The sequence below is a fragment of the Pinus tabuliformis genome, chromosome X (assembly GCF_031772625.1).
Source record: "Pinus tabuliformis cultivar Carrire ecotype Pingquan chromosome X, CPIR1, whole genome shotgun sequence".
Taxonomy (NCBI): domain Eukaryota; kingdom Viridiplantae; phylum Streptophyta; class Pinopsida; order Pinales; family Pinaceae; genus Pinus; species Pinus tabuliformis.
This window is the reverse complement of record NC_142308.1, coordinates 1,613,053,548-1,613,125,636: the sequence shown is the minus strand read 5'-3', so window position 1 is coordinate 1,613,125,636 and position 72,089 is coordinate 1,613,053,548. Positions and strand designations below refer to the sequence as shown.

Genomic DNA, 72,089 nt, shown 5'->3' with positions numbered 1-72,089 from the left:
ACCTAAAAATGAAATGCATAAAGAGTTTTGATCTCTGACGGAGGGCTGACCAGACCGACTTTAACACATGGAAAAATGATATACTCCCCTAAACTTACCTACAAATCCAGGGGCTATGCCTCAAGATTATGAAAGTAAAATCACCTATTTTGACTGTACTGGCACTTACACAGCTCAACAACATAGCAAGAAAATGACCGACTATTTTGAAAACTTTGAGATTGATGATGATGATGTTAGAATGAAAGTATTCGTTCAAAGTTTAACTGGAGATGTTAGAACCTGGTTTAGAGCCCTCCCTCCAAACAGTATCAATGACCCACAATCTCTTTATCAGACCTTCTTGAACAGATGGGAAAAGAAGAAAGATCCTCTGCACATTTTATCAGAGTATGAAAACCTAAGAAGGGGCACACAAGAAACTGTCCAAGATTACTGTACCAGATTCAATAATATTTACAATGTTATTCCTCAAAATCTCAGACCTCCTCCAAATTTGGCCTTAATCAAATTCCCTGATGCATTTGACTCTGATATGGCTTACCAACTTAGGGAAAGAGCTCCCTGAAACTTAGAAGAAATGCAGAGTATAGCTATCAGTGTTGAGGCCAATCTGATATCTAAACGATCTAAAGCCAGAGCTGAAAGGAGAACACCTTTCAAAGAAGAACCTTCTACCTTTGAACAGAAAATAGATGCAATTATTAAAGGAATGGACAGACTTGGAGATAGAGTGGAAATAATCGAGAGAAAATCTCCTTGGGATGGTCAACCAAGCAACACTGGGAGAAATTCAAATTTCAGGAAAAATCAAAATCCTGATACTGGAAAGATAGGGCTTGACCAAAATATTAGGTCCCCATTTCAAGAAAATTACGCTGAAGCGTCAACTTCTGATGAACCAACAGAAGACACTCAAATTAATCTGATGGGACTCAACAATGAACAACAAGTTTTCTTGACCCAAGAAGATCAAGAAGCTCACATTGTGAAACAATTCCAAACTCAGTTAGGTGAATCATTTGACTTTAGGGAGGGATATGATACAGCCATTTATGAGGTCCACAAACAATACAATCTGAGGAGCAGGAGGATAGATGTCCCTGAAATCAGCAAATAAAAAGATACCAAGCAGCCTAACAAAGGTAAGATCAGTAACCCCCCTGTACATATTCTTTCTAAAACAAATCCTAACCCAAATAATCCAATTGTTGAAGATATATCAGACAATCAGCCACCTAACAGACAACCTTCCACTGATGTTCCTTCTAAAGAAAAACAAGAAGAGCCTCTAGAACATGATTTGGTAAACATTTCAGCACATAATCCCACACCTGAAGACGAGAAAACGCAGAAAGTCCAGCTGTCCCAAATACCAGAACTCAGACCGAGAAACCTTTCAATCTTGAGACAGAAGTAGGCAAACTAAAGATAGCTGTTCCATTATCAGAATTAGCTAAACATGATGTCTACAGAAGTCAAATCAGATGATCACTCAAAATTTCTGTGAATGAAGATTTAATAAATGTTTTTGATGATCAGCCAGAATTGATATTCGGCCCTGAAGTAAATAGAAAAATAGCGGAGGGGCAAGTTCCTCCTTTTTATGTGGCTTTAAAAATACATGACAAGATACTCCATAACGCCAAGTTCGATTCTGGTGCTTCCCATAACTTAATGCCTAAATCTGTAATGGAGAAACTTGACCTTGACATCACCAGGCCATATAAAGATCTTTTCACTTTTGATCCAAGTCAGGTCAAATGTTTGGGTTTAATCAAAGATTTATGTGTGTCACTAGTCCAATATCTGGCCAAAACCATCTTGATGGACATAGTAGTAGCAGATATTCCTCCAAAATATGGTATGTTATTATCTAGATCTTGGGGTGCAAATCTTCAAGGATCTCTACAGTTAGACATGTCTTATGCTACTATTTCAATGTTTGGTCAACCCAAGAGACTGTACAGAGAAACTTTAATGAAGTATGTAGTAAGTAGTCAAGAGAAACCTCAAAATTTCCCTATCTACTCAGTACATTCAGACATGGATTCTTTTATCCTTTACAATGCTGAAATTGATCCCTCACACGAAAGGAAAGTTCTAACAGCTGAAACAGAAAAAATTGCAAATGAAAGGTCTAGGGTCCGAATCCAAGAAATTGTAGTGAATCATGAAACATCAGATAAGCTAGAAGGAACTAAAAAACCAAATCTCCCTATTGAATAGATCCCTGAAACTCCAGATGCTAATTATAAACATGAAATCCTTTGGTACTTAGAATTTGATGGTTCTGTGAACAAGTTAGGGGTTGGAGCAAGAGTCTGGGTGCACAATCTTCAAAACAGTCATGCTGAAGGCCATGCCTACAGGTTAAACTTTAGGTGCACCAATAAGATGGCTGAATATGAAGCTCTGCTGCTAGGTCTTAAACTGCTCAACAAATTGGGAGCAACTAGAGTCTCAGTGCTAGGGGATTCCGATTTAATCATTCAACAAATAAAAGGGAAGTTCTTGACAAATGATCCCAGATTAAAAGAATACAGAAGAATAGCCATAGAGATCCTCAACACATTTTTGGAAACTCAGCTTGCCAAAATCCCGAGAAAACATAACTTGCAAGCTCATAGCCTAGCAATGTTTGCCAGCACCTGTAAACTACCGTTTGAACCAAATCATCAATTCACAGCAGAAATTAGACACAGGCCAGCCATACCTGATAATGTAAAGAACTGGCAAGTGTTTGACAGTGATAAACAGATCAACATTTTTTTGACCCTAGAAGAGGAATTTTCCAACACTAACGCAGATGAAGACACAGTCAGTGAAATTAATCCAGCCAATCGGATACAAATAGACATTTCAGCAGAAAATACAAGTCAAATGCTTCATCCAACAAAATTCACCAAAGAGGAAATACAAGAGCTCAAAGAAATAGATGTTGATGAGATTATTGAAGGAGAGTCCGAAATTATCAATCTGAAAGACAATCATTTACCCAAGGGATTAACTCCTTTGGAATATCTCTTTGATTTCAATGATATTCCAAAGAAACCTCAGATGGAACCTCCAAAAGAAGACATTTAAGACTACAACATAGGAACTGAATAGAACCCAAAAATGATAAAATTGTCCAAATCTTTGCCCCCTGATAAAAAATTGAAGTATGTTGAACTGATCAAAGAATTCCAAGATGTTTTTGCCTGGAGCTATGAAGACCTGAAATCTTATGACACCTCTGTTATTCAACATACAATACCCCTCAAGGAAAATAAAAAACCATTCAAACAAAAACTCAGAAGAATCAACCTTGTACTGCTTCCTTTAATTAAAAAAGAAATCAGACGAATGCATGATGCAGGGATAATTGCGCCAATCATATTTTCAGAGTGGGTATCTAATTTAGTGCCCACAAGGAAGAAAACAGGAGAATCAGGTTATGTGTTGACTTAAGAAATTTAAACAAGGTCTCTTTGAAGGACAACTACCCTTTACCTAAGATGGATCATATTTTACAAAGGGTAGTAGGTGCTTTTCGGATTTCACTGTTGGATGGATTTTCGGGTTTTAATCAGATTCTAGTTCATCTTGATGACCAAGGAAAAACTGCATTTACAACACCATGGGGTACATTTAAATATGTCAAAATGCCATTCGGACTTAAGAATGCAGGGGCAACCTTTGAACGAGCAATGGACATAGTTTTTGCCAAAGAAATTCACTATTTTTTGGTTGTTTATCTTGATGACCTCATTGTGTTTTTGAAAACAGACCAGCAACATTTAGATCATTTAAGACAAGTGTTTCTAAAATGCAGAGAATATGGTATTTCACTAAATCCTAAAAAATCTTTGTTTGGTCTAGAAGAAGGCAAACTCTTAGGCCATATCATCTCCAAAGATGGCATCAGAATTGACCCTGCTAGAATTGAAGCCATTCTGCAAATACCCCACCCCAGAAATATCAAATAACTTCAAGCTTTCTTAGGGAATATTAACTTTTTGAGAAGATTTATACCTAATTTGGCTGAATTAATCAGATTGTTGAACAACATGTTAAGAAAGGATTCAAAGGTTAAATGGACAGTAGAAGCCAAACAAGCATTTGAAGAAATTAAAATGGCTTTGACCAGAACACCAGTCCTCACAAGTCCAAAATTTGATAGAGACTTCACAATTTTCTCATTTGCATCAGAACACATTATAATGGTTGTTTTACTTCAAAAAGATGATCAAGGATGTGAAAAACCCATAGCCTTTTTCAGTAAAGCACTTAGAGATGCACCTCTGAATTACAAAATCATGGAAAAACAAGCCTACGCACTTGTGAAAGCCATTCAAGACTTCAGAATCTACATATTGTATTCACATGTAATAGCTTACATACCAAATGTTGTTGTAAAAGACATCTTGACTCAGGATGGAATTGAAGGCAAACGAGCTAAATGGATAGCTAAAATATTGGAGTATGACATTGAGATAAAACCTACCAAGCTGATAAAAGGACAGGGATTAGCTAAACTCATGACTGAAACAAACTTTCAAGCCCTTGACATTAATGAACTGGATAATGAACAAGAGATGGCGACTCCACAAATCAGCCAGGGCTTCTTAGAATCACCTTGGTATGCTGACATTAAACCTGTAGGCTCCTACAGGGTTATCCAGAACAAAGAAAAGGTTTTTAAAGATGAGAGCTTCAAAATTCTGTATTTTAGATAATGCTCTTTTTTGGAAAAATCAAAAACCTGTAGGCTCCTACAGGGTTATCCAGAACAAAGAAAAGGTTTTTAAAGATGAGAGCTTCAAAATTCTATATTTTAGATAATGCTCTTTTTTGGAAAAATCATGAATGTATTTTATTGAATTGTTTAATAAAAGAAGAAGCTGACAAAGTTCTCAAAGAATTTCATGCAGGGGACTGCGGTGGACACCTGTACTGGAAATCAACTGCAGATAAAATCCTAAGGGTTGGATTTTACTGGCCAACCTTGTTCACTGATGTAAAGAAGTTTGTTACTGCTTGCCACAAATGCCAAATTTTTGAAGGCAAAATAAAACTGTTACCCTTGCCCTTAAGACCAATTTCCACTCAAAGACCCTTTCAGCAATGGGGTTTAGACTTCATTGGAGAAATCCATCCTTCCTCATCTGGCCAACATAAATGGATCCTTACTACCACAGACTATTTCACCAAATGGATAGAAGACATCCCTGCTAGACAAGCCAATGATACAGTGATTATAGGATTCTTAGAGACCAATATCTTGTCTAGATTTGGCTGTCCTGAAAAGATCATAACAGACAATGATGCTGCCGTCAAATCCAAAAAACTGATAAATTTTTGCAGCAAATATCACATCACTTTAGGCCATTCCACAACCTATTACCCTCAAGGTAATGGTCGCCATTTTTTAAGTGCATGTAGTATTGCCAACATTTCCTTCTCATAAATAGCTTGCTTGAGATGTAGCAGTAAAAATACCCAATCACCTACATCAAAACATTTTTCACTACAATGTTGATCTACCTGTTGTTTCGTTTGATTTTGCACTGAAGTGGCGTTATCCTTTAAAAGTTGGAGAACTTGTTGTTGATGCTCGATGTGATCTTTCACTGCTTGAACCTTTTTCTTCTTGATATGTCCTTCTAGAGTTTGAGGAGTGGTAATTTCTTCCAATCCTTTAAAAGATATGGTCGGATTCATTTCTTGATGCTTGATGTGATCTTTCACTTCTTGAACATTTTTCTTCTTGATATGTCCTTCTATCTTGATAGTTTGAGGAGTGGTAATTTCGACCAATGAATTACAAGATATGTTTGGATTCATTTCTTCTTTCTCGATGTGATCTTTCACTTCTTGCACCTTTTTCTTCTTGATATGTCCTTCTATCTTGAGAGTTTGAGGAGTGGTAATTCTTGCCAATGCTTTACAAGATATGGTCTGATTGATTTCTTCTTTCTCTGGGGTGGGGTCATGGTGTATATCTTCTTCTTTTGATGTTTCTTGATCCTTTTCTTCGTCCTCTTCATATTCTATGTAAAATAATTTCTTCTCAGCACACTTATGACCTTTAGTGCATTTGCTATCACAATTGTAACAAAGCCCTTTTTCTCTTTTTTCTTCCAATTGTTGTGGTGTAACCCTTGTAGGTTGTGGAAGGCTAGGAGAAACAACACTTCCATCTTTATAGTTGTGAGGGGTATGCTTCCTGGTTTCCATAATTTTGCTTTCCACTATGTCACAAAGCCCGTTTACTCTTTCCAATTGTTGTGGTGTTGCTCTAAAGAAGGTGTTGCTCTTTGTATCCTCATAATGTACTATCATTTCCACGTAACAAGTTGTTTATGAGAACAAAGCCCTTCATACCATAAAAATTGATCTGGTTCTAAATATGAAGATGCAATACATACCTTTTGTAACAGTGGTACACCATGTAGATCAAAATATTGCTCCATCTGGAGTATCCAATTTACCGGATCCTTGCCATAAAAGTTCCTCATCTTGCTTTTTCTTGATTTTAGGAGCTCGATCTTGAAACGACTGTAACTCTATACTTTGAGATCTTTAAGTTCTGAAATTGCAACCTGCAGTAGCCCTCAGTGTCCTCTTTCTAATGCCACCAGTCTGATCCAAATTGGATTCTCCAAGAAAGAGTTATGCACAATCTCCCAAGATGACCTAATTATAGACCTTTCCAGAAGAGCGAACTTGTATGAAGTGCCACGTGCCACTGTTTTGACCTTTGGCTCTAAAAATATATATAAAAGAAACAACAGTCTGTCCTCTTTCTTTACCTTCTTACGAAATTTCAATCTGATGCTCAGAGAGAAAGTTATGACAATTTTCCCTAGGTCACCTGTTTGGAATGTAATTCAGGAGTCTGCAAAAAGACCAAGTTCCTCAGATCATATCTCCGCAAATATAGTGCGAAAAGCTCTGAAATTCAGATCCGAGATTCAGCGCGATTTCTTCTCAAATGGGCTTTTTTTTTAGCTTCTGAAACGTCACAGAAAAAAGTTATAGCGAAAATTCCATGATGACCTGTTTGGAGCAGCGAAACCCTAGAATCCAAAGCTCTGATACCAAATGTTATGAAACCAGCTCAAGAAAAGATAGAAAAGATAGATCAACGCCTTAGAATTCAGCCTCTTCGAGGGGGCAACCTCCTTTACATTACATAAATGAACAATTCTTGGATGATACAAATGAAAAGACCTCCTTTCTATATATAGGAGTCTAAGGGGTCATAACATAATCAGAGCCGACATAACAATAATAGTGTAAGGGCACAATAATAATAATAGTGGGCTTCTATGGGGCACAATAGTAACAATATGGGCACTACATGGGTACATTAATATAATAAGTGGGTTGTACTAATAACAATAAGGGGTTACACTAGTAGTCTAGGGGCCTAACACATTCAGGCATTGCAAGGGAACAATACTTACTTTCTGAAGAGCCTGGATGGCACAAAAACAGAAGAAGGACCAGTGAATGGTCGAATTCTGAAACACTACTTTGATCTAGTTTTTTGATATATTTTGACTCTAACATGTACATAAGAAAATTCAGGATCAACAGCTTGAAAGAAGTGATCAGCTTGTTCATTTCAGCAAATGAAGAGGGAAGTGCAGAAAATTTTGAAAGCAGTGAAGGAACTTTACCATTTTTGTTTTGCCTCATTTTAGTTTATCAGAAATTGCATAAGAAAATTTGGAAGCAGGAAACATAAGATCAAGTAATCCAAGTGAAAGCTATCCAGAGCAGATGTATAGTTGTTTGAATCAGTTCTAGAATAGTGTATATATTTTACAGCATCCTTTTGTACAGTTTTCTAGATTCAGCAAAGGAAGATTTTATAGCACAGTAAAAGGTATTCATAAGGCCATTTGACCTGCTGTTCTTGACTTTCCACCAGGGAAAGCCATCCCCAAGTGGAGCCAGTGTTATACTCCTACAGCAATAGGTGTCATATTTCATGATTGACTGGTTGAGCTCTGTAATATGTTCATACCTTTCCTTGTTGTAAAGGTTTCCATATTATCAAAAAATTAAAAAATGTAAAGAGGGTATACCCTAAAAGAAAAATCAAAGGGTGAAAAAAATTAAATGGTCAAAAGAAAAAAATAAAAAGAAATGAACCCCAAATAAAAAAGACCAGGAAAGTGTGCAAGTCCAAATGCCACTACTATTTTCATTTTCTGTAATAAGCATTATGTACAGCTTGTTTAACTTTATACCACAATTGATGAATGGCCAAATAGCTTAATCTTGGCCAGTTCATGTTTCAATTTCATGTTTTAGAGATAAAGAATAAGAATCTGTCCAAAACTGTTTAAACTTGGCAGATAAGTAGATAGGTAGAGAAGCAAAGGAGTTCAATTGTTTAATCTGAGCCCTTGGAAGTAATAAGTGCAGACTTAGGTAGGCTTACAATGAAAAGAAAAGAAGTTGAAAAGGGTTTTCCAGTCTAAGTGCACCCAGTGAAAGAAGAAAAAATGTTAGGCAAAGTAGGCTGGGTAGGCAGACTGGTGTTGCAGAAGCATTCTTGTGATAGGTTTTGTCTCTGTAATGTGTTAACTTACACTTCTATCACAAGTGCCATGGTAGACATTACTCTTGAAGCAGCGCAAGCGAGGCATGACTAACTCCCCTTCATATCCTTTCCCCAAAAAACACTTACTAATTTCCCCCAAAAGATATTAAGCAATCTGTTCTTAATATCTCACATAAATCACTTCTTCCATTTCATAAGAGTTGCCTAAGGAAAACCCTGTTTTGCTTACGAGAATGACAAAACTCTCCATATAAACTCATTTTCCCTAGGCCTAAGTCTATCACTTAGCGCTTTTCATTTACATTTCTTTCATATTAACAAAATAACTTTATTATTTAAATCCCATATAATTCTTTCCCAAATCCCGTAATATGTATATATGTAAAAAACCCCAAAATGTTAATATTCTCGCCCCTTAATCGAAATACGACTATAGTATTATTTTTAATAGGGATTGATGAATTTATTCGAAATTCATTAAGAACCCTTCACACCGCGCTCAAGGATTAATTAACCGTTGGTTAACTAATAACTTAACCAAGCCCTTGAACCAATAACATTGCGCCCGATGCCATTATAAAACACTATTTAAATGCATCCCCCACGCGTTAACCGTCCGCCATCTCCGTAAAGCGCCATCCGTCCGATCTGGACCTCCACATCCAACGGTCCATAATCATATCGCGACCCCCTCCACTGCCGACTTTTACCTCCCGGGAAACCGGCGGTATTGCTCCCGTACCGTGGACACGCGTCGCTCTCCCGCATTGTTCGCTGCCCCTCCACCCAAAACCGCCCAAGCCCAAAAGCGGTGTGGGCAAAACAACTTACCACCCTCCTGCTGACGTCACTGCCACATCATCTATCTCGTACTCCGCACTGACGTCATCCGTCCTTGAAACCAAAATTTCCCGCCAAAAATTATTTTTGTTCAATAAAGGGTAAAAAGGTGATTTTTGTTATGTTTTTGTTGCAAAACAGCGCTCCGTGCGTAAAAGGGACCGAGGTCGCATTCACAGTTTTTTAACCGCCTTCGATCAGAAAAGCTATAGCACGAGCTCGCGGCTTCAATCAAACCTGCCAATTACAGTTTTCTTCCTCTTTTTAACACAGTTCGAACCAGCACCGAGGGACTTCCAAGCTCGCAGAACAAAGAAATAAAGGGATATACAGAGATATTTGCTACCCTACCCAGTGGAGACTTGCAAAAACATGAATTTCCAGAGGAAAGGTGATCAGAAGACACGTTGGAGTTCTATTTTGCCAGACAGCGGTGAGCAGGGTCGGTTCAGCAGTTAAGAGGATGAAAATAAGTCAAAGAGTATCAGAGGAGCATTAAAAGAATATCAGTGTAGAATTAAAGGCAAATCAAATCAGAATTAAAGAGTATCAGAGCCGACAAAATGAAGCAGATCATAATTTAAAAGCACAGTTAAGACAAACAATCGGCGCAGAGCTACTGCAGGACAGCTGCAAGCCGAACCCTAAAAAGCCTACCTCCAGCACAACATAAGTTAGTTGTTTCTACTTTGCTTGTAAATTACTTTAGGTTAAACTTAGATATTATCTTAGAGCTTTTATGAGATACGTGTTGTACATATTTTTGTTGTATAAATACCCCCTCCATTAGATTTTTAAAGAGGTTGGGTATGCATAGATTTCTTAGACTTTGCTGTAATATTGAACTTTGGAATAAAGCGCTGTTGGAAACAAACTATTGTCTGGCCTACTAGATGAAGAATTGAAGCAAAGGACCTGTCACAGAATTCTTGAATCAAACTCCGGATCAATAAGTCCCTTATATCTTATGTTTGACAGTTTTATGAGTTTTTATATCATCTCTGTTTCATAATCTGACTAATAAAGAAAAAGATTAATTCAGAATTCGCTTGACTACACTCTGTTTTTAGTCTTTATTATTCTCTTTGTTTTCTTCAGAATTAGCATAAACAGTGAATTCTTAATTGCTCCTGTTTCGTGATTCTCTCATATTGATTATTTGATAAAGAATTCTTAACTTCTCTTTGTCGATAAGCATCCATTTTCCCTCTTTCAATATGTTGAAGGATTCTTAACTTCCCTTCACCCATTTGAGTCCATTCCATCTGATTCCAGCGTTTTAATTGTTCCCTGTTTGACTACCTTGCTCTGTGATACCATCCTCTGTTAAGAAACCAAATCCAGGAAGCCATTCTTCTTTGACTCCATCATGCCCAATGGACTGAACTCTTCAGTTTTGCCTCACTGTTCTATTGAATCTCACCACCCAAACTCAAAAAAAAACCCTTGAACTTCATAACTAGCCTAAATACATTTCAAAACAAAGCTAAATCATAAAGAGAGAGCCCTCTTTGGATGCATATTGGCTAGAATCTGTATCTAAAAGATTGGTCTGTGGTTACCTCAGCCGTATTCCCTTTCTTACAACTTTTGGGAACAACCTGAGTGTTAACAGATCCCATGAAATGAAGAATTTATCAGACTCTAGAAGGACTCAATTCTGTGTCAAGATCTATTAGATCAATGTGAGGAATTAACACTATTAAGGGAATACATGTGGGTAAATGGAATAACAACTCTAGCTCAAATCTCTCAGTGGAACGAGGAAGGATTACGGGTTGGCTAGAATATGAGAGACCTTCCTCAACATATCAAGGCTCTTAGAGAAATTTTGGAAAAGAAATCGTCAGGAAGCGCTTCAGTCAATCATCACCTTCATGATAAGATAGGGTGGAAACCTTCTACATACTTAGTCAAAGAAGGATAGTCATAGTTACTCTTTCAATCTAGAATCCCCCCCAAGTCTGCCATTTGGAAAAAAATTGTGGGATACTAATGTTCTTCCTAAAGTTAATTTTTTGTTGGCTATTGTCTCAAAAAAAGGTCCTTACTCCATAAAACTTAAGGAAGAGAGGAATACAAGGCCCATCAAGATGCTCTTTGTGTAAAGCCCAGGAAGAATCTATCCTTCACCTCTTTCTTGAATGTTCCTTCTCCAAATATGTTTGGTCTCTTGCCCTTGGCCCTCTTTTCTTAAATGTTAGGTGGCCTGATGGGATTCAAGATTTATTTTCTACATGGCATAAATGCTATATGGGCTCTCTTTGATCCAAACCCTCTTTCAAATCTTTCTAGATTGTTATTCCTAAATATATCTGTTAGAAAATTTGGCTATCCAGAAACTCAGTGATTTTAAAATACTCCCCCTAATCATCTAAGTTTGTTGCTTTAAAGGCCCTCTCCTTTTTCATTGAGGTCAACCCTCTTATTAGAGAAGCCTTTTTGGATCCTCTCGAAGACAAATAGGTTTTCTCCGTCTCCTCTGAGTTCTTTCCTGATAGGTCTCCTTCCTTCAATCCTATGTGCCCTAGCTGGAAATTGCAGTGTCACAACCGGAATTGGAAGATGCAACAAAAAATGTGGATCCTTCATTTTGATGGGGCTATAAAAAGAAACCCAGGGCAGGAGGGGGAGGGATTTTAATCAATCCCAAGGGAAGAATTAAAGTCAGTTTTGCATGGGGTCTAGGAGAAATATCAAACAACCAAGCTAAAATGTACATGCTCCTTCAAGGTTTACTCATCACCAAAGACAAAGGTGTGGAGGATATAGTTATCTTAGGTGAATCCTTACTCTTGATCCAATATATTAATAATGGAAAGAGCCTAAAAGAAAACACTCTAGATAGGATTCTTCAAAGAATTAGAAGCATTTTGGCAACATTTCATTCTAGGAGCTCTTTCCACATTCTCATAAACAACAATATTGAGGAGGACATGAAGGCAAACCAGGCTTCCTCTCTTGTTGAATTTGAGCTCGAAATAAATGAGCAAGAAACCAAGCGCCTAATCCCCTAATGGCCCAAAGGATACTTAACATGTGGAATGATTTAAGGCATTGGATTTGTTGGATTATGAAAATAGTAATAAGAAAACTCATTTACCCCCTAACCCCACCCTCTCCCTTTTTCGTTCATTCTTTGCCCCTAGTAATGATGACCCATCACTCCTCCAAGTTTATATGTGGTTTGTTGATGGCATGAATTCCCTAAGAAACGTGTCAACATACTTCATCCATCATCATGCAAGGGCCTTTCACCTTGCCTGGCATGCACGAAATATCAAAGCTCACCTGCTTGAGCATTGGAATTACACGGAAAAATGATGGATCTCTCATGTTGATGTGTAGAGAAATTTAATGTATGGGAGATGGAATTCGTGTAGACCGGAAGAGATTAGAGAGTTAAATTGACAATATGAAACCTCTCAGATTCATTATAGTCTATGTTCCTTTCCCTAAAGGAGATCTATTCCCAGTTGGCTATGATTTTGGCTTTAATTCGGCTCTTAGTCTCAAATGTGGCGTTAATACAGGGCCCCCTTTGGAACCTCTGTGAAGAGCTCCATTTCAGGCTCCATCTTTGCATTGAGTTGGTAATAGGGTGGGTAAAACATTCAATCTCATGGATTATTTGGTGCTCGGGTCTCGCAAGCTCAGAGGTAAATTCAAGAATTTTGGAACAATTTCGCCCAAAGCTTGTCAATTCGGAAAACTCGGAAGGTACCTTTAAATTTCCAATATTAAGCATTGAAAGTTTGTGTTGGGTTGGAAATTCCTCAAAGATAGGCCTTCTTCTAAGTTTTAGAACATAGAATGGGAAAGTAATTAAGTGGCGTGTGGATAATGGGGTGAGTTCTGCAACTATTTTTGGAAATTGGATCAATTTTATGGTGCATGCTGGTCCAAATAAAAGGGTCAATTGTTTGTTTCCCTGTGACATCTCTTGGGAAGGTACTGGAAGCTTTCTTAGGTCATTTTTCTCTGCCTCCTTTCCAGGTCTAGATCTAATTCAAAGAAGCATAATGAATTTAGATTCAGACTCTGACTCATCGACGACATATATTCCATGCTCCCATTGTTTTTCCACCCACGAAGCTCTTCACAGGGCTGACTATGATTTGTAGGTAAAGTTTTGTCAAATGTATCATGCTCATATTGATATTTATGACAAACTCATGTCCCTCAAATTCTAGTTCTTTCGTCTGCATGATGAAGTAGATGCTCTCAAAAACATTATGATAGATATTAAATTGAGTAAAGAAGCTCCATTGGAACTAGACAAGTACATGAATGATATTGGCAAGCACAAAATTAACCTTAACAAGCTCCAGCAAGGTTTGTTTCGAGAAATTTTGTGTTTTGGCTTCTGTAAATTATATAATTGTAAAGCTTTGTCTATAGAATGATTCGCTATATGTATGATGTAATAATGTTGTTATGGTAGTAGTATGTCTCTCCGCAGTTGTTTGGATCTCTATATGTAATCAGGTAGTCATGATCAGAGTCTAATCTCGGTCTGTCCTTGTGGGTATGTATAAGCAGAAGATCAATGTCGTTTAAGGCAAACAATTAGATTTGAATTCAGAATATATAACCCTGAGTATTTTCGCTGCAACTGGGCGTAGATTTAATCCAATTCTACTCATTTTTATTTAAAAAAAAATACCCAAGTCAAGACTACCAAAATATTTTTGCTCAAATTCACAAGCAAAGGCAACGTGGAAGAATTAAGGAAAAATGGAAAACACCAATAATTTTTCTTTTTATTGTTAATACGAAACCCAAAACTTCAAGAAAGTAGCAAACTAATGATCTCCAAGAAACAATGAATGAACAATATTCAATTTAATTAAACCAAGAGCCTCAAGCACAAGAAACTAAAAAGGTTTAAATCAAGCAATAGTAAACAAAACCAACAAGTTCCAAACAAAGAGATACAAAAATTTCACAAAGATGAGATTTAAGAGCCTTAAATGAATGTGATTCTAGAACCTCAGATAAAATCAAGATCTTTAAAATAATGAAAGAATCTAATGTAAAATAATCAACCTTTAGGTCAAACAAAAGCATAAGGAAAAAGATGGGCCACAAATCAATTATAGGCTGATATACAGGCCATTGTGCAAATGAGAAACAATCCAGGACCTCTAAAAGGTGGTCAAGAACCCAACCCAACACCTACAACTTTCAAAAACTAAGAAACTCTAGATTGAAAGAAAAGCACTTTTTCATACACAAGTCAAAGCATAAAATCAAAAGACTTCAACAACAAAATTTCCAACCTTCTAGGAACATTGGAGGCCAGAAAAGATGAAACCCAACCTTTTCTAGCACTCATCCAAGTGAAAATTTCCACTTTCCGGACATATACATGATTGTCTAGAACACAATCTGCGTATGTATGCACTCTTAACAAAGACAAACTACATATACACGAATTTCTTACAAGAAAATAATGTCTATACACAAGTATTCTAGATAAAAACTACATAAAGACTGTAGAGTAAAAAATAAGAATTAAGCCCAGATCCAAAGGATCAGGCTGGAAGATATAGTCCAATAAGATAACAAAAGACTAGAAATACTAATAAAAGACTGCCCAAACACCTAGATCAATTCGAACAACCCTTAAAGGAAATACTAATAAGTCTTTACCCAATAGAGTCGCCAATTCTATTTGAGGGAAATATTGCCTAAGGCTAGGGTTGAAAGCCCCAATAGAGTGGACAAAAAATTCAAGCAAGAAGACTGAATTAGACATGCATAGTACTTAAATTAATAAAGGTTGGCAAAGGAGTAGGTCCTACATTTGATGATGATATATCTACAAGATAGACAAGAAAACACCAACGTATCACAAAATTCAAAGTACATATGCATATAATTCAATTAGATCATAACAATATTCATTACAAATTCACATTCATAAAGATAGACAATGCAAATTGGAACAAAACATGAGTTTCTTTATTAGAACGATAACAACAAGAGATGGTAAAGCTACAACTTGATCCTAGTTGTTGGCATTGATGGAACCTTCCTTCAAATCCTTCCTACTCGAGCCAACAATGACCTCCTCTCCAACAAAAGCAGTATGATGTGAAATAAAGGGAACTTGGCATCTATGCATGGAAAGAAGGGTTTCCTAGAGACAAGGAAGTGAAAAGAGCACGAGATAACGTAGACCTAATCTCAGGATAATTTGGCAGAGTAAGGATGTCAATCATTCAAATGCTCTTTAGGCCAACCCATATGGTGTATTTGTACCACCAAAAACTAGTTAATTTGGTTAGGCCACATGATCTTATAAGTGGGTTTCATGTCTAACCCATAAATCTCGCTTGAAAAATATATTTTTATATATTTTTTCAAATTTAAAAAGGTTGTGAGGGGAAGCATTCCCAAGCCAATCAATAACATATGATCTACAAGAGTGGAAAAAGATGTTATAACAATAACCAACATTATTTTTGTCTTACTAATTCTATGGAAAACTCCTTGTTACACAGTAATTTGTCACTGCCTTCATACCAGTCTTCCTACTGTGTCATGAGTCCAAATCATTCATGCTCATGCTCTCTGATGTTGCCAAATGACCCACTTTGCCAAAGTTTTTCCATCATCGCGACTGTTGTAAAAATAAACACGCTGATGAGCGCTCCAAAACAGACCAAACGCGCTGCCATCGCGGAAGTACACGTGATTCCTGCGATGGTCGAATTTCATGAGACAACGCGACTGTTGCTTATATTTGATCGCGCTAACATGACTTTCTCTGTTATGCAGTGGCGATGTCAGCGCTCCAGTACAGTTGTGCACTCGCGATGATCCAGTCTGGGCGAGTTTGTTCTAACAGTCGGCCTTCCAGATGTCTCCAGACCTGGTTGTTGGCCTTGTATATATCGCCCTCCCTTCTCTGGCATGTCTGTTTCATCATTTGAACCACCTTCCTTGGAGATAAGCTCATCTTCCCACCATTCATGGAGACTCCTTCTCCTATTTAAGCCTCCACCATTGCCATGAGCTGCTAGTTTGGAATTCATAGTGTTTGGAGTGTTGCTGATAGTGTGTGAGCTTGATAGGTAGCTGGTGTGACAAGTGTGGGATTGTTAGAGAGCTTAAGGAAGGTTGTGAAGTGTTTTGATCTTGTGTAAACTTGTGAGTGAGAGAGTTTTGTCTTGGGAGATCTACCTTCAAGGGTGAATGCTTGAGGAACTTGCTGGCTGGACCCTCTTGAGAAGGATTTGACGTCAGAACTATGGTTGTATTCTTCTTTGTTTATCAATAATAGACGACTATCATTGTGGTTCCACTCTTATTGTCTTTATGATGGTGTTTGAGTTATATCCTTTCTGACTGATATATCGTTGCATCTATTGGATTTTATGCTTGTGTTTGTATCATTCTTTGCATGTGCAGGTGTCCATGCACGAGGATCGTGGGGACTGTGATCAGCCGGAGCAAAGTAATGGGAGCGTCGACTCTTCTACAAGTACTAGCGTTGGAATCCAGGTAGGCCTTCATCATCGGTCTTTAATTTGCAATTAGGAACTTGCGTGTTAGCGTTGTTTGATTGTTGCTAGACCCTATTTGGACTAGTAGGGATCGCCTCTGTCCGCAGAGGGGATTTACCTCCACAACACTCCTATACATTTTTCCTTTATCTCTGCATGAAGTAATTCTATCAGATCCTTTAGTCCTCTACATACCTAATAGGGTGGAATGGGGACTTCATGAAAATTTTAAAATTGTCCCACTTAGTCACTAGAGGATCTCCCTCCAGCCTCAGGGTTTCCATGTGTCTTTCTCACCAACTCAAGGCATGGCCTTCTAGTCTCAAATGAGCAAATGAAACTTTCTTCCTCCTCTATGTTGTAAACACTAAAATAAGTCTCTAAATACTACAACCATTGAACTAGTTTCAAAGCATTAGTCTCACCTTGATATACCTTAATGTCGATCTTCACTTCCATCTTGAACAATGGCTATGAATTGTTCATGGCACTCGAATTAGGTCATACTTTTTTATGTTTTTTCTTAGACTCCTTCGCTGGTTCTTCCTGATCCCCTAATTTTCCCTTTGATTGAAACTTTGAGTTGGAGCCTCCATCTTCTCTTATTCCAAGCTTGTTTTTCAAATCCACCATAAGGAGGTTCATATTACAGTTGATATATGTGACATGCTCTTCCAGACTTGAGAATCTCTCTTATGTTGGACCTTGAGGGATATTAAAAATAGATTCTTCAACCATAACTAGGGTTTGATGAATTTTTGGTTAAATCGATCTAGATCCCTTATAACGTCCCACAAAATACCCAAAGACACCTGCTTTGATAATAACATGATCTATAAATTGTTATGTTGATTCCACTTGATAGTTTGTCACAACAAATCTAATAAAATAATCTGAAATATATCCTATGAGGGGAAAATTCCTTTAGATTCCATATTTGTTATTATTGAATTTTTATTTATGCATGCAACATATAAAATGCACAAAATAGACAATAGGTAAAAATAATGAATTGCAAACCACAATAACCTGAAGATATGACCTGGGAAAACCTTTTGGGAGAAAACCTAACTAGAAGGTGAGCTTTCTTTCTCTCTTTTGTCTAGAATGGAAATGATGCATGTATAAAGGAGGAGGCACTCTCTATGGAGTTGCTTGAGACTGTGGCCGCTAGGATATATAGGTACAAAACCCCCTTTGTTATGCTCTCTCTATCCAAACTCAGGCACTCTTTTCTGCTATGGAGCAAAATGCAAACAAATATAAGGTACCTCTTTTTCTGCTAGTGACATGGTCATGACATAGCCCGATAGCCAACTGGTGGTTAAATTTGACCCCTTCAAATCTTAATATGAGTTACAACTTGACCCTTCTAGAGCTTTCTTCATAAGTCCCACATGGCTATCCCATTTCCCATGAGTAATGGGGCTGACATGGCATCTTCTTGAGTTGTGGTGATTAATCATGATAACTCAATTTCCAAGAGGCATAACTTCTGTATTCAAGCTCCAATTAATGCAATTATTGCATTGTTGGAAAGGTATTCAAGTGTAGAATAGTTCCAAGGGGTGCCAAACGTAAGAAACAAAATTGTATCCCCAAAAAATGTCATTTAAAGCTTCAAACTGGCCCTGGAATGTTTCTAATCCTAATTTTTCAAACCAAGTCCCGCCACTAAATTGTTGTTGTAAGTTGTTTTCTCCAAAATTTCCACTCTGAAAGCATCCATATGGATGAAAAACAATATAATGATCAAATTATATCATACAAGATTGTAGATAATGAATAAAGAGAATCCAATGTGAAAGCAGTAAGAGAAAGAGCATAAAGAAATAGAGTAGAAAGAGAAAGAGAAAGAATAATAGGAGTAGGAGAAGAAGAAGTGGAAAAGTAACCTATGGGTTTCCCATTCTCAACATACTTACAATCCTTGGAAATGAGGTCAAAATGAAAAATATTGCACCATCAATTTTGTCAAATTTTCATGGCATGATAATTGAGGTCCTAATGCTTTTCTCCTTGAATTCAACATTTTTATGTCATACTTATGGCTACACATATGATACATCAAAACTCTATTTATTTCACTACTTTGAAAGGAGTTGCTTCAAAATGGTTCAAGGGGTTAGCTAAACACATTATTTCATATTTGGGATGATATGTGAAAAAAAATTCTTAAAAAATATCTACCATACTATAGGTTGAGAGATTCAAAAGAAGATATTATTAGAATTGCACAACAAGAGGATAAAAGTTTAGAAGATCATTTATAAAGATTTTCATATAATTTGCAAAAATCTAAACAATGAGCATTGAATCAAGACATTATAAATACAATTTTTCTAAAAGGTAGTTTTAGAAGAATTCATAGATGTGCTTAACCTTGTGGGATCATAAGATATTTCTTATCTACCATTTGAGAAAATTTATGAGTTAGCCAGGAAATACTCAAGAGGTAAAGCTAAAGTTGGCAGAAAACAAAGAGATGTTCTCTTAAAAGTCACTAAATTAACTACAATAAATGTAACCATAGCAAAATTAGGAGATTTACTGGAAATTTTCAAAATTGACCTCCTAAGTGCACTTAGTTATGAGATAAATACATTAAAAACTAAGAAAAGGCGGGTGGAACAAGATGAAGTTTTATCAATTTTTTGTCCTAAATGTAGGCAAAAACATCCATTAAGAGATTGTCCTTCAAAAAATATTCAAACTTTGTGGTATTTGTAAAGGTAAAAAATCAACAAAAAATTGTCCAACATTACATTAACTAAAAGAAATATACAAAGGGGAAAGTGAACCAATAGAATCTCTTTGTTATGTTGCCCCTGAGAGACCTTGGTAGCCACAATCAACATGTATGCCTCAAGATGCTACTTAACAATTTCCTGCACCCTATAATCAAAATTCTTCCCAAACCACATGGAATGCTCCTATGCCTTGGTAGGCATGGTTTCCTAAGTAAGATCAAAACCAACCCTATTAATAAGGTTAGAGAAGACCTACTTATGAAGACCAACTTCCTTATAATTTTTAACAACACTATCAACAACAACTATTTTTTTTCACAACAAAACTAAGAATAACAATATACACAACAGTAACAATTTCCTTTATCATAATAGCCTCAACTTATATAACAACCACATCCTTTACTTCCTCCACAACCACAAATATCCCAACCATGGCCATCATAGTTGCCCTCTAAACAACCACCTCTAAAACCTACTCAATTACCAACCAAGCTAGTGGAAAATCCCAACAATAAAGTGGATAAACCTACTTATAATTTAGAAAAATTAAAATAATAAGGAATAGTTTTTAATCAATCAATTTCTTATAGTTAGTGCAGTGTAATAATATAAGTAATTTAAATTATTTTATGTATTAATGGTGAGAACTGTCCAGGTTAATATTTATTTTCTATAATAATTTAAATAAATTTTAAAAAATATATAATTTAATATGAATTTTAAATTATATAGGTAAAAAATGTATTTTTTCATTTGCATGTTTTTTAATATTTTAAATCTTAATAATCTATATATTTTTTGGTTTAAATGTGTGTGATAAGATATTGGTATTAGTTTAGCGTTTATAATGGTAGTTTATAGAATGTAAATATAAGTCTCTTTTAAATATTTTTAACTAATTAATAACATTATCTAATGCTTTTTTTGGAAGGTTTTTGGTATATATTTTGGTTTAATTTGCCTAGAATTTGGTAGGGTTTTGTTGAAATCATAAACTTGAGTTGTGAACTCTCTATAATTTGAGTGCCCCATGGTTTTTTAGGGTATTGACTTCATATGGGTTTTTAGGGTGTTGAATCCATATATGCAACCAAAAATCCATTTTAAACAACAAAAATCAAGATTCAACCAAATAAAAAAAATCACCAGATTCTGAAACATATAATGGTTAGACAATGCCTAATTTAGCAATTTCAGTGTCCCATGGGTTCTTTATGGCGTTGAATCCATATATGCAACCAAAGATCCATTTTAAACAACAAAAATCAAGATTCAACCAAATAAAAAAAATCACGAGATTCTAACATATAATGGTTAGACAATGGCTAATTTAGCAATTTGAATGCCCCATGGGTTTTTAGGGTGTTGAATCCATATATGCAACCAAAAATCCATTTTAAACAACAAAAATCAAGATTCAACCAAATAAAAAAAATCAGGAGATTCTAGCCAAAAACTCTGAAACATATAATGGTTAGACAATGTCTAATTTAGCAATTTGAGTGCCCCATGGGTTTTTTAGGGTGTTGAATCCATATATGCAACCAAAAATCCATTTTAAACAACAAAAATTCAAGATTCAACCAAATAAAAAAAATCACCAGATTGTAGCAAAAAACTCTGAAACATATAATAGTTAGACAATGCCTAATTTAACAAGACAATTTCAATTTTTAGTTTTTTTGTGTTGAAATTAGATAATATGATTTGACTTTACTCTTGTTGAAATCCATATGTCTCTTTTAAATTACTTTTTTAATTCACAAATAAATTAAAAATCCTAAAACACTACTCAAATTAATTATATAAACTCAACAACTTAAATTTATCATTTTCCTTGGCTGAATTTCAAAATATATTAAAAAAAAACCAATACTTCACCCTTTTTTGTAATGCATTTCAAAATTTTAAGACAAAAACGAAGAGGCAATTCCAAAAACCAATGTCATATGATTTCCTCAAATATGCATCTAGGATACCGCCATGAAACACAATTATGATGGGTCGGGATAAGCCCATGAAACTCAATGTGCTCAAATGAGAGTTAGAAAGGCCGCCACAGTCGAGCTGCATGCGCTCCCAAGCCCAATGGGATATGGCTTCACCAAATTTGTCACGCTGGAAACGACCGTGAAAAATGGTTATGGCGTGTTGGGATAGGCTCAGCAAATCCAATTCCGGAAACTAATATGGTGAAATTGGTATTGAAAGGCCACATCTCCGTAGTGGTAGGCACTCAGTTACCCAACACGGTCAAAACGGGGGCGGCGTAACTTTAAAGCGTGAGCTGGTTTCCCACTAACGAGGAAACTGTTGCTGGAATGAGCATCTCCCATACTATTTGAGTTTAAATCCAATCATCAGGGGATTTTCATGGAAAAAGCATAGGAGAGAACAGGTGGCATCAGATCCGCCCAATCGCACACTTGAGAATGCTCACCTGGAACAGCCACGTCAGATAAAGGTACCCAAAGGCATAGATACCAGAGATTCGATAGGGCCCTATCATAACGTACACTCTCTCTCACAGAGACCATGGAGACCTTCATGGTTAGACTGAACTCCATTTTCTTCTACTGTTCCTCTGTTTTGGGTGGTTTATACATTTGAAATCTGTTTTTCTTCCCCTTCTTGTTTTTAATGGATGAATTTTATTGCGCGTTATCAGTTTGTTTTTGTGGTATTTGTTTATAGGGAAAGAATGGGAGGAGAGGATTTACACACGTTGGATCTCTAGTCTACACTCCAAGACCATCCAAAGATGGGCTTGCAAGTAAGGTACAGTTACTCTTAGAAAGGGGCATTTTGATTTGGGCATACCCATTTTAAGGTCAGTTATACCCTTTGCAATGTCCTTAATGTCGTCCCTGCCAAATGCAGGTAGGGACTCCTACATCCTTGAAGTCACCCAGGCCTCTGAGCAGGTTTACTGAAGACGATCCTCCCCACTGGGTAGAGCAGCTGGACCTATTAAGACGTCTGGATGGATGCCAAGATGGTGTTGAAGATGATGGTAATGTTGATCATGGGGCGCTGCCCAATGCAGTGCAGAACAATGTGGGGGAGTCAGATTTGTTGGGGTTGCAGAGTGAGATTGATAAGTCCAAGGAGGCGCTGTCGAAAATGGATTATGTGGAGCAGGGAATTTGTTGTAATGATGTGCAGGGCTTGGAGATGGTTACTGGAGTACAGGCAAATGCAGAAAGGGATAACGATGAAGAACCAGCATATGTTCACAAGGAATTGCAAGAGGAGAAGGTAAAGCTTTCCTGTGTATATACATACATGCACATGTGTAAGCCTTTGTATATGTGTTTACAGTATTCCTGTGTAGATTCAATGTATACGTATTGGCATGTGTTTGTTTTTCGAATGCAAGTTTGCTTTGTATTTGTTCGGCTAGAGGAATTCTGGCCCTGAGAAATTTCTGTGGTCATAATCCTGGTCTCCTTTGACCCTCACAATTGATGGAATTTTATTGACCAAGCATACCAAAACACTGACCAACAATGCCCTAGTTGGCTAGTAATGTGGTATTAGGCATGAAAATACTAGGTCATGATCGTGCCAGGCTGCTTTGGGGCAAGCTTCGAAATTTCTGGGGCTGTATTGTAGGGGAGAATGGAGTGGTCGTCAAGAGATTAGCATATTGGCAACAATCTATGAGGTTACATATCACGGTAGGTTTAGATATTCTTAACAGACTTTGCTTGTATTATGCCTTAGAGAGTACACTCTAGACTGGTTTTTATGTGCTTTCGTACAAAGTTATCAGAACTGATGCACTAAAAATACACACACACACACATATATATATATAGCTAATTGGGTGTAGTTTGAGTGGTTGTGAGGAAAATTGTTGCACCTGGATTCAAATCCCATTTTGTAACATGTTGGTCTTAGTGAGCTGGTTGTTGATGAGTTATATATGAACTGTTCATGGCCTTTTACCCTGGAGAATTTAGGGTTTACCGTGAGCATTATCCTTCGAAGGAGGGGAAGTGCCTGAAAAGTTTTTCCTTGGATATGTTATCTGGGGCAGATACACATATATATAGATCCAAACCATTAAACATCAAATATACCAAATGTCTTGACAATAAAATCAGCAGAAAACCAAATTTTTAGGGAACCAAGATGGAAATTGTCTCGACAATAAACCAGCAGAAAACTAAATTTTTAGGGAACCAAGATGGAAAAAATGTTTTTGAAAAATATGAGAGACAATCCAAAGTACTTTTTGAACTGAATCCTCTGCCCCATTTGAATATTCAATTTAGTTTCATGATGGCAACTGCTGATGCTGATTTACGTAATATCCACAACATCTGACCCGCATGTGAACAAATTCCTAGTAGTGGGTGGAGTATTGATGCGGATAACACCAAAGGGGCGAGCACATCGGGTCAAGTAGCAGTGGATGCATTTCATAGCTTTCTACATGCAATTTTTAGAGTACAAGGGGAGTCATCCACGAAGAAAAGTTCTGCTGTCATATTTTTAGATTCTGTTCGAATAGATGCTGTCCTTCCCATTTATTATGAACTTAGTAGCTGAAGCTATACTGAACCACCAGAACCAGCCTTCTGGTCCGGTGTTCACCCACTGGTTCGGGGTTGTGTGGTTGTGAACCGGTCTGGACCAGATCATTCCAGTTCCAGTCTAGTTCATCCGTTCTGACAAAACAGGTCACAGATTGTTAATTTTCTGTCAGGATATATACCATTGAGGGATTGGATACTCACATGGAAGAACCAATAGAGGGGCATCAACCCACAATTAAGCTGACCATAAAGCCAAAAGGATCCACTTAGCTTGCAGAGCTATTATCCATGTCAATACTTAGCTTGCAGAGCTCTTATCCATTTCTTTTTTTGCTAAAGCAAGAGTCGGGACTTCTATTTCATTAATCAGCAAATAAAATACATAGAATACAACAATCCTCGGTGAGTTGTGGACCAAGGAGAAAGCCTGCAAAAACTATTAACGGGTGTGAGGAACTAGCCCGATCCCAACGACAAAACCTCAAAACTCTCAAAAGAGAGCCGAAGAACCAATCAGAAAAGAAAACAACGCCACTTAACACACCACCCGAGTAACTGAGGATGGTAAAGGAATGGCGCTTTCCACAAAGAACTAATTGCGGCCTGCCAAGAGTAATAAAGATTGATTACTCCCAACATAACCTAACCAGCTGCTTTAATCATAATTGCCGCGAGAGAATCACACCCCGTACAAGAGGATGAGTACGCGCCCATAATGTATGACGAAACGCAGCATACGGACAACCTGTCACATTAATCTTCACCGTTGATTCTGCTAACCCTATCCGATGGCAGCGGTTAATTTCACAATGGAAAGAAGCTCGACACTTAATTAGCCCGTACACCAAACTGCACGATCCATCCCAGCCGTCGCTTCACATCATATGATCGGACGGTCTTGGGACATATCGCACCCCCCAACAACCTCGGAAGATAGCGTGCGATGAGGGTGGTATTCCAACCGACCCCATCGCCACGTGTCAACCTTTGAATGTGTTCGCTACCAAAACGGGAAAACCGGAATCCACCTTTGGGGCTTGTGATCGCCAGAATACCACTACCCCGCCGGTAAGCAGCTTTCGGACAGGAAACTTCTGGTGGTGCGACCGCTGAGAGCACCAGACGATGCGCCCAATCTTCCGAGACCAAAAGAAAAAGGAAACACCCGCCGAAGAGCCAGCCAGGGATGACTCTGAGCCAGCCATCCGACAAACACTTGAGGTGATGATGTAGTATGAGATGCTGCTTTCTTCGTTCAGGGCAACTCTGACGCCCAACATGGAGAATATTCCTGCACATTGTCCACTTAATCGCTAACTTTGGCATGTCTTCCCTCCTGAACCATTTTATCCAACCTTGAGCAACCCTCTGACCTCTGTTCATTACTAGTTGGTTTCTGGCATTTTGCTTCTGTACTCTTCAATATCTTCCTCCGCCTGGTTGTGACAGAGTTTTTTCAGGTTGCTTTGTGCCATTGTGTTCCACCTCCATAAGATTGCGCTGTTCTTGTAGCCGACTCCTTGGTTGGCAAGAATGTCTGCCAACTTGTTGGCCCTTCTTTTCACATGTATAAATTTGAGAGTACGAAGCTTCTGTAGATGAACTTGAATTCTCTAAAGCACCCGATTTAACCTCCAGTGTTTTGTGACCTTTTCCGGCCCTGATCCATTACTAATTCTCTTGGCTGCGTTGATGACTAACTCTGAATCCGCCTCTATTATGACATTTTGGCAATTGTTCTGTATCAAAAATTCTAAGCATTGTTCCAAAGCCATTAGTTCTGCCATGTTGTTGGTGGCTTTTCCTAGGTATCCATGGAAGAGGGTAATTATTCTACCTGTTTCATCCCTTAGAACTCCCCCAAAGCCAGCCTCCCCCGGGTTGCCTTTGGAAGCTCCATCTATATTGTACTTTAAAAAACCTTCAGGGGGAGGATGCCAGAATTCCTCTATCGCCTCTCTCATGCTTGCTTTCCTGCCTAGGTCTTGAGGAATAAGCCCCTGCATGTCTAACAGCTGAAGGATTCTCAACTCTTCAACTGAGGGAGGATTTTTGGGGAGATTCCTAATGGTGGTGCCAACTGTCTCCTTAAGTTGTTTTACAATCAGCTTCACCAGGCTAAGAGAGTCAATCTTTACCTCTTTGAATATTCTTTTGTTCCTTTCTTTCCACACATTCCATATAATGAAACCCGGCAAGAGATCCCAGGCAGAATTGAGAACTTCATTATCAGAAAACTTATTCCTCCAATTGTTTAGGGTGTTAACAATACATTCTTTGTCTCTATCAGACTGTTTGAAGATGTTGGTAAAGAAATCCCAGATCCTGTCTGTGAAAATGCAGCTGTTGAGAAGATGCTCAATGGTCTCCTCTTGGGTTTCACAGAGATGGCATCTGGAGGGTCCCAGCATGCCCTTTTTTTGAGGTTGTCCCAGGTTAAGATTTTCTGGTGGTTAACTAACCACATGAAGAGTTTGATTTTCATCTAGCCTTTGTGCTTCCAAAGCTTCTGCCAAGTATTATTTGGAGCTTGTGGTTCTGGGTCAAGGAGAAGACCTTTAGCTTCCTTGATATTGAAGTTGCCCTCTTTGTTGTTGCCCCATCTCAGTTGATCCTGCCCTTTCGTTACTAGAATTATTCTCTGATCCAACATTCTCTTAAGGGACTCAGCTTTACTGTTGAGGGTCCTATCCTCTCTGCTCTCTATTTTTTTCCAAATTCTCCACTTTCTTGCATTATGTGGATTTTCCCAAAAGTCTTTCACCTTAACTAATCCTTGATTGTCAGTCTCTTGCTTGAGGCCTAAAAATTCTTCCCTTAGAAGATTAGGTTCTTGTTGCCATTTGTCCTCCCAGAAAAGTGCCAGATCTCCCTCTCTGATTTCCCAGAAACTATTTTTTTGAACCACTTCTCTGTTCTCCCAAGCCTTGTTCCATATGGGGGAGCCTTTCACTGTTCCTGTCATACGTATTATGTCAGAAGCCAGCCAGGCATTGGCATATTTTTCCTTCCAGATGCTTGCCCATTGCGCTTTAGGATCCTTAACCCACCTCCACCAAAGTTTTGCTCCTAGAGCCTTGTTGAGAATCTCTAGATTGTCCAAACCTAGGCCTCCTTGGTTTTTGGGTTTGCAGATCTTTTCCCATGAGACCAAAGCCCATTTTTTCCTTGTTTCCTCTTTGCCCCACAGAAAATCTCGTTGAATATTCCGAAAATGCTGTAAGACTCCTAATGGAGCTGGGAGGACTGATAGCATGAAGATTGGGATAGCTTGGAGAACTGCTTTAGTAAGCACTAGTCTGCCAGCTAAATTTAGAGATCTGTTTGTCCATTTCCTGACCTTGTCTTGCATTTTAGTTACTAGTGGATCCCAAATGCTCTTGTGTCTGGGTTTAGCTGTAAGAGGAACTCCCAAATACTTAGAAGGAAGGGATTCTCTTTGAAAGCCTAAAATTTTGGAGATATTTCTCTGGATGGCGATATGAGTGTTAAAGAAAAAGACTTTTGATTTGGTAAGGTTAACTTCCATACCTGTAGCCTTCACAAAGTCCTTCAAAATTTGTTTGTAAGCCTGTGCTTCTTTAACTGTGGGAATTCCTTGTAACATGGTATCATCTACAAACTGTTGATGCGTCAGAACCTGCCCATTCTCCGAAAGTTGGAGTCCTTGAATTCTTCCTATTGCTCTTGCATGTTTGATAGATCACCCCAGCCCTTCCATCATGAGGATGAAGAGAAAAGGAGATAGCGGATCTCCCTGTCTAAGACCCCTGGAAGGGAGAAAAAGTTCAGAAGGAGAGCCATTCACCAAAATTGAAAAGCTGGAAGAGGTCACCAGGGCCATGACCCATCTGACCCAATTATGATCAAAACCAAACGCTGTGAGCACTTTTTTGATATATATCCAATTTACTTTGTCATATGCTTTGGCTATGTCCAGTTGCATGATCATGCCCGCTCTCTTGTTGCATGTTAACGAGTGAACCACCTCGTGAGCTTGAATTATGTTGTCCAGAATTTGTCTTCCTTCTACATACCCTGTTTGTTCCCCAGAGATAAGCCTGGGCAGCAGGGGTTTGAGTCTGTTAGCCACAACTTTGGAAATTATCTTGTAGACAACATTGCATAAGGCGATGGGCCTATATCTCTCTGGAGTTTGAGCATTATCTTGTTTTGGAATAAGGGCAATAAAGGAGGTATTGAGAGCTTTCAAAATGGTCTTGTTCCTCCTGGAGTCTTCCACAATCTCCACTATATCCCTTTTAATGATATTCCAGCAGGTTTTAAAGAAATCCACATTAAAACCATCCGGCCCTGGTGCCTTGCCATTTTGCATTTCCTTGAGGACCTCACTGATCTCCTTTTCAGTTATAGGTCTATTGAGATTACAGTTGTCCTCTCTGGAGACCAGTTTAGGTATATGTTTAATTATGTCCTTGATGAAAGGTTCTCTTTCTGAGACGTTTTCTTTGGCAATGTCCCGAAAATGCTTAACTAACACTGCATCTATCTCCTCATGGGATTGATGAATTTGGCCATTTTCATCCTTGATCGAAGAGATTCTGTTGTGAGTTCTGTTCGCAATGGTAGATCTGTGAAAAAATTTGGTATTACGTTCTCCTTCTTTCAGCCATAGAACCCTAGATTTTTGTTTCCAAAAAATTTCTTCTTGTTTGCACAACATTTCCCACTCTTGTTGGTATTCCTCTGCTAGATCATTTTTGTCTTTTTCAAAGCCATTCCTGATCAAATCTTGATTGAGCTCTAGAATTTTGTTTTCTACAATTTTTTTACTTGTGAAAATATTACCAAATTCCTTCTGGTTCCATTCCTTTAGCTTCTGCTTGATGTGCTTTAGTCTTTTATGCAGCAGGAACATAGAAGATCCCTGAATTTGCAGGTCTTCAGCCCACCATTTTTCAATATTGTTGTAGAAATCCGGGTGTGACAGCCAGATATTCTCAAACCTGAACGGTTTGTTTCTTGGGGTGCCAATGCCCACGATCTCCATCTAAATCGGCCAGTGATCTGAGCCTCCAAAAGGGAGAATATCCGCTATTATTTCCTTGTCTAGAAGCATGAGCTCTTCAGAGATCATGAATCTGTCTAGCTTGGAAGCTACCTGAGAATCTCCTCCTCTTTTGTTGTTCCATGTGCAAAGGCCATTGTTTGTCTCAATGTCCACCAGCTTCATGTTTTCTGAAAAACATTGGAAAGCTGAGGAATCTTTGTTTAGTGCTCTTGTACCCCCTTTTTTCTCCGAGAGAGATCTAATCATGTTGAAATCTCCTCCTATAACCCACGGTAGCCCTGCAAATCTGTTTCGGAGGTCCACTAAGGAATCAATAAACCTGATTTTGTCATCTAGCCTTTGAGGGCCATAAACATTCGTTACAAGATAAGCGTCCCTGTCACCTACAGGCTGAATAACAACTGATAAATAATTCCTTGATGCCTCCGCATCAATAATACCTATTTTTTGGGGATTCCAGAGGATAAGGATACCCCCTGCTGTATTTTCTGCTTTGACTTCTATGAACTCATATCTGCTGAGCCATTTACTATGTATTTGTCTTATCTTTTGAACAGAGCATTTCGTTTCTTGGACAAAAATTATATCTGGAGCTACCTGCTTCATTCTATTATTCAATATTCTCTGCTTTCTTTTGCTTCCTAGACCTCTGATGTTCCAAGTTGTAAACTTCATAATTACAGATTGGTAAAGGAGTAACTGGTTAGATCTTTCATCTTACCTGAGTCTATCATGAGCTTTCCACATTCCATTAATAGCTCGTTCTGCTTTTTTCTGCCCCTTTTTTTCCCCGGGATTCTTGGAGCTAATCCTGGAGTTGATTTTATTGCTTTTATTCCATGGTTGGCTTGTCTTTCCATGCTGTTATCTTTGCCCAAGTCCTTTGCCTGAGTTTTCCATAAGAATAACTGCCTTATTCGATTGCATTCTTCTTGTGGTAGAGATTCAACCCCACCCGTTGTTCCCTTACTCAAGAACCCTTCTAGATCTAGGTTTTCTCTGTCAAGAATCTCTTGCAACTCATTGTCCTCCATTTCCATCTTGCTCTGAGTCATTTCCTGATCCATATCCATCTCTGATTCACTCATCATGATCTCTTTCTGCTTTTCCTTTACCTTTTCTTGATCCTGTTCTTCTTCCTTGTCCTGCTTAACATATCCATCCTTCATTACTTGATTTTCGACTGCTGTATCTTCCTCCTCTTCAAGAACTTGGAATTGGTTTGGCCTCACTTTTTGGTCTCCGCTTTGGTGTTGTTTTGGCCCTTTTTTGCCATTTCTACCTTTATGAGCTACTTTGTGAAAGCCCTTTGTTTCTTTCATTGTGTTGGGATTGTTTTTGCTCTCTACCTTACTGAGAGGGCAATCTCTAAGAAGGTGCCCATGTTCATGATATTTTCGACATCTAAAAGGAATATGCTTGTAGTCAACTGTCTGCACCCATTCCTCATCATAAACCTCCAATATCACCTCGTTCGGAAGTGCTCCAGATAGATCCATCTCTACATAAATCTTGGCAAAGGAGGTATATTTTCCCCTTCTTGTGGCTTCAGAAGTTTTGACATACCTCCCTAATTTATTGCCTATAGCTGTTAGTGATTCTATTTGCTAATAATCTAGAGGTAGCGAATAGAGTCTTACACAAACCGGGACAGAGGTGAAGGTTTCCCGCTCCAGCACGAAGTTCATCATCCACGGCCGCATATAGAGCTTTGCTGTTGCAAAGAAGTAGGGCCCACCTTCAAACACTCTATCTTTGTCCTCAATGTTTGCAAACACCACAGTGAAAAAACCCTTGGATCCTAGATGAAGATCAATGCTTCCTTTAGGCTTCCAGTGGTTTCTAATCCATGTTTGTAAAGCCTTTTCGGTGGGCCATAGTCCCATGAATTTGCATATGATAGCATAAGTCTGCATGTGCTCCCTGTGGGCCTGCAGCTCTGGGTTATTTAAGATTACTCTGGGAGTGATTTCAGCTTTGGGCTTGCACGGTCCCTTTTGGTTCTTGTTTGTTGTTCCCTGTTTTTTGTCATTTTCCTCCTTGTCTTTTGTGCCATCATTTTTCTTCTCCTTGTTACTTACTGTTTCCTTGTCCCTGTTTTCTCCTTCTACCGTCGAGTTACCTCTACCTGATTCCAGGGGTGTCTTGCCCCTGTTAGCCACTACCTCTCTGAAGGAGGGAGTGGAGCTCCCTCCTCTGCTACTGTCCATGGATAATCACCCGTGCAGAAGCGTTCCCCTTGGTCTTCCGCAAACTCCCGCGCTCCTCCCGAGCTCTTATCCATTTCAATACAAGAGTAAATTTTGTTTGTTTTTGAGCTAGAAAAGCTCAGTATTATTCACCCAAAATCTCACCATGGCTCAAGAGGCGTGCAATAGCTGCTTATGAGTTTTTGATCATCATGGGTTAGCTGTTTACAATTTCACCCATAATGGTCCCAATGACCGAAGGCACGTTGCAAATCACCTTGAGGAGTAGCGTTTGATACTAAACATCAACCCTATGGCATGGACCCTGAAACTTGCTCTTGCAACCCTTTAAGCCCCTACTCTGCATTGATGAACCATCTTTTCAGAGTAAAGATTGTCCTAGTAGAGTAGTCTCTGATGCAATAGCATATTACCAACATCCTGTAGAGGAACCCTATTAGTGCAGGATGGGATATAGACTGCACACTGATGCAAATTGCATCTTACAAGGAAACCGACTGCAATCCAAAGGGATCTGTTGACATGCAAATCCATAAAAAAGTATCAGCACTCAAGAGGGAGATGTCATATAGAAGTTCCGTAATCACAACTTGAAGCCTGCCTTTGGCTTGGGAAACCTTCAGGCCGATATTGTGCCTTTGGTGTTGTCCAACTACTTATCTTTTCTCGCATACAAGAAGAAAAACACCCAGCTGCATTTTAGAAAACACATTCAACTTGTTATTCATTACTTATTGTTCTGTAAACTGCTGCAGATATTCTACTTGAACAATTTGTCACAACAGATCTAGTAAAAACTAAAATATTTTCTATGAATGTTAATTCGCTTTCAATATTAGATTCTTAATTTATTGTTTTTATGCTAAATTGAATAAATTAGTTGAAATGTGAGAAATGTGAAACAAAAGGAAATGCACACACCATCCACAATAAACACAAATTTTGCCCTGGGAAACCCTTATGGGTGAAAACCCAGCTAAAAGGTGAGGCTGCTCTACTTTCTTTTGTGTGGTATGGAAATACATAACTACAAAGGAAGAGGTACTCTCCATGGAGTTACTTGAGACTTGTGGCCTCTAAGGCTGCTACAGAAATTGAACCTCCTTTGTTTTGCTCTCTAACTTCCCACTCCCAGTTGCTCTGCTCAACTATCTAACAAAGTACAATAGCATAGAATGGAACCCCTAATCCTCCTTGCAGTCTGGTATTTAACATAGCTCGATATCTATCTAGGGGTAAGGTTTAACTTACTCAACCCTCAACTAGATATAAGGTTCTTGGACCTTCTAGAGAATTCTTGAAATCCCACATGGCTAGCCCCACATGTGTGAGTGAACGAGGCTAATGTGGCATTCACTCGTACCCTGGTGGTCGACTAGGTAAGTCGACTTGTGGGAGTAATGGCTTTCTCATATGAACGCCGTTTAAGACGATTCTTGCATCATTGAAAGGTTTCTAAGTGTAGAACAATGCTAAAAGTTCTGGTGCAAATGAGAGTTTTTTGACCCCAAAAAATATCGTTTAATACATCAAAATGGCTTCATAAAATTTTAGATTGCAATTCTCCAAACTAGGACCTAATATTAAAAATGACCCTGCATGTTGATTCCTTCAATTTTTCCACCTTGAAAGCATCAAGATAAATAACAAATAATATAATGATCCAATCCGGATCACTTATTTCAATTGACAAATCCACATCCAACTTTCGGTGGTGTCAAGTGGCTTCTAAGAAGTTATCAGTATTATAACTTGGACTTGCCGAGTCTACCAAGTGCTCTGTGAGTTCACTGAGCTTGGAACCAGAACATGTTGAATTAATGATGCAAGGTCATTTGTAAAATTCAATTGACCAAGAGGTCAAAACTATTTACCAGAGGAGTTGGTTCCTCAATGTGTGGATTGTTAGGATAGAGTTGGTTTTGATTGCCATGTAATTCATTAAAATTAGTCATTTGTTGTAATTAGTTTAATAATTCCCAAATTGGTCCATTCAATCCTATTTCCATGGATCTGGAGTGACCTAAGTGATGTATTTATTTATTTATTGATTTAATAATAAGACTTAGAGAGTGTGGAGTGGCGAGAGTGTTTTTTCTAGACAAACCAGTCCTTCTGCAATATTTATTTCCATTCTTTAATTGCGCGCGCGCACATATATATATTGCAGGGGTTTGTGTTACCCCAGGCTTTGTTTGAATTCCGTAGCAGGAGGTAGAGGCAGGTCGGTCATCACTTAATATTTGCTCGAGTTGAGAAATGGTGGAGGAGAGGCAGTAGTAGTGACTAGAGCGAGTTAGAGTACACACGCAAAAGTCCAACACTTCAGCTTACGTGTGAGATCATCTAATAAGAAGGAGGTCGGGATAACGTGGAACACGAGTGGGACCACGAAGGTACTGCTAACTCCGCTTAAAGGTCAATGCAGCGCGCTTTGAAAAGGAACCAGGGTCAACAACTTACAGGAATCGAGGTCAACACTTGACGGGAAAATCTCATAGTTTGTCTCTCGAAGGTTTCCCTTTGAGCGCACTTTGGAATGACCAGGGTGACATAAGGCCGAGATGACAAGTACAAGCTGACAAAATAAAGGAGTTGGGACCCAAGTTTTGAGGTGTGGTCATATTGCATAGAGCGGGAGGTACTGTAAGTGTCGAGATCTGTAGAGCGGGCCGCTTGTGACTATTAAAATAAAAGGTTTGACCTTGCGGTTCTATGAAATGGTAAGTCCCTCCTTTTGACTCATTGTATGTATATTGGCGCTGGTGGATATTAAACGAGGCTTGACTTCGATGGTTCTTGGGGGTTTGGCTATGCTGCCTTTCCCTTGTATTATATACATACACATAGTTTCAGTTGTGGTGGTTCCGGTTAGATTTTGGACAAAAAAGGGGCATTTTTGGGCCTAGCTTGCCATATATAAAATTAGAGGAAGTTAAGGCTTGCACCAGTTGGTATCAAAGCAAATCCTACATCTGCTCCAGGAACAATTAATTGACCATGGTGCACAGAGTTGGACGAGGTGCTAGAGGAGGCTAGAGAGGACAAAGGCCTGTAGCCAATGCTGAAGTGATGCAAGCTATGTAGCGATTGGAAGAAAGAATGGCAGCCATGGAAATTAGTAAAAAAAGAGAACCTGAAGCTGGAGATGTAAGCGAGGAAGAAGAAGAATCTCCAGAGGAAGAAGCAGTTAAAGATCCTGTAGAAGCCAAAATATTGAAGGCAGTTTTAGGATTTGTCACAAAGGCAAACCTTGATATATCTTCTCACACTCGGAGCATGAATCCAGAGGAGCTCATAGATTGGATTACAGAGATGGATAAATTCTTCAAGTATGAAGAGATGGATGGGGATAAGAAAGTCAAGTTTGTTTTTACCAAACTGAAGGGACATGCAACTCTATGGTGGGATGGTGTACAGATTGAAAGGAGAAGGAAGAATAAGCAGAATATTAAGAGTTGGGACATAATGGTTGCAAAGCCTTGCCAAAGGATTATCAACTCACTTTATTTAGACAGATGGAAAATCTCAGGCATAGATTAATGACTGTGTGAGAATACGCAAAAGAGTTTTATAAGGTGAACATTATCGTTGGATATGTAGAAGAGTCTACAAAGAAGACAACCAAATACATTAATGGTCTTAGGTTAGACATCTAAGATAAAATTAGTGTGTTATCGCCCAGAACAGTGGAAGAAGTGTACCAGTTAGCTTTGAAGGCTAAGGAGAAGCTTGCAAGGAAGCGGTCTGGCAAAGGAAAACGTATTGTTAGAGGAAGAGGACAATAGTCAACCAGAGCAAGATCTACTGCACAAAAAGAAGAAGCTAGTAGCTCAAGTCCACAATCACAGCAAGAGGGAGACTTCAGAGGTCGAAGATCCTTTTTCAGAGGATGAGGAAGAGGCATAGGAAGAGAGATTCGTTGCTACAAGTGTGGCAAGCTTGGACACATGGCATATGAATGTCCAGAAAACAGAGATGCAGGCCAGAGAAGTGTTGTTGTTGCCCCAACAGAAAAAGGGGAACCAAAGTTACAAGAAATAGAGGCAAGAGAGTCTTTTTTGCTTAAGAAAGTGTTGTTAAAACCAACTAAAGGAAGTTGTTGAGCCAACTCAAAGGAAGGCGTTGTTCATGACTGTTTGCAAAGTCCAAGAGAAATGTTGCAAGATGGTGATTAATAGTGGTAGCACAAACAACTTGGTGTCTACAAAAGTGGTGGAGAAGTTGAAATTGAAGCAGATGAAGCTTCCAACACCTTATAATGTGTCATGGCTTCAAAAGGGTCATTAATCGTTGGTAAATGAATAGTGTGAAGTGGAGTTGCAAATAGGTAGTTACAAGGATAAAATCATGTGTGATATCGTGCCCATGGATGTGTCATATTCTATGGGGTAGTGTTGACGGTGTTAGACCCGCCAACATGTTAGGAGATCTCCTCGGTAAGAAGTCCCAACTAGACCTCAGACCGTTTGGTGTAGGAGTCCTAGCAGTGGGTCGTACGATATCGCTTGATCGCGGTTTCACACAAAGGCAAGTAAGATGTCCCTGTTGGTAGCAAGGGTGTGACATATGCAACAAGTCAAGGAAGGTGTATGAGCGGTTCTAACACACAAAGGGTGAGGTGAGTGCGCCCCTTGGAAACCTGTGAAAACACGAAGTTAAGAAGGGAACAGACGAGCTAAGATGCATCACAAACTGGAAGGAAAGTGAGCTAGCAATCCAAAGTGATGGTTAAACCAACAACACATTTCAGTAAGATTCATACATGTACAGAAAATAGAGCTACACATGAATGCGTAAGCAAACAGATACATATATCATTTAGTGTAAACAAGATAGCTGAATTATAACACGACATATGCATGAAATGTGCTGGCTCTGTTATATTAAGAAGTGTAAGTTCCAGTCATACAATACAACCATGACCAACCACTAGTTCCGATAGTGGAACGTTACAGTCATTGCCGCCTGCTCCTCCAAAGAGATATACTAGCTCTGCATAGTGGAGAAGCCAAGGCTCGTTACAATACTCTCCAAGCTTTCTCTAAGATACTCCTATCAGAAGCTTGGATGACCAAAAGTCTCTACAATGAGTTATGAGGGACTATATATAGCAAAGGGTGGGGTGGCCCTTGACATTCCCCTTTGTGACTGTTCATCTATCCTCATGACTCTTCATCTACTCTATGAATGTTACATCCAACTATCGACACTTGAACTTTCACTTGACAAGACATTACATACAATCTGCACATGTACCCATGTGAGACAAAATAGGCTTGAGCAAGCCATGCAAGACATCACTATGACTCGGACAACTGTGGGAAGACCAACTCTTCGACATCCTCACGATGGTCGACAGTGGCAAACTGATGCCAAGCTTGGTAGTCTGCGATGGTGTCCGTGTACTCTGTGGTGACATCTTTCTGGAAACGAACTCTTGCCTCCATAGCATCTAGGTACACTGCTCAAGCTCCTTTGTCCAACTTGTCTGATAACATGCACATCATTGTCTTGAGTGTGGCCGGACTAGCGACATACTGATGCATGGTGTCTACACTGATCACCAAGTCTGCATTGGTGGCTATGTGCATCAACTCATCAAAGTACGAGTCAAGCTCTAGTTGGACTTGTGCCTTTGTCTTTGCCTGGGTGAGTGTCCCAATAGATGGGATCGTGTGTGTGCGCACAACAACATCCATACTCCTGAATACTTGTGCATGGGAAGCCTGTAGACTAGTGATGAGCTGTGGGAGATCTTCATAGTTCCGGATTTGACTCCGAATACGTGCCTTCAGCTCGACTGCTCTAGGCTTCATCATCTTGGGCAAGTGTAATGGGGCTCCCTTGTATCTCATTGTCCATGTTTGCATGTAGTCAACAGCAACATGCACGTTCGACAAGATACGTGCTCTCCTAGCACATCGCTGTTGTCAATCGTTGAGATGGACAACTGCCTTATGCACAGTGCCAAACTTGGAATACAACGCCCGCATGACTGTCTCAAGGGACAATACTTCATCCACTGTTTTAAGATTTGGTCGGCTCGGAACCAACTCGGCCGAGTTGGTCCGAGTCAAGGCCTCATCGGGTCGACTCGACCTGTGAACGGGGTCGGTCGGCCGGGTTATTATCGAGCTGACAACTTGGCCGGCTCGGTAATAACCCTGCCGGCTCGACCGAGTCCGAGCCTACTCGGCCGGGTTGGAGATAGCAGTATAAAAGTGATATTTATGACATATGTTTATGACAATATTGCTTGACAGCAATATAAAAGTGATGCATGGTTATGATGTATGGTCAGTGATCCATGGAAGTGATGCTTGGGCAGTGACTGTAATGCAAAGGTTGAGGTATGACAGTCATGTTTCTCTTTTGAGGTATGATACATCATACAAATCAATATGGCATTGACCTTGTTGACATAGCAATGACCTTGATACATGATTGAGTGTCCTTGAAACTTAGTAGTAGGTTAGTCATCCATGACTTGGCATGACAATGATACATAGGGCAGTAATCATGTATGTAACATAAATCTTGTGATATAGCGGCAACCTTGTGATATGACAGTGATCTTGGCAGTAATTCGTATGATATGTAATGACAAGTATGACAGTATTGTGTGATTAGACTTGACAATGAAATGTAATGGCAGTCACCTTGATATATGACAGTGCTCTTGATATGACAGTGCCCTAGACATATAGCAGTGACCTAGTATATGACAATCATCTCTATGTAATCTTGAAATGATATGACAACAATGAATGGCTTGTCACTTTGACTTGACAGTGATAACAATAACCCCATATATGATGGTCACCTTGTTATATGACAGTCACCTTGTTATATGACAGTCACCTTGGTGTATCTAATTAGACTGTTGAAATTTTCTGACTATAGCAACTTGGTAGCTGATTGCACATCTAGGGATACATCAACAATGGTTGGATACTTAGATTGTCTTGAAGTTTGCATTGAAGGATATGACAGTGAAGGTGTATTATGCTACAACTAGGGTTTGAGTAGGGTTTGTTCTACAGGTTGAGATGATGAGGCAAAACAACAGAATTGTTGATAGTAGTATTTGAGCATTGATAACAAGATGCTAGGGTTTACATGTTGAGCAAAGCTAATGCTGTGTGTTTGGAAACATGAATGAAAATTTTTAAAATTATGTTTTTTTATAAAAAAAATAAATATTTAATGTATTTTTTACAACGACTGAGTCATTGAAATCGAGCTGGCCGAGTCGATACCGAGTCGGAGTTGACCCTCGGCCGAGTTGGAGGTTGGAGTCGACCCTCGGCCGAGTCGGAGTCAGAGTCGATTCTTAGCCGAGTTGGAGTCGGAGTCGGAGTTTTAAAACATCGACTTCATCTAGTATTGCCTTCTTCAACTCTGCTTGGGAGGATGCTGTAACCAGTTCTCCTCCCTGCTTGGCTATCTGTAACTCCTTAGCCATTCGCTCGTTCTCTGCTATCAGGAAGTGAACATTCGAGCTAGTGGCTTCAGCATATGCTCTGTTAGCATCAACCAATGCTGCTGGATGGTTGCGCACGTCAGACACGATCATTCGTTCCTCAAACTGTGCAGGAGATGTGTGATCATCTAGAGTAGACATTTTGCGAGATTGCACAACTCTATGCTGCGACTCGTGGAATGATATGTTGTACATCTCTCCTTCTGGATGGTCTCCAAGGATCTCAATGGCTCCTTGGTCGCTTGGGACTTGCTCCGCTTCCAGATCTGGTGAAGCTGGTAAGTTGACCTCTTGATGATAAGGCATAAGGTCAATGTCTTGCTGTAACTCATGCTGCTCCATATCCGTATCCATCTGCTCAAGTGCTTGTTCAATCTCTTGAGCAAAGTCTTGCTCCTGCGACTGCTCACCCTGTCTGCTTGGTGCCAGCTGTTCGGATGAGTCGACTACCTGTACGGGCATAGTTTCATCTGTCTGTACATGTTGCGCCCCCTGCTGTACCTGTTCTTGCTGCACTTCCTTCTCCTGTTTGCGCAGCTCTTGTTCCTTCCAGAGTTGCTCCTTTAACTCCTGCAACTCCTTCTCTGTTTTCTCCATTCTCCATTTTTCTCTTTGCCTTTGTGCGTTCCTCCTATCGCGCTGTTGCCTCTTCGCCTCTATTGCCAAAGCTGTTTTCTGCACAAGTGGGTCTGCTCGGAACTTGTAGCTTTGTTTTGCCTCCGCGCTGTACATCCGTATGAAGGTTCCAGACGGTGAGGCATACCAATCCGCTATGTCGATCAATGCCTCCATTGTTGCCTTCGACATGTAAGGTGGATGTTGCTCAAATATAATCTTGTTCACCAGGGTGACAAAATGATCTGACAACTGTGTGATAACTCCTTTGAAGCTACATTCGGACAACATTTTACAATGAGCGTTCACAGAGGTCTCCGCTGATTTCGTATCTCGTATAACTCGATCCGCAACGAAAGAGCAGGCCAATGTGCCTTCTTCTTCTGGTGCAACCTAGCTGACAATCCTGTCGAGATGTGGTATGATACCTCTTGCATGACGAGCTTGTCCAAGGAAAATTTCGACAAAACATGTGGAGGCTTCTCCGCGCTGTACATCCGTATGAAGGTGCCAGACGGTGAGGCATACCAATCCGCTATGTCGATCAGTGCCTCCATTGCTGCCTTCGACATGCAAGGTGGATCCTGCTCAAATATCATCTTGTACACCGGGGTGACAAAATGATCTGACAACTGTGTGATAACTCCTTTGAAGTTGCATTCAGACAACATTTTACAATAAGTGTTCACAGAGGTCTTCGCTGATGTCCATGCCCACTTCAAGCTTGGGAACTCCTAACGAGCACAGATTACATCCAAGATGTAAGCGGACATGTAGATTTCTGCTTGCTGACCTTGGGCGGCTGTCAAGCTCTTGTTACTTGTTCCTTCAGCCTGTGAACCAACATATCAGACTAGTTGCATGCTTTGCCTTCACTGGCCAGTTGGTCCAACGCGATCACCCAACTCTGCGGGAAGGTCTCTGTGGTCTCTTGGCGATAAAGGCGACATGCAAAGAGACCAAGTATTGATACTCTTTTCGCAATATCTTCATTTTGTAAACCTGGTTGGGTGCCATCCTGAATTTGGCCAACTCCTTCACCCAGTTCTTCAAGATATCCCTGGAGTTCGCATTGCTGCTCAGTATGTTGAAGGGCGTCTCCATGGTGATCACTGGCTTTGACATATGGTACATCTGTTCATAATCCTATGCCTTAAAGGTAGCAATCTCCGTCCCGCTGACGCTACTCAATGTCATCGTCTCAGGATTAGTGTGCGAGACGATCCATTGTATCATGTTCGCGCATGGGAACACGGGATACCTGCATGCAATCTTGTACAAGCCGGACTTGTGAATGTTAACATAGACTTGGTGGTCTTCAAGGTCTTACCCAAATATGCCTGCAAATGCATCATTGACCTCTTGCCATTTTAGCTTGATGTCCTTGTCTACAATCAGCTTGGTGTCTTCATAGATCGACAAACTTGTAGACACTCAATCAATTGTTGCTCCAGTGGCGCTTTAGTTAGTGTCCTTTGATCCTGCTCTCTTGAGGCCATTGATCTTGAACTGTTGAGAGATAGAGGAACACTTGCTAGATCTGGAAACATGGCGACATGCATGGCAAGAAATCTGTCAGCTAAAACCAAAGCAAACTTGAGGAACGACATGCAACATACCTGGGGATTGACTGGCAAGGATTGCGCAATTTTTCCTGGGAGGCCGGGAAATTGGCTGCCGGAACTGCGCAAAAGGCAGTCCGGATTGCTGGGAGGCTGGTTGACTGTTGGAATTGCGCAATGTGCAATCCAGACTGGTCTACTGGGTGCTGGGATTGCGCAATTTTAGCTGGAAAGGGTTGCAGGTCCAGTGACTGCATTGCACAATTTTCTGGGCCAATAGTCACTGCCTCTCAGGATTGCGCAATGTTGTCTTGGTGAGGCGAAGTCCGGGCTAAGGTTGCCTAGACCTGCCGACAGGCCACTGAAAGCAAATGGGGATGTGAATGCATGGCGATGTTGAGTGTAAGCAGGAGTGAATGATTGTGCATGCAAACAATGAATGCAAGATTTAGAAAACGGAACAACATGCATGTGTGTGAAGCGAGTTGCCAAATCGGCGACCGTTCGTGCAAAACAGTGTCATGCATGCGACAACAGTGAGATGCTAACGAAAATTGAAATAGTGCTAGTATAAGCTAATATGCATGCAAACGACAACAAGCGTTCACAGAAATCAAGTAGACAACACTCACACAAGCCAAAACACAAAAAGCGACAGAAATGCTGCAAAAGACAAGTTAAGCGGACTTACCCGGAAATAGCTGAGCTGGATGTGTCAAAGACTCCTGGATGTGCTGTGGGATGTCAGAGCTCCAAGATCGATGTGAAGAAGTGAGCTCTGAAGCGTCGAATAAATAAGTTTGAGGCTCATGACGCGCATGCCAAAAATCTAGGAAAAAGCGACACTTGGATTCTAAAACGATCTTTGCATGTAACCTCCAACTGCTAAAAATAGATCCCTAAAATCTAGGGATGCTTTTCGCATGTTTCTTTTTTTCTATTTCGAGAAAAAGCAGCCCATGCATGCAAGTCAAGTTTTCTCGGTCCCGGGTGGAATCAGTCAACTTGATGGCACATGCAACAGCCTGCTTGCCTGAGGGAGAAAGTTGCGCATTTCTGGGAGGGAGCTGGGCTGGCTGCCCAAAGGGATTGCGCAATTTCTGGGCTGAGCAGTCCTGCTGGGTCAGATTGCGCAGTTTTCTTTGGGAAGGTTGACTAACAGGATTGCGCAATTTCTAAGCCCAGCAGGCTACCAATTATATTTGCACAATTTCTGGAGGAAAGACTGGTTCCCCTCTAGAATTGCGCAATTTCTTGAGGGAGCTGCCCAGCCAGGAGCTCGACCAAGTCCGGGGAAGCACCTATGAGGGAAATGCAACATGCTATCATGCACAGGCTGTTACGCTGCTTGAAAACCACTGAAGCTTATCTACTTGATAGTGCAAGACATGTTGCTGAGGATGGTTGGTAGGGAGGCTCCAAAACGAAGCTAAGGTAAAATTTTGGAGGGTGTTTGTAGCCGCTACAACAGGTAGACCTTGACAGTTTAACAGAGGTGTCGTGCATGATGGGAAGAAGAATATCTACAAATTCTAGAAGGATGGCATCAACCATACCTTGTTTCCATTGCAAGAAGAGGGGAAATCAGAGACTAATGATTCCAAGGCATTGTTGTTGAGTAGGAAATAATTTTTACAGTAGATGGAAGATAACTTTGCTTTGGTGTGTAAACCTACGGTAATTCTTACTTCCATTACTGTGAATGATTTTCCTTTTGAAATTCAAGATATGTTGAATGAGTATAGTGATATTGTAGTGAATGACTTTCCTAATGAGTTGCCACCTATGAGGAGTATAAGTCACCATATTGACTTGATATCGGGAGCAAGTCTACCAAATAAAGCTCCATACAGAATGACCCCTCAGGAGAATGAGAAAATCAGAAAGCAAGTAAGGGAGTTGTTAGATAAAGGGCTGATCAGAGAGAGCCTTAATCCATCTGCAATGCCGACAATATTGAGCCCTAAGAAAGATGGAGGTTACCGCATGTGCACAAACTCTAGAGCATTGAACAAGATCACAATTAGGTACAAATTTCCTTTACCTTACATAGATGATTTGTTAGACTATTTGAGTGTTGCTAGTTGTTTCTTCAAGATTGATCTGAAGAGTGGGTACTGTTGTAACTTCTTTTCGTCTGTGCATTTATCTTTTAAATTGCATAGTTTTTAAAAAAAAATTAATTTCGTTATGCACTTTGTAATAAAAGCGCACTAGGTTAAAAGCCACTTTAGATTTATTTTGGCACAAACTTTTCATTTAAATAATGTTTTTTATTATTATTTAAAATAGAAGTGTCGCCGAAGAGATTAAAGTCTGAGTAGCTTTGGACGTGTCGAATAGTGTCCCCTGACATCAACAACCAACGAAAGATTGTGGGACCCCCCCGCACTTTCGATGGTTAACTGCTTATGCTACATGCCAGCTTCCCAACAATTGCGGCACCCCCTCCTCCTCGCTTACCGCCGTTACCCTCCCCGCAAACCGCCTCCGCCCTCCGCCATCACTCCCACCATTTATGGCCATTGCCACCAATTTCGCCAAAAATAATCTCCGCCACATTCCCTGATAATTTAACATTTGATCGTTAAATTATTAAATTCTCTCCCACAATGTTCTGATTATTAATTATGGACTTGCCAATAACGATTATTGGAACAAAACCATTTAAACCCATTTGTAATTCAAAAGCACTTCTTTTAATTTTATTGTTCTTCAATATGCTGTTCTTCACTAGAGCACTCAATGACACCAATTCAATAGATTGCAGCAATTAACCAGTGCTACCAGTCGCAAATTCACTGGGTATTTTCTTTTAAACATTCTCTGTTCTTTTATTTTCCAGATGACAAGTCAAAAAGGGAAATCTAAGGTAACTGTTGAAAGCTCGATTTTACCTCATGTACCCAATTTAGACGAATTTCCCTTGGTTGATACCCAGTTTAAAATTACATAAATCCAATGTGAATTTGATCTTTATGAGCTTCATAATTGGGCATTTCAGAAATTCGGGGATGCCAGTGATGAATTTTACTTTTGGGAGTCCATGTTGTCCCAATTATGTTTCCCTCAAACCCATCACTTCCCCAAATTTGTCACCTGGTGCGAAAGTCGCTATCTACCGAGTCAAAGGGCCATAGTTGCTCGAAACAATGAGATTTTGTTTTCCATAACCCCCAAGTCAGTTTGCCAAAGCTTTGCAGATAAACCCACATAATTCTCTTCATCCTTTTTCAGCTGATTCCCTACTGGAAATTTATCAAAAACGTACCTTTTAGCAACGAGCTCGTATTTTCGAGTCTTTCCTCCTTGAAATCTCAGAATTTCCTTGAACCAATCCACCATACTCTTCTGCTATCTTTCCAGAAATGTCCAGACAAGTTGTTTCAATGGTTTGTTGTCTCTTAGGGTACTAAAATGATCAATGGGAGGGTGAAGTGATTTTAGGATTTCTGTTAGTGTTCTCATCTGGCAAAAAGGCCTTAGTGCTTTTTAATTTTAGCTAGTTTTATCAGACGTTATCCATGAACAATTTCTAAACTTTAGTGCTGAGGGGTCTTAAAAGCATCAATCAATTTTGGTATATCTATTCTTGCACCACTAGTCAGAGAGATTCAAAATTCCATTACAAAAGTTGGATTCATAGGGAATACCACAGTCAGTTATTTAGTGGACTTCGTTGGTTAGAAAAAATTCAGAGGAATATTCTTTTAGTGATTTTGTGGATTAGTTTTTATATATGTCATTGTGTCTCCTTAGCAGTGATGCAATTCCAAGGACCTCTACAAAAATCTAAAGGATTTTACATCTCAGTCAACAATCAAAAGTAGGAGATTGGTACATTAACCAAAATTTTACAGAAATTTGAGTTTATGGTTGTGAATTGCCCCCATACAAACTGCTAGTTTTCGTGCCTATGAGAATTTTTGCTCTTGAATTTATTAGGTAGAGGATGAACATGGATGAAATTCATTTTGTGTCTAGGAAGCAAAAAGCTCAATTTAAGTTGAAAGTACAAGTGGGTCCATTTATAGTTAATACCTAAGCAGTATAAAAGGAAGTTGATAATTTATTGAAACAAGTGAAATTCAAGCTAAGTTTCAGTTGGCCTTGTGACCCACTGGGAGTAATTTCATCCATCAAAGTTGAACAGAAGTCGGCTCCTTTTACCCATATATCAAAACCAAAAATTGAGCAGTATGCAAATCAAGAGGGAAGCACATTGCAAGAGGTTAAGGAGAAAATTTCTAGTCAAACAACTCTAGAGACCCCAAGATTAAGGGAAAAAGAATTAAAAAGGCCAAGTGAGAGTATGTTTCCTACAGGTTCAGGTTTTAGACCAATGGAATTTAAAGTTTTCAAAAGGAGAAAAGCAATGAATGTAGAAGAGGAATTAGATATCATTTTGGGATTCAACTGCGTTAAGTAAGATCATTCACGTATGACCATTTCCATGAGAGGTAGTCGTAACTGACTAATTTCTCATGATTTTTGAATAGTTCACTTAGCACTCATTGCATCGGGTGATGCTCACAGGGGTGAAGAAGTGGGATTGAAACTAGTGAAATGTGGAGAACGAATCACATAGCATCAATCATCACTTCCGGGGCTTGCACCCGGTAACCAGGACTTCCCAGGAGGTCACCCATCCCAGAACTCCTCTGGCTCAAGAGGAGGAATCTTCAGAGATCAGAAATCTAGAGGAATCTACTACAATGGTGTTATCAAGTGAGCCTGTATATTCTCTACAACAAGTTGAAGAAACGGTTCTAGATTCCCATGCTTCTCCTTCTTCAGAACAACAAAGTGTTTTTGCAAGATTCAGAGAAATGAAAAAGAAGAATGAAGCACTGAAGACTTCTACATATTCTGAGTTTTGGAAACAGTCATCCACTACTCAAACCAGATTGCTATATGCACTTGACCCTGACAAAAGGCAATTTCAATTAACATTCCTTGAGCCAAAGGTTCCCGTACCTAAAAGTGCAGAGGACTACAAGACTTCTGTATTTTCTTTTGACATAAAGCAAATTCATCCAATAGATCAAATTGATCTTCATAAATAGGCAGGTGAGATGGTCTATTCTGTTGAAGAAAGTGTAACTAGGTTCGGTCTTCATAAATGTAATTTTGATCTTTGTACTTGTAAAAGAAAAGAATTATTATTTTTTTTATTTATAAAAAATGGGTTTCTTGCCCAGCTGATAGGTCAAGCACATGTTTAAGTGCTTCTAGGAAAGTCAAAGAGTCAATGTAATTGTTGAAGACCCATGTGGGAATGTTACACTATGTAAACATATGTATTAGAGTCAAAGAAATATGTTAAGGGTGATCCTCCAAAGCAAAGACAAGTCTCCTTTTCAAAGTCGGCTCAAAAATGGATTTTTGCTACACTTAAGGACATGTCGGCCTCACTAGCTCAAATCGGCCCAAAAAGGAGGGACAATCTCCTATATATAGGGCAGTTCAACCTCACAAAAGGATCACTACTCATCTCTGAAATCAGTGAAGAAGAAAGGTTGAAAAAGAAGTGTGAAAAAGGAGCATTGAAGTGATTCTAGGGCAGCGAAGAAGGAAGAAAAACCGAGTTTGGGAGGGTTGTTTTGGGGCTAATCTCTGCAACAGTCATAACAGAACCCTCAGTGCAACATCATAAGAAAAGGTGTTTTGGGTGAAAAGAGGCTCCAAATAGGCCTCCATTTCAAGCGAAGTAAGTCTCACCTAAAGCGAAGGAAAGAAGCAAGAAAAAGGGCCAAGTACAAGTCTATATTAGCCACACGTGCGAAGAAATCAGACCTGCAGTAGGGTAAAGAGGATCAACCTCTCAACTCGGAAATATCTCTCAAGGAAGGTCTCATTCTCTAGCCTAAGTATCAAGGAAAGGGAAGATTGCCAAGCGAAGTAGAGAAGGAAAGGAAGACTCCAAAGAAGAGGTCTCTAAGGAGACCTAGGGTTTTTGCAAGTTGCCGGAAAAAGAGCTATCAGTTGTCAGAAGAAGTGTGAAGGAAGAGATCAAGGTGCAAAGCAGAAGAAGGCATTGATTGAAGGACAAAAGGAAGAGAGATTGTGTCTTGTGCTTGGAGGATCTACTGGTCAAGGGTCTAGGGTTTGGCATTTGTCAATTGAAGCTTCAATAAGAGAAATTTGTAGAAGGGTTTTCCTCTCTAGGAGAGAGAGGTTTTGCCCTGGCTGAGAGCCAACATCTTGTGTTCTTGTCTCTTTTGTTTTTGGTAACTATTTGATGAAGAAAGAGATCACACACTAATAATAATAATAAGAGAATATTGTGTTAATAAGAAAAAGTAAAAAGTGCTTCACAAATAGTTTTAATTGTCAGAGGAATCTCATTATAACCTAGATGCCCTAGGTTCTTCAACATGGTATCAGAGCTAAGGTGACACATCAAGGATGGGCATCTCAAGAACACATAGAAGAGTGAAGCATTAGATCTACAAGCAAGGATTCCAGATCTATCAAAGACAAGGAGGATTACCATCTCCTCTCCTAGATCCATCAATCTAAAGGCTTCTACAAGAAGGTACATTCAAGAAGAGTCTCCATCAAAGATCCTTCATCTTCAAAGAAGAGGCACTCAAGATCAAGGCCCATCAGTGAAGATCTTCAGATCTACACATTGAGAAGTTTTCATCAACAAGCAAATCTCTCTCAAGGCACCTTGAAGGAAGCATCTTGAAGAACTCCAAGATCCAAGACGCTAAAACTTCATTCATCAAGGAAGCAACAAGATCTCCTGATCACTAATACTCTCAAGTAAGTATTTGTATGTCCTCTTATGAAAGTATCAAAATGTCTTTTTGCAAGGAAAGCAACAAATTAGTTGGGATTGCTAATTTCCTTGCTTGGAAAAAGAGGACTGATCTACTTCTCAAAGAAAATTAACTTTTGGACTACATCAAAGGGAGTGTCATTGTTCCTGTAAAGGAACAAACTCAAGCCCTAGCAAAGTATAATAAGGATGAAACAAGGGCTCAAAGGATTTTGATAGAATCCATCAAGGACCCTCTCATTCCTTATGTTTCCAAACTTGAAACATCTAAAGAAATTTATGATAAGCTGGTGGAGCTATTCTCAGTTAGTACAACTAGAGAAGTGATATCGTTGCGTAATGAACTATATAAAATGAAGATATCCAAGGAAGAAGGAATAACTCCCTACTTCATGAAGGTCTCTGAGATGAGAGACCAGCTGCAAGAACTAGGAGAAGTTATGTCAGACAGAGAGATGACAACTGTGGTGCTCAATGCATTACCTGAGGAATGGGGCAACTTCACATCAAGTATATATGCCAAGAAGGAAGCTACCCCATTGAATGAACTTTGGTCTCTATGCAAAATTGAGGAGACTAGACTCAAAGCCAAGGATGATGTAGGATCAAAGGAGCAAGCATTTGCGGCTATGGCCAAGAGAAAAGGGAAATTTGGCAAGTTTGGCTCATAGAGAAAGGGTAACAGAGATATGTCCAAAGTCCAATGCTTTGGTTGTCAAGACTATGGGCACTATAAGAGGGATTGTCCTAAGTTCAAGAAGGACAACAATAAAAGGAAACGAGAAGAAGCTCACACTACCTAAGAAGTGAAAGAAGAAGAGAAGCAGAAGAAGGAAGAATCAAGACCCTTCGGATCTCTACTATGACTAAGATCAACTTCTTCACATAAGTCTTCTTTAAAAGTTTTGGGTATCATAGGAACATGTAGTAGTAGGATAGAATGCATGATTTATGAGAATGGCATCTTCAGGAATATAGGAGCATTATGTAGAGATAGCTCAGATAAAGATATTCATATAGGAAGGATGTAACCATTGAATGACCTCATCAATGCATAAAGGAATGATCATGACCAGGAAGAATCATCTTAGAAAGCCACTATCATCAACAGGAAGGAGCATTTGTAAAATGAGGACTAACAAGGATCCTCTAGTGGAATCTTCAATAGAGGGTTCATGACTTTCAGGAAAAGTAGATGTCTCGATAGGAATTCCACTTATGGGGATTCAAGAAAGGATGATATGTAGGCAAGGAAAGATGTAGCAAAGCAAAGGAGATTGAGGTAATCTCAATCAAGGAAGCTATCAAAGGAAGCTGAGATGATCAAGGAAAGAACTAAGATGAGGTATGTATGCATCTATGTTTTTCAGTTAAAGTCATGTCATCATTTGTATCAATGAGCATGGGGATTTGCTCTGGTAGCATGGTCAAGAATAGGGTAGATCTCTTTCATTGAAGAAAATGCACGAAGGCATGGTTCTCACACCGAGAAAGGTCAACATGAGAAATATCCTCATATGAGGTATGTAGTGATTGACAATAGAACTTATAAAGAAGCATATGAGAAAAGAGATCAGGGATAAAAGGACACCATGGACACCAAGAATCAACATTCGACAAATTTGTTAATACGTCTCCCGGAAGAAGGCATGAGAACTCTTACAAAGGAAGAAAAAGATCAAAGGACCCTTGACACTTGGAAAAGGCCTTGGAGATATGAACATGCAAGATGCCGATGATTCAAACCAATAAGATGCCATGATGGAGAGCCATCTCGTAAGGTACTATTTGATTTAATGTTGTGTTCTGATTTCTTGAATAATGTCTAGAAGGGGTCATGCAGGGCTACAAGGACAAGAGTTGTAAGTGTAAGTACAACTAGCATTGATGAGGAGGATGGAAATTCTGAAAAGAAGCATGATGAGAAAAAAGTAGCTATATTAAGAAGGTTCTAGATATGTACCAAGAATGCCACTTTCCATGAAGAAAGAAATGACATGACAAACCAAGAAGGAAAGTGATTGATGGCTGATGCCCTACAAGGAAGAAACTCAGATGAATTTCATGACATCAAGGAAAGAAATTGATCAGGCAACTGAAGGACCCACAAGAAGAGGTTGCGGATGAAAAGGAGAGTCCCTAGTTGAAGAGAGAGCTTGGGCAAGTTCCTGGTCAGAGGAAACTTGGGTACATTCCTTTACATGAATGGGCATATTTTCCCATATTCTTGTCTTCACTTGGGAAGAAAGAATGGAGGATTGGGTAATCATCTGGCATTTGATGCTCTTTGAGGATGTGTAGGACATCCAAGATAAGAGCAGCAATGTTGATTTGGGGTAGCATCAAATGTGCTCTAGGCCTCAAAATTTGCAGGCAGGCTTAGACACACGCATTCTCCAATACCCATAAATCGTTTTGGGAAATTCCACTCGGAGACAATTTTATTAAAATAATTAATTATTTTTAATGAGACCCTAAGTCTAAACTTAGGAAATTAAAATAATTAATGGGTATTAATCTAAATTGTTGGTGAAACTTCTAGAAGAAGGTGAAGATCAAGTCAATATGATCCTAGCCATTGATTAGAATCTAATCTGGATCGTTGATTGACCGATGAGAGGATTATAAGCGGAGGCTTGATGGGCACTTGGAGAACACACCAGGGGAAGATACTCAATTACCTGAGTAAGATTGATTTTCTCACTGATCAAAGTTTGGCAAGAGAAAATCGAATCAGAGGGAGAGTTGCAGGTGAGAAAGGAAGAGAGGACATCAGCATCTTCAGAGAGTGAAAAGCAACAAGACGCAAAGCAGAAACAGGGTGACGAGAAAGTGGCAGCGCAGAGGCAGATTGACGCAGAGCCTGTGTGGGCAGCGAGATGTTGGGCCAGTGTGAGAAGTTTGACGCAGAGGGATGCAAAAGGATTCCGAGGAAGAGGAGTACTTCACCTGGATCATAAATTTGTCAGGAAGCGTCTGTAAAATTTCTCACTCCTGTTTTGCTGGTTGTAATTTGTACATGAGAATTCGCTGAAAAATACTAAAACCCTCATCCGCTGCATCAGTTTTCCCACATTGGGTTTTTCTGGGGACAATTGTCCAAAAATAACTGTCATTATGATTGTATTTGTGCCAATATTTTTCCTTACATTTACTTTCTGCAATATTTTAATTGTGAAGGCTGCAGTAGAATATATTTCGATATTTGTTGTAAGAACACTGTGAATAACTTGTTTCTGAGATAATAAGTAGAAGCAATAATATTCATCACTTCAGTGAGAATTCTATTTAGAAATTTTCACAGGCAAGAGGACCGATATTCTTTGAGGGTCGGGAACCCAAGATAAGAATAGTCCTAGAAGGTCATACTCAGTGAACACCCGGGTGGGTATGTACCTTGAGAGACAATGAATAAGGTGTCTATAGTCATTGGTCTTGCCAACATTGTGCTCTAATCTAATGAGAGATAGAGCTGTCAGTCAAGGCCTTGCCGTGGAAACAATGTTGGCTACTATGATGCTATAACAGATGGAGTGCCAATCCGATTTCTCTTATGTGAATTCTTCAGATTGAAAATGACCAAACACCTTGTAAAATAGTTTATGAATACCTCCCTAGTTAAGAGGGAGCTTTGAAGAAAGTGTAACTAGGTTCGGTCATCATAAATGTAATTTTGATCTTTGTACTTGTAAAAGAAAAGAATTATTATTTTTGTCATTTATAAAAATGGGTTTCTTGCCCATTTGATAGGTCAAACACATGTTTAAGTGCTTCTAAGAAAGTCAAAGAGTCAATGCAATTGTTGAAGATCCATGTGGGCATGTTACACTATGTAAACATATGTATTAGAGTCAAAGAAATATGTTAAGGGTGGTCCTCCAAAGCAAAGACAAGTCTCCTCTTCAATGTCGGCTCAAAAATGGATTTTTGGTACACTTAAGGACATGTTGGCCTCACTAGCTCAAGTCGGCCCAAATAGGAGGGACAGTCTCCTATATATAGGGCAGTTCGACCTCACAAAAGGATCACTACTCATCTCTGAAATCAGCGAAGAAGAAAGGTTGAAAAAGAAGTGCGAAAAAGGAGCATTGAAGTGATTCTAGGGCCATGAAGAAGAAGGAAGAGACATCGAGTTTGGGAGGGCTGTTTTGGGGCTAATCTCTGCCACACGTGCGAAGGAAGAAGGGTCATTCTGTTGTCATAACAAAACCCTAAGTGCAACATCATAAGAAGAGGCGTTTTGGGTGAAAACGAGGCTCCAAATAGGCCTCCATCTCAAGCAAAGTAAGTCTCACCTAAAGCGAAGGAAAGAAGCAAGAAAAAGGGCCAAGTACAAGTCTATATCAGCCACACGTGCAAAGGAAGAAGGGTCATTCTGCTGTCATAACAGAACCCTAAGTGCAACATCATAAGAAGAGGCGTTTTGGGTGAAAATGAGGCTCCAAATAGGCCTCCATCTCAAGCAAAGTAAGTCTCACCTAAAGCGAAGGAAAGAAGCAAGAAAAAGGGCCAAGTACAAGTCTATATCAGCCACACGTGCGAAGGAAGAAGGGTCATTCTGCTGTCATAACAGAACCCTAAGTGTAGCATCATAAGAAGAGGTGTTTTGGGTGAAAATGAAGCTCCAAATAGGCCTCCATCTCAAGCGAAGTAAGTCTCACCTAAAGCGAAGGAAAGAAGCAAGAAAAAGGGCCAAGTACAAGTTTATATCAGCCACACGTGCAAAGAAATCAGACCTGCAGTAGGGTAAAGAGGATCAGCCTCTCAACTCGGAATTATCTCTCAAGGAAGGTCTCATTCTCTAGCCTAAGTATCAAGGAAAGGGAAGATTGCCAAGCGAAGTAGAGAAGGAAAGGAAGACTCCAAAGAAGAGGTCTCTAAGGAGACCTAGGGTTTCTGCAAGTTGTCGGAAAAAGAGCTATCAGTTGCCGGAAGAAGTGCGAAGGAAGAGATCAAGGTGCAAAGCAGAAAAAGGCATCAATTGAAGGCCAAAAGGAAGAGAGATTGCGTCTTGTGCTTGGAGGATCCACTGGTCAAGGGTCTAGGGTTTGACATTTGTCAATTAAAGCTTCAATAAGAGAATTTTGCAGAAGGGTTTTCCTCTCTAGGAGAGAGAGGTTTTGCCTTGGCTGAGAGCCAACATCTTGTGTTCTTGTCTCTTTTGTTTTTGGTAACTGTTTGATGAATAAAGAGATCGCACACTAATAATAATAAGAGAAGATTGTGTTAATAAGAAAAAGTAAGAAGTTCTTCACAATTAGTTATCATTGTCAGAGGAATCTCATTATAACCTAGACGCTCTAGATTTTTCAACATATTCCTCATTAACAAGTTCAACATATTCCTCATTAACAAGTTCTACCATGGCAGCATCAAAATTGCAAGCTTCTTTAAACAATATCCATTCATAGCTTAAGCTAGAAAAGGTGTCTTCCCTAACTAAAAATACCAGAATAAAAGGATTAGAAGATTTGGTAATAAAATTAGGGTTAAATCCTAATGATGTTAATGCTACTGAAGAAATCATCAAAAACAGGAATGCAAACATTCAAGCACTAAGAAAGCAGCTAAAATTACCAACAATAGAGCATCCCGAAAATCAGGAAGTGGGGCAATTAGAAAAGGAAACAGAAAATATGCTGAGGATGATTGTTGAACAGAATATTCAAATGCATAAAATGGAGGCAGATTTAGAAAATCTCTTAAAAGAGAAGGAACAACAAATCAGTGCAGGAACTTTTGTAGTGCAAATAGAATAAACCAATGAAGAAGCCACTGAAAACTTATCAAAGGCTATGGGAGACCTGTCCTTGAGAAATGTTGAAATAGAGAAATTGAAGGCATCAATGTAGAGGATGGAAGAAAGTAAACTTAAGGCAGATAATGCATATATCTCAGAGGTGCAGAAGAATTTCAAAATAACTAAATAGCTTGAAAAGTACATGGATGAATCAATCAATGCACAAACATTATCTGAAGCAAAAGAGAAAATCTGGATAGACATAATTCAACCGTTTCAGAATTGTGGACATCCATTGAAATAATTTTTGAACAGGAGCAATTGGTACAGAAAGCAAAAGCAGCCATAACAAAAATCAAAAAAGAATTGGACCATAAACCAGGAGAAGCATAAAGGATTATCAAAGTGCTGAACTCAAAAACCAAAGATGAGCTTGAAGATATGGGAATTGAAGACAGTACAGACACAGTCCCAGAGGTCAGAAAGATATTGATATTGACAAAGAGAAACTTAATGTTGCAGATGGAAAATAAGTGTCAGAACTTGGAGGCTCAAATTAAAAAGTTGCACAGAAAATTTTCTATCCTCTAGCAAAAAGGGCTTTCATCCTTAAGGGATTCTCATGGCCAATTGATTCCACTAGAAAATTACCAGTATAAACTACATGACATAGCAACAGATAAGTCAAAATTTTCTAAGTGATCATAAGTGGTAAAGCTTTTCTGAAAGGTTTAGAGAATGATTTGTTTTTCTTGCATGAGGTTCATCATCTATTTATTACCAAGCCAACTTTTGAGAAGTATACCGAAGTGGATGAAGCCTACAGGAAAGTAATTAAATTTTCATGTCCAACTGATGAAAAACTGGATAAGTTCCTCGAACTTCTTGAGTGAATTGAATGCAAAGTTTCAGGTAGCAGCATAGAAAAAGCAAGAACAAAATGCGTTTTTTCAGCTGTCAGTACAACAAAGACAGGAGCACAAAGAGCATATACAAATTTCAAGGTAGTAGTTGCAAACATCCTCGAATAGTGTGTTGTTTCTCCAGAATCAGTTTTAGATTTCTATTTTTGAATTGTATTAATTAGATATATCCAAATTATTTTGGATAAAACTTTATTTTTGTAAAGGATTGTATCAAATTAGATATTTTTGAATTACACTCTATATATACATTGTAATTCGAAGTAAGAGGGGTTGAACCTTTGTGATAGCCAAGAAACATCATTGTACTTCTCTAGAAGTTTTTGAAGATAATCAAAGGATTCTGACTTTAGTTTTAACAACAATTGTGTTCATGTGAGTTTTTCTGATATATTCATTTATGTTTTTTATCATATGTTCAAGGTAAGGGTAAGGCTAAGTTAAATATTAACTTCATTGATAGACCACTACAAAGTTATCATCATCACTAAGACTAGCTAATTGAACAGGTTGTTTAAATTAGTACCTTTACATCATTTAATTGTTGCCTTATGTCATCTCTTGAATGTATATGTGTTTGGTTGTAGAAATTTCTCTACATGCATCTACTTTATCTGATTAATTAAGTATTCAGGATGAATGTTTAATTATCATATATCTTCTCCTTTCCTCTATCAAAATCAATTGAAGGATTATATGTTGTTAGGAGTGAAAATCAGCACTTTGAAAATCTCATAATTTTTTGGATTGTACAAGCGTTAATGGTTTGATTCATTGGTCATCCAATTAAATGAAATCCCTCACTTAGATGCTTTGGCACAGTTCTTGAGCTTATAAATGTTTTCAAAGATATAACAGTTACTATTAGATTAGGGTTAGAGAAGTGGATGAATGGAAGACAACCTTTAAAACCAATGATGGGTTTGTGCGAATGGTTGGCCATGCCATTTGGGTTGTCAAATGCACCCAATACTTTTATGAGATTGATGAACAAGGTGTTAAAAGAGATCATAGAGAAGTTTGTAATTGCATATTTAGATGATATCTTGATCTACAACCAATCGAAAAAAGAGCACTTGAGGCATTTGAGTTATGTGTTAGAGAAGCTATAGTAAGAGAAATTGCTTATCAATTTGAAGAAATGTTCATTCCTGAAGACAAAGCTTGTGTATTTGGGCTTTGTCATATCCAAGGATGGTTTAAATATGGATCTTGAGAAGGTAAGAGCTATTCTTGATTGGCACTCTCCCAAAAGGAATTTTGAAGTTAGAAGTTTTTATAGGTAGTTCATCAGTAATTTTAGTAGAACAAGTGCTCCAATTGTGGAGGTCATAAAGAAAGACAAACAACCATTCCAGTGAATTGCTGAAGTAGAGGAAGGCTCTCAGTTGTTGAAGAAGAAGATCACAGAACAACCTGTGTTGATTTTGCTAGATTTCAGCAAACCTTTCCTAGTGTGATGCCAGTGGAGAAGCGATTGGCATTGTATTAAGTCAAGAGGACAAACCCATAACATATTTCAGCGAGAAGTTGAATGAGTCAAGGAGGAAGTATACTTCTTATGACAAGGCGTTTTATGCAGTGGTACACGATTTAAAGAAATGGAGGTATTATTTAATGTCTAAAGAGTTTGTTTTATATATACATGTTGTTCCTCTGAGATGATAATGGTCAATTGATCATGCCAGAGCATCTAAGATATTTGTTTTAGGGGTTTTGGTTTTGGTTTTTATGGAGGACCAATACATAGAACAAACTGTAAGAATGATGTATTAACTCTTTTAGATTGTACTAATAGATAATCAAAGGGCTGCTATTTGACTTCACACAGTGATTTGAATTTATAAGGTGTTTAGAAAGAATAGTAAGGAGGTATGATTAATTTAGATTTCAGACAGAAAGATAAATTATCATAAGTGAGAAAACCTTTGTCCAATGTTCAAAAGTTAAACAAACTATGCTTAAGATTACATAAGATGCTGACAATTTTATGATTTAGAGGGAGCTTTTTAGACAAACAGTCCAATATCTCAGTCTCTTTATGATAATAACTTCAGAAAGGAATTTTAAGAATAACTGTAACACATTTATTCTCACTTGATATCTCTGTAAAACCTAAACATATGTAGAATAAACATAATGAATGAAACACATGAAAAACTTACAGAAGAAAATGAAACTGTATGAGACCAAATTTAGAATCCTTTGCTTTATTATCAGTGATCTAGAAACAGCTTGTACATCAATGCTTTTACAAAATTGCTTATGAAAGGTACCACCTTTAATAACTCATAGAAGAGAGTTATTTATACAAGTTCTAAACAAAATATCCTAAACTGATTACAAGATAGCTTGAAAGAAGATAGGAAAAGAAAAACTGTTGCATGATGTGTCCCTATTAGATAGGAAGTTGTTGATGACTGTTCCTTCAAAATTTGTTGTTGTTGTCTTCTTGCTGGAATGAAAAGTTAATCAATTGTTTCACACAATTGATCCCACCTTTTCTCACTAGGTATCTCGAGATTTACCATCCTTCTAAGTATCTCATCAACTTCGGTATATCTCTCAAAATTGGGTTTGGTGAGAAAAAGATGACCAATTTCATATTTAATGGAGAGGTCTAAGCTTAAAGCTTCCATAAACTCCTTGCCAGTAATCTGCCTTTTTATCCCTGCAAATTGACTGTTGTCTGCTGCAATGGTATAAAGCCTTTCACAGTAATCCTCCAATTTTACTAGCTGATCATTTGATGATACTATCTCTGGTAAACCTTTCTTATGTAATATACTGAATTTAGAGTGAAACCTCCTGACTGTAGTGTTCAAAGCATCACACTTTGTTTTTAGCTGAGTTAAGAGATTCTTCTTCACTAGGACTTTCTTAATTTCCAAAATAGTAGTTGTCCTATCTGGAATGTTCATCTCTTGTAACTGCTGCCTAGTCTTAGAATTCAGTACCTTGATCATTCTTGATGCTTCTTTGGGTTTTGTGCCCAATGCTGCCTTCTGGGTCTCTATCTTTGCTCTGCATTTAACAATTAGTTCTTGCTGCTAAAAAATGATTTGTATGGATGGCCATACTTCTGTGATAGAGTGGCTAATATCTAACCAGATATCTTCTTTGGCTTGGGCCAAAGTGTCTGCCATTAGAGTCTTGCTTTCTAATTGTTTAACCTTGAGCTCTAACCTATGTGACTTCTGCATTTCTTCTACATACAAGGTATCATTTTTTACCTTTTGTGACTCCAGGGCTTGGAACTTTTGGAGTAATTTCTCATTTTGTTGTTTCTGTGCTTGTAGCTCCTGTGATAACCTTGTTGTTTCACTTGTTGCTGAAGACGAAGCAATGTCAGTAGGAGATGAACTTAAATCTGCACCTGTCATTGGAATTGTTGTCACTGAGGTCACAACAAGCTGTGCTGTCTCTTTTTCCTTGAGCAGTTGTTCTATCTGCTCCTCCATTTTCTTGATCTGTATGTTTTGCTCAATAATGAGCTTTAACATCTCCTCGTGTTGTTCATTTTCTGCCATTTCTTTAGTCTGTGGATCCTCAGTTGAAGGCAACTTCAACTGTTTCTTCAAGGCTGTAATCTCAACATTCTTCTTTTGCAGTATTTCTTCAATTGCTTTACAGTCCTGGGGATCATATCCAATCTTGATAATGATATCTTCTAAAGATTTTAATTTGTTATCCTTAGACAAGGATGACAACTTTTCAATCTTAAGCTATGACTGTACATTGGCGCAGTTGTGGTCATTGTTGAAAATAGCATCTCACCTGATTGCCTATGCAAATCCATTTGATCAATGGGATGTATCTGGTTTACATCAAATGAGAAGATGGTCTTCTTGTAGTCTGCTGTGGATTTAGGAAATGGAATCTGAGCCTGCAAAAATGCCATTTGCATCCTTCCTCTTTCACTGTCGAAGGCAGAGAGAAGTCTATGTTGAGAAGTGGATGTCTGTTTCCAAAACTGACTGTAAACTTGAGATTTAAGACTTTCATTCTTTTGCTTGATTTCCAAAAATGTTGAGAAGATATTAGTATCCCCTGCTGAGCTGGTCTCAGTTGATTGGATAATCTCCATAGGTTCAGTTGAAGAAGGAGTTGAAGAAGTAGAGGGAGGCTTGGGATCAGTGGTCCCTGCTGATGAAACATCTTCCAATTCTCCAAGATCAATTATCTCTGGTGGCTTGCTTCCTGATGACATTGACAACCCAATTTTCAACTTCTTTTGCAAGATATAGTACTCTTTACCTGGTTTTGTAGCTGACTAAGTTTCTTCTCTGCCTCTTTTATGCTGAGTGCTCTATGTAGCTGGAGTCTTTGTTTGAGGAGTTGATATAACCTGTTCATCAACTTCTGTGAGAGTACCTTCAGACCATTGCTCCTGGTTCATGAACTTCTCCAATTCTGGCCTGGGAGTATGGTTGTAAGGTGTTGCCTTCAACTGCACTCTGAGAGCTGAAATAATCCCAAAAGGATCATAAGACCAAGTGAAGCTTGGCTGGAGGTTCATGTTCTTTAGCAATTTGTCTGCTTCTGTACCTGCAGACCTAGTGTTACAGATGAAACTCCCTACTTTGGCTTTGAGTTTAAACTATGATTTCTTCTTGCCTGAGACAAAATGGACTTCATCCATATTTATCATTTTCCTGATGTATTCCAGTGAGAATATTCTCATTGGCACATACTTAGGCAGTTTGTATGGAGCCAACTCACTGCCATAGATCCTAATCTCAGTGTAATTCTGGTATAGGTACTAGTCACCAGTCTTGGTTTGCTCTGATAGGTGCAATGTCTTTTTAATTTCTTCTCCAATTCTGGGCTCTGCCTGGCTGTTGAGTAATTGGAGAACTGGATGTATGAAGGAATCAATGAACTGGGAGAATGTAAAATTTAATGATCCTGCTCTTACTAGCTTTGTCCAGTGAATCACTGATTGATTCACTCCCTGCTCATCTTGTCTGTTGAGTTGAATAGGCAATAGATCTCCATGTTGAAACAAAATTAGATGAATGATAACTGAACTGTACTTGAATACTCCTTGTGTGGTCAAATTCATAAACTGTTCATGTATATTATCAGCCAGAAAGTGGCTATAATTATACATGAAGGCATGTTGATATTCTTTGCTAAAGATAGAAAAGAATCCAAGGATGGATTCATCAACAACTTGGTCATTTTCATAACCTAGGAGGTATGATAACAGAGAGATAATGTGTCTAGTAGCTTCAGGGAACATGGACAATGAATATGGAGGATTTCTCTTAGGTAATTTAGCATCTTCTGGTAGGAAAAGTTCAAAGATAAGAGCTCTCTGTGGGAAGGTGAGTTTATTGTAGAGGTCCATGAGAGCTGCAGGTGAGAAATGGCTAAGGGAATCAAATGGAGGTATCATTAGCATCTGGTTTATGCTCTGAGCAGTGATGGTAATCAAGATTTTTCCATCCTGAGTCATTACTGTTCTTTGCACAAGGTCATACCTGGCTTGACACCAAGAGATTAGATCAGGGAATTGATGGGTCTTAGGAAAAGAAAACAATGGCAGAAGAGTCTCCCAGAAGCGAATGGAGTCCTCCTGATCAGTATATTTCAGTTTTAACCATGAATGTAATTCATAGAAATCAAATTCACATTCACAGTCATTGATCTTGAAAAGGGAGTCTACAAGTGGCATATGATCCAGATCAAGGGAGACTGTGGAGGGATTCCCTTCTTCGGCAGTCTTCTGTATCTTTGCTTTAGGAGCCATCACTACTGCAAGGGAAATTCAGAAGCTGTTTTTAACCTAAAATTGATAACAGTGGAGAAAATACACAGAGCGACAAAATGGTGCTTTTGGTTTATGGATGGAAGCGAAAAGTGGCAAAGATTGGAGCCATGGAGGATTTATAGGTTCAATTGGGCTCAATTAACTGTTTGGATCTAGCCGTAGGCATTCAATTTGTAGGGGAAATGCGAATTAATGCTTAACGACTGTTTAAACGGATAATCAAGCACAATAACGACTTTGGAGCGTATGGGCAATGGTATTATAACATGGCGGGCGGTGAATGGGTAAGTGAAAACAGATGGATGACGTGGAGGTTTGTTATTGGACGGAGGATAACGGATGCACAAGGCGCGAGAGAAGTCAATAGTCGGATGGAAGAAAACCAGAAGCGGATTTCGGGGGTGGGGGGGGTCACAATGGTTTGTGGTTTCGGGCCTTGGGGGTCCGAAACATTTTGGAGGCGCCACGTTGCAAAAAGCGGCAGCCATGAAAACTGCTTTTCGGACCCCCCCTTCGTGTTAATGGGAAACAACCAAGGAGGGGCTGAAAGGCTTCCTCCGCCGTTGATCCGGGCAGAGTGAAGGATCTTCGTTGAAAAGAGCGCGTTGGTTATCGGCGCCCGATGTGTTGTTTTGTTGTTTCTGCCAATACAACAAAAGTGTCATTTGTCACTTATTTTATAATGTCATCAAGCTTTATTACAACAATTAAATCGTAATTAAATAACTTAAGCATGATTAATCAAAAGAACATTTTTCAAAGGTGCATTTGAGCTAGCAACCTTAATTTATTTTCTAAAGCAATTTTTTTTTTTTTTTTTTATTGCTTATCTATCATTTTCATTTTGCCTTCATTTTTTAGAGCAACTACCCTATCATTTTATTTGATATGGACTTGCAATAATAATCACTTCTAACATTTTTATTTTCCATCTTGTTTTTGCTCCATATCCTAACTTATTATTCTTTTGTATGGCATTTTGATTTTTTTTTAATAACTAACTTATCAAAAACAAGGATGTTACAACAATACATATAATCATGCCTTACAGTACATTATGCGGCAACCTAAATTGAGTCAAAAGCATGTCAAGTGGATTGATATCTAGAATTTCACTTTTGTTTTGAAACATATTAGTGGCCAAGCTAATAGAATTGTTGATGCGGAATTCGACTATGCAAGAAAGTCAAGTCAAATCTAGATCGTGGGGTTTGACTTCATGAAGGAGTTATATGAGGAAGATGCAGATTTTAAGGAGGCCTATAAAGCTTGTAAGAACCCAACAATCCAAGATAGGAGTCCGTGGCTTGATTACATGCTTTAAGAAGGATTATTGTTCAAAAACAATCAACTTTGTGTTCCAAAGTGCTCGATGAGAAAGAATTTAATCAAAGAAAAAGATAGTGGAGGTCTTGGTGGACACTTTGGACATGATAAGACGTGCAACTGAAGCATTTTTATTATTGGCCAAGGATGAGGACTGATGTACAAAAGTTTGTGAGCAGTTGTAGAATTTGCCAGCATGCAAAAGGAAGGAGCCAGAATACAGGGTTGTATACACCATTACCAATCCCAGACATACCATGGGATTCGATAAGCATGGCTTTCGTGTCGGATTTGCCAAGGGTAATGATGCAATCTTTATTGTAGTGGACAGATTTTAAAAAAGGACCCATTTCATCCCTTGTTTTAAAACCAGTGATGTTACCCATGTTGCTAACTTGTTCTTTAGAGAAGTAGTGAGATTGCTTGTAGTGCCAAAGAGCATTGTGTCGGATTGAGATAGCAGATTATTGGGTCATTTTTGGAGGACTTTGTGGAAGAAGTTAGGAACTGAGTTCAGCTTTAGTTCAACCTATCACTCTCAGACTGATGGGTAGACTGAAGTAGTTAATAGGAGTTTGGGGAATATTTTGAGAAACTTGGTTGGATACCATCCCAAGTAGTGGGATCAGGTGCTTGCCTAGGCTGAATTTGCCTATAATGATTCTCCAAACAAAAGCATTGGTCAGAGTCCTTTTCAGATTATGTATGGGATGCATCCAAGAGGAGTACATGAACTCAAAAACTTTGGAAGAGCAAAGCAAAGAAGTGCAACAGGAGAAGACTTTGTTTCAGCTATGAAAGAGATCCATGAACAAGTGAAACATAAATTACAAGAAGACAGTCTCAAATATGAAACCAGAGTAGATCTCAAGAGGAGAGAACAAAGCTTTGAAGTGGAAGAATTAGTATTAACACCTTTGAGGAAAAAGAGATTTCCTCAAAACTAAATTTAAAGAAAATTGGTCCCGGTAGAGATCCTTAGGAAATTTTCAACCAATGCTTATGAGATAGAGTTGCCACTAGGGATTGGCATCTCTCCCATCTCCACTGTTGCAGACCTATACAAGTATCAGCTAGGAGGAGAGTTACAGACAACAAATGATAGTAGACATCAACCAATTCAATGGTAGAAGCAGTCAGAGAGGATTTTAGACAAGAGATTGATTAACAAGACCAAAGGCAAGGAATACTACGAGTATTTGGTCAAGTCGAAGGATCATCTAGTATTTGTTCCTTCTGCAATCGAGTCCAGGAGATGGTCTCGATTTTCTGTCAATAAGAATACGGCGATTGACAGAGGTCGGGCTAATGTGTCCCGGAGGATCTTCCTCGGAAGGTGAAAGGGAGAGCATATGCATGAACAGCCGGGATGACTGGACATCGGGCTGACTCGTGAGGTCGTCCAATAAGGAGGCCAGGATAACGTGGAGCGCGAGTGGGACCGCGAAGGTATCGCTGACTCCGCCCGAAGGTCAGTGCCGCGCGCTTTGGAAAGGAACCCGGGTCGACAACTGATGGGAGCAGAGGTCAACACTTCACAGGAAAATCCTGGAGTCTGTCTCCCGGACGTTTCCCTTTGAGCGCACTTTGGAATGGCAAGGGTGATATAAGCCCGGGATGATGCGTACAAGCTGACAAAATAAAGGGGTTGGGACCCAGGTTTTGAGGTGTGGCCATATTGCATAGAGAGGGAGGTAGTGTAAGCGCCGAGAGATGTAGAGCGGGGCCGCTTGCGACTATTAAAATAAAAGGTTTGAGCCTGCAGTTCTGTGAAATCGTAAGTCCCTCCTCCTTTTGACTTCTTGTATGTATATTGACTCCGGTGGCTATTAAACAAGGCTTGACTGCGGCGGTTCTTGGGGATTTGGCTATACTGCCTTTCCCTCGCTTCTATATACATATACATAGTTTCGGTTGCGGTGGTTCTGGACATAAAAGGGGCATTTTTGGGCCTAGCCCACCACATAAAATTAGAGGAAGTTAAGGCCTGCACCAATTAACTTATCGGCAAAGACTTGGCAAGTTTTACAGTTTTACTCAGACTCGCAAGTTCTCTCAAAGTATTTGAAACTAGGGAGAAACTCGTTGAATAGAAGAAACTTGGCAAATACTCGACCTTTTTCATTTGTGAAATTTGGTGCGTTTTTTGTGTTTTCATTTGCAGAGATATTCCATGCCCAAGTTGTACTTACTTTCTGGTATTGCTGAGTAATTCATTGAATTGAGTTGTCTGACTATGGTTGGGATTCATTGATGGGGAACTGAATTGCATCACTACAGAACTGAATGTGTCTTTTTAAAGTTAATTTCCATTTTTCTTGTGTTACACACTACGCAATACTTAGTGACCCCTGTTTCATTTTTGTGGAGGTATAACACCCAAAGCAGCCTAATTGGAGCATAGTCATTTTGATGATCCTCTTTTCTATGAAAATCAATGTTTGCAGCTTTCTTGTAGAGAAAATTTGTTTACCGGTGCTTATTGACTCTGTTCTTGTTTATAGACTGAAGAACCTGGCGAAACAAAGCCTCTTTTACAAGATGCGGAAGATGCAGACTTGAGAACTGATGAGAATGGTATGCATAGCGAGGAGGCGAACGAGATTCAGCCTGAGATTGCAAGCTTGCAATTTCAATTGAAAGCGGCAATTCAGGGGTTTATCAGAGCTACATGTCTCTCTGTTGCCTGCTCATTGGAACAAGCAGTGGATAATCACAGGACTACAATGTCAGATCATGAAGAGAATCTTGAGGTGCATACTGAGTTTCAAGTGAACTTGTCTTAAATGCTCCCCACTTTATTGGTTTGGTCTGCTTTCTCATTGTAGCTCATTTCAAAATACATGTTTAGAGAAGAATGATCAACAGTGCTAGGATTTCTGTGTTGCAGGACCTCGAAGCGAAAGAGCATGATCATGACCAGACTGCAAAGGAAATGGAATATACAGAGTTGTTGAAGAGGCAGTATTTTGCTGCCCTAATAGCAGCCAGAGAGAAACCACGTGAAGAAACATTGGCACTTGCAGCAGAGCTCAGAGAGCGGTTGAAATCAGTGTTGGCAATCCCTTCATTCTCAAGTTTTGGTCTGTGATTCAAATGCCCCTATGCATCACCGACTGGTTTTGTCTTCAGATCTCTTGGGTAACTATGACAAACTAATTTATCTGGCATACTAGCAAGGCTCAATACAAGATGAATGAAGGCAAAATAAAATCGAAAGACAATGTCGAGGCAGAAACTGGTATCAACATCAGTTTGACGTTCAATGGTGACTATTCTGAACATGCCAGTGCCCTTGCATTGATTAATTGGAAGGGCGGGCGACAAAATTCAGTACTGACCAAAGAACCAGCAGAGAGGTGATCAAAGAAGGATATCACGCTGTTGATCAGATGGTTACATATTAAGTTTGAATTTGAATGTGAAAGAAGTTGAATCAGTCAACGGTCGCTTTGATAAATGCATTTAGCGAGTTTTGTAGTGGACATGTCTTTTTCCTGCACATGAGAATAGCTTTTATTATTAAAAAGCATAAATTGTATTGCAGGGATTTTTGTTTGGTTGAACTATTTTTTTGTCGAACTAAGCTGAGGCTGAGCTGGAGCCAGGTTAGTATCCCAATGTTGAATGGAAAAGTAATCTGTGAATGTTGCTCAGAATGATCTGTCTCTGGGCTAATTCAATCTACTCTAAAAATTGTTCGTATTCTCAATTTTTTTTTCAGGAGTTTTGAACTTGTGATCCGAAAGACTAAACCCTGCCTAAACTAATTAGTCTATACTTCATAAATTGGGAAAAAAAATAAATTTATAAAAATGGAAAAAATCTGTTCCAATTCCACTTGATCCGAAAGACTAAACCCTGCCTAAACTAATTAGTCTATACTTCATAAATTGGGAAAAAAAATAAATTTATAAAAATGGAAAAAATCTGTTCCAATTCCACTTATATTTAAAAATATAATATGTAAAATATTTCAAAGTGATAAAATAAAATGTATAATTCCATAAATTAAAAAAATAAACATTGAAATATATATATATATATATATTTATACTTTTTTATTTAATGGTTTGGTGTTATATTAAATTTATATTATGTAAATATCAATTATAAATAAATTATATTATATAAATAGATTTCTTTATTTTGAATCAAGGTTTATAGAATTTTAATTTAGTTATTAATAATTATTAGGTGTAACAGGAATTTAATTTCTTTTAGTAATAGTAATAGATTAAAAGCTGAGATTTATTTCAAAGCAAGTTATGTTATTTTTATTCTTTTAACTAAATTAATTAATTAAAAAAATGTGTTGGGGAATTTTATTTTTTTCTTTGGAAAAAAAAATATGTCAAATGAACACAAGTACTTACATAATTGTAAAAAACATAATACAAGGATTATTTATTTATTTATTTATTATTATTATTTCAAGCCCATTAGGTTTTGAATTGATGGTGAATGGGTGTACGGTAAAGGCATTCCTCGCTCACTCATTCAAATTTTTTTTTTTTCAATATAATAAAGCATCTCACCCTCCAACCTAATACATTACAATGGTTGTGATTTTTTAAATTTAATATGAACATTTTAAATAATCACTTTATTCAACAAAGAAGATGACTACTCTATCACATTCATATTTTTTTTTTCTCTTTTTGTAATTAGGTTGAGCCTAGGTTAGGGCCAGCCTATCTATTTTTCTTCTTTCAAGCTCACTGGGCTTTGAATTGATGATGAATGAGTGCATGGTTAAGGCACTCCTTGACCATCTACTCATAAAAAAAATAATATTTTTGTTCTTTTCTTTTCTATACAGCTCTCTCCAACCCAAAACATTACAAGGGTTGTGATTTTTTAAGCTTAATATAAGCATTGCAAATACTCTCTTTATTCAATAAAAGAAATATTAGTCTATCACACACACATATATTTGTGACTAGGCTAAGCCTAGACCTTGGCCAATTTGTCTATTGGATGGAAAAATGATCTACCTCAATGAGATGCTATCACCAGAATTGTGCTAAGCTTGGTCGCGCTTAGACACCACTTAAGATAATTTAATTCTCTTACAAATAGTTTCCATCCTCAACTCTTCTCCATAATATTTAAGACTCACACTTAATAAAACTAAATCCAATTCAAATTAATTAATTTATACGTCATGAATCTATCATATTTACATTTAATTAATTGGCTGTAAAATCAATTATAAATAAAAATTATTAAAAGTAATTTTAATTATATATAATATTAATATTAATAAATTAATTTATAGCCAAGGAAAAAAAAATCTCAGTATCAAAGTTGTGCATTTGTTTGGTTTGAATTTGAAGTGCCAATCACATTATTAAATCTAAATATGTATGCTTTTTGCCATTTATGAAAGGTTTGAGATCCTTGAGGATCATTGTTGAGCTGTAGAAATTAGTATCACACTCAATTGGATCCCCTTACTTTCAATGGTTACAGATAACCTTTTTATAAGGTGAATGATTTGTAATTCGCAATTTAATGTTATATTATGTTGCTAAATTTGTGAGAGAGTGATATGATATTTTTTTAATTAATTAATATTATTTTTCAGAAAAAATTTGATGTTAATTATTTATATATAAAGTATTATTACGAATTGGTCTTTTTAATTTGGAAAAGATGAGTGAATGAAGGTGATATTAGAACAATATATCAAGGTTTTTGATGATTTTATTTCAAAGATGAAAATATTTTTGGAATTAATATTTGTGATATTTGTAATTTTGTTATGTTTTTTAATTTGTATATTAGTTTATTATTTTAAAACATAAGAGTAATTTTAGAATGTGTTTTCAAAAACTGATTTTTTTTTAAAATGATTATTTAATTGATAGATAATGGATATTTTTTTTAAAATGTGATTTACCAATAAAAGGCGTTTTTGAAAAATGAAAATGATCTTTTTAATAATAAATGACCTAAAATTATTCTTCAATTTATAAATAATCATTTAATAGGTTTGCTTCATCTTCTATTTATTATTGGTACTTTGTTTGAACACTTAATTTTTTCATAGATGTAATATTTATTGTCATTTGATATAGTTGTCATTTGCTATAACTTTTATTACTTATGTTTAGTTTGTGATTTGAGTGCCCATATCCCTTTTGATTTATTAATGACTTTGATATAGTATTAAAATTTTCACTAAAATTTCATTTCTAATGTGTTTCACCCCAATTAGATAGCATATTGAAGAGGAATGAGATAGACAATCAAAATTAGTATTCAAGTGAGAGAAAAATTGCATATTTAATATTTCTAATCAATAAAATTCTCATTTTAAAAGTATCATGGGTACTTGTTTTGGTAATGCACTCTCATGATCTTTGATTATTTGTAATGGTATTTAATGCACTATTCTTTTTGGCACATATATAATGGATGGCTTTTAGTTGCATGTAAAAAAAAAACTTTGGGACTTTTTTACCTATTGTCTATACCAACAGCTATGAAAATAAAATTGAAGGGTTTTGGAGCAATAGTGGAAGTCTTATTAGGATGAAGGTTAGGACACTAGTCTTTGCATTGTAATAGGACAAAAAAGAAACACCAAAAACTATATCATTTAGATTCAAGTGATTTGGTCTCTCGTACTCCAACTTGTAGACGAGAATTGTTGGATGGCAGAATGGGAGAAACATTCAAGGCCTAAAATATACATTCTTTAGAAAAAAACTGAAGTACCTTAAAACCAAACTAAAAAAATGGAATGCAATGGAATTTAGCAACATCTTCCAAGATAAATAGTAGCTTGGGAAATAGATGGCCATCCTTTAGAGAGAAGCCACAGAGGAAGATATGATAGAGGACACATGTCTTCGTGAATCACAACTGTAAGAAGTCATTGACAACATAAACAAATTGGAAGAATATCCTTTTTAAAATCCCCAAGATAAGCTTTCTATATATTGTACATATCATGTTTAGACTAGTCAGTTGAGAAATATTTGGGGCTTGCATGCCTATGTACATATTTATTCACGTTAACATGCCTATGTATATATGTTTTGAGACTAGAGTGACGATGTGATTTTAAGTCGGGAAGCCTAGTTATGTAAATATGTAATCACACTCATAATAATAAAAATACACCACTATTGCAAACCAAGTTAGATAAGAGTGTATGGGAGCTAGGATTCCATGAGTGGGAAAGGAGGTTAAGAGCTAAGTAATGAGGGGCTTAAGCCTAGGGTTCTAAGCCATTATTAAAACGAGCCTAAGGTCAAGAGTGGACATGTTTTTATCCTAAGTCACTCAAGTGACTTCCTTAAGTGCCACCTGTAAAATAGGGCACATATACATAAAAGTGAGAGATTTGGTTTTATTCCATCATTTTGACTATGCTGACTATCATAATCCATGAAGGGGAGACAATTGTGATTTTGTGATATTATTACCCTATTGATTAGGTGGGATATGGATGTGCACTTCTCCTTAGGTTGCCTTGGGTTAGGCTGGAGCACTGGAGGAAGAAGTGTAGGGGCCCGAAGGGTACCTAGAGACCCTTAAGGGAAGTTAGAGATCCTATAGCCACAAGGCCCTAAGATTTGTTGGCCAACCTATGGAGTCCTAGAAGGGTAGCGACACAACCCAAGGGATTGCAGAGGCAGAGAAAGAGTGCATTACCTTGGGCTACACAGGTTAATGGGGAAGGTGTGACTACAGGTCAAAGTGTTGTTGGGTTTTGGTATCTTGACTTGTTAGATTTTTGGAGCGGTTTGTGGACTTCAGTGGCATTAGGAAGCCTTTTCCCTAGTGGAGTCCTAGGTCCGACTTGAGGGTAACCTGTTGCTGAGAGAATATGAGTATTGCAGTTTATGGATAGGTTGAACGTATGAGGCATGCAACTAGTTTGTGGAGTCTATGGCTAGGTTGAACATTTGTTGCATATGGTTAATGATTTTATATAAGTTTATCATGCTTTTAAAATCATGTACATGTGTGCATTACCTAATAAAATGCATTGAATGTGCATGACAAAGGGTGTATGAGTCAAAGATAAGAATTTCCAAGTTTAGGTTTGTAGAGATAGTAATATTCCCTAGTATGGGGTTTGGGGTGTTATAGATTGGTATCAAATCCAAGGTTATAGAACTCAGGTTGTATGGGCCAAAATTCTCTTGTAAAGGAGAAGTTACATGTTTCATGCTACCTATCTGGAAAATTGCTTCAAGGAGAATAAATTGGGTAAAAATCCCAATTATTGGAAAAAATTAGAGGACAAATTCATCCATAAATTTGAATTGATAAGTATAAAAGTCAAATCAATAATTATAGGCTCAAATCTAGTGAAGGAATGGGTTATTTTCATAAGTGGATCTGCAAATTTCACATTGATGGAATTTTTTTGGAAAAAAGGTTTTATTGATAGAAATCTTGAAAAAGTGGAAATTTTCATATTATGACATTAGTAATGAGGTGGAAATACCAAGTGGCAGCTAAGGCAATGTGCAAAGGACAAGTTTTGTAGTGGAATGTCATTAAAAGTCAATGGGTTGTTAAACCTCCAAATTTATTTAGGTATGATATGCATCACCATCATTTGATGTAGTTCATTTGGATTGTTGGATCCATTGGGTGCAAAGGTAAAAACTAAACCCCTCACATGTTTGTGCCTAATATTAATATGAATTGTTGCTCATGATCAAGCTCAACTGTTAGATCCATTGGGCACATAGGTAAAAATGGAATCCCATGCATGTCTGTGCTATTAGAAACACTGAGTGGGGGAGTGAATAAGTATTTCATGCCAAATCAAATTTTACATAGTTTTTGTTCCCTTTTATATTGTTAATTGAATCATCACTTAACTAATAGCTCATTATGACAACAGATCTATACATAAGCATATAATACATGAGCATCATAATGCAAGTGAAACACATCAACAAGTTAGCATCATCATCATCATAGAGACACAAGATATTAGGTGGAAAACCCAATTGGGAAAAACCACCGTTGGTATTTTCATTGCCTTCTTTTATTAATATTCAGAAAATCATCTTTTACATCTTACATTGGCGCAAGCTTTTACCGGTGCGCAAGATCTTACCTGATAAAGGCTACCACCTCCTATTGTTTCTCTAACTACCACTGGAAGGAAGCCACCACTCCATGATCAAGTTCTCTGGCCAACACTAGAAGGAAGCTACTACTCCCTCATTGAAGGCTCCAACCCTCAGACCTTTTGTGGGTCTCATTTCAGAATCTTTAACATTGGATCCACCTACAAAAACTTAAATCATGTAGGCCACATTTCACAATTTTTAGACTGGACCCACATATATCATTATGCTCACTAATCTTGTTCATACAACAATCAACAATAAATATAATTTTGTCCTCAATATATAACTACATACATCATCAATTAATCAAGTAAAACCGTCAAATTCATTGTATCAATCTCTGCTTTTGTTCAACATGTGCATCCAATAGCAAACCTAAATGGTGTCTAATTAAACCTAACACAAATCCTAGTAGAATCAAGCCAATATCTACATTGCTAATAAATTCCCATGTAAATCAATCTACTTCCAATCAAACTATGACTCTTCTCTCAACTAGGAAATCAATTCCAAACCCTAATTAATTCCACAAGCATCATGATGACTGTTATGAAACCAGCTCAAGAAAAGATAGAAAAGATAAATCCACGCCTTAGAATTTAGCCTCTTCGAGGGGGCAACCTCCTTTACATTACATAAATGAACAATTCTTGGATGATACAAATGAAAATACCTCCTTTCTATATATAGGAGTCTAAGCGGTCCCAATACAATCAAAGCCTACATAACAATAATATTGTAGGGCACAACAGTAACAATGATGGGCTTCTATGTGGCATAATAGTAACAATATGGGGGTAATAGGGGCACAAAAACATAAATAGGGGTATAACTACAATAGTAATGGGGTAATCACTAGTATTATAGGGACCCAACATGCCCCTCTCCTTCAAAAAAGTGTTGTCCTCAACGCTTGAGCAGTTCTGGATACTTCTGCATAAAATTCTCATCCTCCCATGTGGAATCTTCAGCGGATAAGTTCTTCCACTTGATAAGATACTCTGAAATTGATCGATTTCGTAGCTGTCGAGTTCTTGTTTCTGTGATTGCTTCCGGTTCCAATATAATTTTTCCTTCCTCGTCAAGTTCTGGCAATATTGTTTGAATTGGGAGCTTGTCACCTATAACCTTCTTTAAACATGAAACATGGAAAACTGGGTGCACTCGAGAAGCTGCAGGAAGCTCCAATTTGTATGCCATAGTACCAATCTTTTCCAACACCTTGTACGGACCATAATACTTTGGTGATAATTTATTATCCTTCTTAGCTTGCTTTAGGGACATTTGCTTATATGGTTGTAACCGTAG

At 38.4% G+C, this 72,089-nt stretch overlaps 1 protein-coding gene across 2 annotated transcripts; it reads left to right on the top strand.

Moving 5' to 3' along the window:
* Window positions 1-21,654: 21,654 nt before the first annotated feature.
* Window positions 21,655-65,000, top strand: LOC149146221 (uncharacterized). 2 transcript variants are annotated; one of them, XM_089449532.1, is made up of 5 exons: window positions 21,655-22,220; window positions 22,365-22,443; window positions 22,551-22,928; window positions 64,176-64,424; window positions 64,562-65,000. In XM_089449532.1, exons 2-5 carry the CDS (start codon window positions 22,432-22,434, stop codon window positions 64,760-64,762), a joined length of 840 nt encoding a protein of 279 aa, XP_089305658.1. In that variant the 5' UTR covers window positions 21,655-22,220; window positions 22,365-22,431; the 3' UTR covers window positions 64,763-65,000. The 2 variants fall into 2 exon arrangements, with proteins under 2 accessions (XP_089305658.1, XP_089305657.1); XM_089449531.1 differs by having other exon boundaries at window positions 22,365-22,448.
* Window positions 65,001-72,089: the final 7,089 nt, after the last annotated feature.

What these genes read in the sequence shown, in the direction of transcription:
- LOC149146221 (XM_089449531.1), top strand. An exon ending in AAGATGGGCTTGCAAGTAAG is followed by an intron (nt 22,449 to 22,550) that starts GTACAGTTACTC and finishes TGCCAAATGCAG; the next exon opens with GTAGGGACTCCTACATCCTT. An exon ending in AGGAATTGCAAGAGGAGAAG is followed by an intron (nt 22,929 to 64,175) that starts GTAAAGCTTTCC and finishes TCTTGTTTATAG; the next exon opens with ACTGAAGAACCTGGCGAAAC.